The sequence below is a fragment of the Aquarana catesbeiana genome, linkage group LG11, assembly GCF_042186555.1.
Source record: "Aquarana catesbeiana isolate 2022-GZ linkage group LG11, ASM4218655v1, whole genome shotgun sequence".
NCBI classification, from domain to species: domain Eukaryota; kingdom Metazoa; phylum Chordata; class Amphibia; order Anura; family Ranidae; genus Aquarana; species Aquarana catesbeiana.
The window spans coordinates 89,252,545-89,324,633 of NC_133334.1; the positions used below are offsets into that span (position 1 = coordinate 89,252,545).

Genomic DNA, 72,089 nt, shown 5'->3' on the forward strand with positions numbered 1-72,089 from the left:
CAAAAAACTCAGCTCCCCCAAAACACAGATGAGCAGGGCATAGGGAATTTGAATATTGTATAAAACAAACATATCCACTAGTTCTTGCCAATATCTGAATAGTTTGGAATACCGCCACAACATGTGGATCAGATCACCTGGGTCTTGACGGCATCTAGGATAAAGAGGGGAATCTCTAAATCCTATTTTAAAGCTTGTTTAAAGCTTGTTTGACTGTACTTCTCCTGTGGATCACAGGAGGGCAGTTCAGCAGACAGCGTGCTGAAGCCTACTGTCAGCTGACGTTACAGCGCTGGTCCAGGGTTCAGCCGGTCTGGGCAAGATCGCAACAACGGAGTCAGGATCCGCCCACATTCCTGGAGCGGCACCCAGCTCAGCCTCTCTGCAAGCTGCTGGGAGCCTGAGCCGGAAGCTCCCACCCCCTCCACAGTCAGCAGCTCTCTGCTCATGGAGCTGTGAGAATTGAGCAATCGGCAGTGTTTGATCACTCGTTTCTCAGTGTTAGAGACGCCGGGGGACAGATGCAGCATCAGTCCGATGCTGCATCCACCTAGGTAAGTATGAATCTTTAAAAAAATAAAACCCATACAGCTCTTTTAGGTGTCCTATGTGTTCCATGTAAAATATTTAACCCCTTCCCGCTGACGGTACATAAATATGCGGTCTCACTGAACTGGGCTTTTTTCTGTGGGGCTGCATATATGCATACCTCTCTTTGTGCTGGGAGCGCGTCGCACAGCGTGCTCCCAGCACAGAGACCAGGCTCTCACTAACGAACGGGACCAGGCACTCCCGATGCTGGGTCATTCACTGTGCAGCCTGTCCCTGTGTTTACTTCCCCTTCTGAATGGATTGGAAGATACATTTTATATTTTTTTACTTACAGGAGAAGACGCTGTAAACAAAAAAAAAGAGTGTAAACATTTTTTTTAAATAAAGAAAAAATAGCTAGATCAAAGTTAGATCTAGGTCAGTGCGAGGGTTAGTGTTAGGGTCAAGGCAAGGGTCAAAGGTCAAGATCGCATTTAAAGGCCAGTATATTATTGGTAGGATTTTTAAATTAGTGCCAGTGTGTTTTAGGGAGGATTTAAAAAAAAAAAAAAGCAAACTGCGCACCATTGTTTCTGGGCTGTACAACAGGTACAAACAACAAATAACATACACATATGTGGTATTGCTGTGAGCTTCAGGAGCAGGAGAATTTTTTTTGGGTTATCTTTTGATGGTAAATTATAGTAATAGCAAGAAATATACAGCTATTTTTTTAAATGTTTTTTTTTTTTACTATTTTGGGCCAGTTATCCTTTTGATACAAAAAAAGACAGGAGATATCCATTACCAGTTACCACCAACAGAAAGCCCAAATTTATCCTGAAAAAAACAAGGTATAATTCACTTGGGTACACAAAGTAGTTGTGATGATATGTACAGATTTACTAACACATGTCAACGGAGTGCGCACTTGGAAGTGTTTTTATTTTTACTATTGCAATAAAAATGACTGCCCTATGCCTTTTATTTTATTGTTTATTAATGATGGCCAAACTGCATTTGGAGGATTAAAAGGTGTAAAGGTCAGAAGCTGTAAGGAGGTGACTTGGAAGGCTGCCTGAAGGACAGCGTAAATCTAAGCTACTGTGGACCCACTTTATCATTTAAAGTGGAGCTCCACCCTAAAGGGGAGGTTCCGCTTTAAGTACTCTTCCCCTGCCACATTTGGCATGTCATTTTATTGAGGGGAAGCGAGTACCTAGTTTTGACAGGTACACGCTCCCACTTCGCCTAGGCAATCCGAGCAGAAGTTCTCCTCTCCCCCTCCCTCCCTGCAGCACACGTCACTTGTTCCAGAAGACTGCCGGACCATCCAGGAGGTGCAGCGCAACTTGCACATGCGCAGTGGGCACCTGGCTGTGAAGCCGCAAGCTGCCACAGCCAGATGCCCAAAGTTGAAATGCCAGTGCTGGGGAGAGGAGTTTGTGGGAAGGGGCGACTCGGGTGAGCACATTGCTGGATCCTGGGACGGGTGAGTGTGTGTTTATTAAAAGTCAGCAGCTACACTTTTTGTAGCTGCTGACTTTTAATAAACAAAAAAATGACTGGAGCTCCTCTTTAAGAGGGACATGGAGTCCTGGTGAGTGCACAATTTGAGTGTGAGCACCAAGTAAGCATGGGATTTGTATTTTGGGAAGGAGGTGTTTTGTAGTCCACTATGCACGGTTTGCTGAAGCATACAGTATATTGAGATTGGGATGAGGAAGCAGTGGCCTCCTGGACCGACTCCTATTATAGACAGAACACCGGTACAATGCTAGGACATGTGACGTCTATCCTTGGAGCCATCCAGGAGGTGGGACTGTGTGTGACTGGGAGCGCTGAGCACACAGGAGATGCCGGTGTTCTGTCAAAATAGCAATTCATCGAGATCTCCAATCACGTCACTTCCGGTTACTGTAAACCATCAGTAATTGGAGATTTAGATGAGTTGCTATTTTGACACAACATCGGCAAGCATGTACACTCCGCTACACGATAGATATTATGTTAGTCCGCCCGACACTAAACAACAACATGGCCGCCTCCAAGGCGGTAAAAATTTTTTTCCCTCCTTAGCTGCTGTTCTGTCAAAACAGCAAACTCTTCGTGTACCGGAGTGTACACGCTTCCCGTTGTTGTGTCAAAACAGCAACTCATCTAAATCTTCAATTACTGATGGTTTACAGTAACCAGAAGTGACGTGATTGGACATCTCAATGAATTGGCTATTTTGACAGAACACCGGTGTTCCGTCAGAATCGGCGACCAGTCAGATTAGGTAACAGAAGTGATGTTTTGTCACCTGCGCATGCGTACCTCCTCTAGCAGGTTGTCTAATCTGACAGAACACTGTAGTGAAAGAAGGCGCGTACATCTTACTATACCCAGCTACGTGTTTAATTTAACAGTCATTTTAGCAATAAAGTCAGTGTAGATACATACTGTAGGAATCTAAATAGCGTTCCCACTTTCCATTCCCATAGGGCATGAACAATGAAGTCAGAGATGCTCAGCTTGTGGGATACTTGGATATATATGGCAAACTCACCAAGAGACCAAAGATCAGAATGTATATATACCTCATCATCCGAGGAGACGGGAAGCACATCCATCCACGGGATACCGGCAGCAGTACCCGGTCGAAAACATAGGCCCCTTTCACAGGGACTTCCGATCGGGTCTGTCTGTCAGTTTTTCAGGCGGCCCCGATTTGAACCTCCATTCTTCTCTATGGAACGGAGGATGTCAACACCCGCCGGCATCCGATCCGGTCGGCTAAAAACAGACGGATGGGGATCCCATCCATCTATCGAATCGGATGACAGTCGGATGGAAACAGACAGGCGGTCCGTTTTTATCTGACCGCCCCATAGAGAACAGCGGACTGTGTCCGCTCTGCTTCAGTGGAGCAGACACGGACCTATCACCCGCCTGCTCAGCGAGGATCAGCGGAGAGATGCTGAGTGGGCGATTCCACTGCCTGTGCCCGCCCCGTGTGAAAAGGGGCCTAAGGGGAAAGAACACTTCAATAAAAATAGAAAAAAATGGTCATTTCACTTTTTTGCGAGGTTTTGTAGCCTGGTATACAACCAATGTACACTATTTGTTGTCTGTGTGCCTGTTCTTGTACCTTTGTTGAAAATGTAAATAAAAATTACTGGAAAAGTAAAACTGGAACTTTATGCATTTTATTTTTTCACTAGAGTTCGGTGTTTGTTATGGTGGTAATGACCACTGGGGGGCGATCAAAGGTTAGCAATGACTGTTGTGTTTATCTTCTCGCCCTTTCCTAGTCATGTGACAGGCGGGTCAGCTGACACATCACGTGTGGTGAAGAGACGTCTTGTGACCTGTGTGGAGTTTGTCAGGAAGAAGCTCGGTACTCGGTCTGCTGTGTGAGAAGATATTCAGATCGGGCTACTATGGAGGCTCTGCTGACATGGACTCTACTGCTGGGCGCACTGCTACATCCGGGCACAGCGCTGGTCAGGTGAGAGAGAGAGAGAAATAGGTGTATGGGGGGCTCAATGGATAGCTGAGGGTGGGGCTATGGTGTACTGTATGTATGGAGGAGGGGTACTCTGTGTGTAGGTGGTGGGGGGGACTGTGTGTAGGTGGGGGGAAACTCTATGTGTAGGTGGTGGTGGTTGGGGGGGGGGGACTCTATGTGTTGGTGGGGGGGACGGGACTCTATGTGTAGGTGGTGGTGGGGGGGGGGGGGGACTCTATGTGTAGGTGGTGGTGGGGGGGGGGGGGGACTCTATGTGTAGGTGGTGGTGGGGGGGGGGGGGGGACTCTATGTGTAGGTGGTGGTGGGGGGGGGGGGACTCTATGTGTAGGTGGGGGGGGGGGGACTCTATGTGTAGGTGGTGGGGGGGGGGACTCTATGTGTAGGTGGTGGTGGGGGGAGGGACTCTATGTGTAGGTGGTGGTGGGGGGGGGACTCTATGTGGTGGTGGGGGGGGGGACTCTATGTGTAGGTGGTGGTGGGGGGGGGACTCTATGTGGTGGTGGGGGGGGGGACTCTATGTGGTGGTGGGGGGGGGGACTCTATGTGGTGGTGGGGGGGGGGACTCTATGTGGTGGTGGGGGGGGGACTCTATGTGTAGGTGGTGGTGGGGGGGGGACTCTATGTGTATGTGGTGGTGGGGGGGGGGGACTCTATGTGTATGTGGTGGTGGGGGGGGGGGGACTCTATGTGTATGTGGTGGTGGGGGGGGGGGACTCTATGTGTAGGTGGTGGGGGGGGGGGGGACTCTATGTGTAGGTGGTGGTGGGGGGGGGGACTCTATGTGTAGGTGGTGGTGGGGGGGGGGGACTCTATGTGTAGGTGGTGGTGGGGGGGGGGGACTCTATGTGTAGGTGGTGGTGGGGGGGGGGGACTCTATGTGTAGGTGGTGGTGGTGGGGGGGGACTCTATGTGTAGGTGGTGGTGGTGGGGGGGGACTCTATGTGTAGGTGGGGGGGGGGACTCTATGTGTAGGTGGGGGGGGGGACTCTATGTGTAGGTGGGGGGGGGACTCTATGTGTAGGTGGGGGGGGGGGACTCTATGTGTAGGTGGGGGGACGGGGACTCTATGTGTAGGTGGGGGGGGGGGACTCTATGTGTAGGTGGGGGGGGGGGACTCTATGTGTAGGTGGGGGGGGGGGGGACTCTATGTGTAGGTGGGGGGGGGGGACTCTATGTGTAGGTGGGGGGGGGGACTCTATGTGTAGGTGGGGGGGGGGGACTCTATGTGTAGGTGGTGGTGGGGGGGGGGGACTCTATGTGTAGGTGGTGGTGGGGGGGGGGGACTCTATGTGTAGGTGGTGGTGGGGGGGGGACTCTGTGTAGGTGGTGGGGGGGGGGGACTCTATGTGTAGGTGGTGGGGGGGGGGGGACTCTATGTGTAGGTGGTGGGGGGGGGGGACTCTATGTGTAGGTGGTGGGGGGGGGGGGACTCTATGTGGTGGTGGGGGGGGGGGACTCTATGTGTAGGTGGTGGTGGTGGGGGGGACTCTATGTGTAGGTGGTGGTGGGGGGGGGACTCTATGTGTAGGTGGGGGGGGACTCTGTGTAGGTGGTGGTGGGGGGGGGGACTCTATGTGGTGGTGGGGGGGGGGACTCTATGTGTAGGTGGTGGTGGTGGTGGGGGGGGGACTCTATGTGTAGGTGGTGGGGGGGGGGGACTCACGATTTATATAGCGCCAACAGTTTACGCAGCGCTTTACAATGTAGAGGGGGGACAGCACAATTACAGTACGGTAGATCAGCAGTTTTTGAAATGCTCAGACCAGTCCGTCTGGCACCAACAACCATGCCACGTTCAAAGTCACTTAGATCCCCTTTCTTCCCCATTCTGATGCTCGGTTTGAAGTTGCCTAACCACATTGAGCTGCATTAGGTGGGAAGGTGATACAATACCTCCTCACCGTCTGTCAAATGCTCTCTGAAGGACAATCCGAACACAGATCACTCTTTAAAGAGCACCACAAGAGTAAATGAACTCAAAAACATTAAGCCCTGTTTACATAAAGTGATCTGCATCTTCTTGCACTGGATGAACGCAGGTTACCCCCAGGACACAGTTGTTTTCACACTGCAATGCACTCTGGAGGTGCGGTGAAGTGAGATAAAATAAAATGCAGACATGCTGTATCTTATCACATCGTACAGGAAGGGATCGCATGTCTCTGTACTAACACACATATTGAGAAATATGTTTATATGAAGCTGATTTTTTTTTTTTTTTTTTTTTTTTAAGACCTGGTCCCCCTTTTGCACAAATGTACTGAATGCACGCATATTAATAAAATAAACACACAGACTCCTGCAGACTCCTCCCCCAAAAAAAAAACCAACTAAGATCCTGTTCCTTTAAGGCATGCTGTATAGCACAGTGCTCCTACTATGTCATTTTTTTCCATTCCTATCCTGTAAAAAAAAAACCAGATTGTTCCTGGGTCCTATTGTCTGTGCTGATGAAAACGGTAATCAGGGCTGCAGATCCATGATTACCATGGTCAGATCGAGGAGCACAACCATGTCTTGTGTTACACCCTAAATATTGATGGGATGTAACATTAACACAGCCTTAAAGGTGGAGTTTGCTTTCAGTTTTTTTTATATATTTATTATACCTTGCCTCTAATTGCACAATAGTATAGTAGGGAGGCTGTATATTTCACCATCTGCTAAAGGAAGAAGCAGGGAATTGCAGCAATCCTGTTCAGTTCCTACTTCAGATTCTTTCTTCACTTCTGAAATGAAGTTACATGCACACTACAGCTGCTGATGTAATATAGGAAATGTAGATTGGCCTTCTACAAGTATCACTATGAAACCAGTGGGTGCAGGTCAGCAAATGCACGATCATGGAGTATATATGATGTAAGGGTTGCATACGGCACATGTATGAAAAGCTTTGGTGCATGTTGGAGGAAGCTTCTATTGTTTTTTCTCTGTCAGTGTCTGTTTAAGCCTTAGGCCTCATTCATACCCACATACCAATGCAATTATCTGTGGTAAGGGCTGTCTTTGCCCGCACAGGTGTTCCGTGACATAACATCACTGTCCATCCCTCCAACTTGTCCAATCGGAGAACGCTGTGCAGTCATTCATTGATTGGCACTTGTAAATTGTATGGCCAGCTTTAGATTGGACCAAGCTGGATTCCAATGCCTGGAATTAGTCTTTAAAACCACAATGCATGGTATGGTAGTGCTGTGTACAAGTGTAAGGTACCAAGTAAAGCAGAAGACCCTTTTTTTTTTTTTTTTTTTCTTTTTTTTTTCTTCTTCGGTGTTGCTGAGTTGTATAGATCAGAGACAGGGAGCGTGTCAAATATTTAGTGACTGTACAGGTAACCTGCACAGCTTTTGTTCAGTTGCTCAACCATAAGTCTTACCACATCCTGAGATGTTCGACCACTTTTTTTTTTTTTTTAATTTACGTGGCACTGAGTGACTACAGGCAACAGTATTGGCTGCTATGGGTTACAGAGCATTGCATGCAATTCATTTTAAACTGCATTATCAAGTAAAGCAAGCCATACATTGACTGAAATTTGGCCCGTTCAGCAGGAACCAGACAAATTTCAATCAGCGTGTAACTGGCACTGTTTGACTGAAGTTGATCGTTTGATCGACTTCTGTCGAAGGGACATGTTGGAAAATCATCTTCTTCAATCAGCCTCTGATGCGTGTATTCCTATTCTGACAGCTGAGGTGCTGCTATGAGAATATAATATCCGTGTGTGTGTATATTCCTACATCCACCTCGTTTGTGTGGATAGGGGAATATGTTAGTATTTCTTCATTCATCCAGTGTATATCCAGGTTATCCATGTTGTAGCAAAGCTGGTATTATTTGCTCAGTCGTTGAGCATGTCTGGACAGATTCGTTTTTGATCTTAAACTTTTTACTACAGATGACAGGGCCGCTCCTATTCTCACATGTATTGGCTGCATTTCTTGGTGTGTTTTTATTAGAAGTGAGAGTCGCATAACACCTTTTTTGATGCTGGGAACATTTTATACCCTTGTGAGCTAGTTTAAAGTGTTATCTAATGACAGTACTGACTTTAATTTTGTCACCACCTACCTGCAAAAAGAGCCAATAAGAAGAATGCCTTTTAATGATGACAACTCAAACTGCTTCCATCACCTTTTCTGTGCTAGAAATACCTACCACCAGACCTCAGATCAGGGGTTGTCTTCGACTCAATGCCGTGATTGTGTGTCTTCTCCATAGGCCGTAAGGACTCATGCACACTGCAGCTCAAAGAAGCAGCTCCTACAGGCTTTTGAGCTCTCATTTTTTTCTGCTTGGAAACTCCCAATCATGTTGGCCAATGGGGGTTATTTACTAAAGGCAAATCCACTTTGCACTACAGGTGCACTGAGAAGTGCTGTCACTGTAGATCTGAGGGGGACATGCAAGGAAAATAAAAAACAGCATTTTAGCTTGCACATGATTGGATGATAAATATCAGCAGAACTTCCCCTCATTTCTGATCTACCCCTCAGATCTACAGCGACTGCACTTCCAAGTTCAGTTTCCGTGCACTTGTAGTGCAAAGTAGATTTGCCTTTCGTAAATAACCCCCAATGTGTCCATGCACACTATGGCTTTTTCAGGAGTTAACAGGCATATGCTCTTACAGGCAGGGTGGATATAAATCAATGATGTAAAAAAAAAAAAATCTGATTATTTTTTTATCAAATTTATTTTAATAAAATGCTTTTGGAGTAAAAATCTATTTAAGATACATTAATAATTTAGTTTTTCAGCATGAATTGTAGCATGAGGCTGTATATTCTGCAATACATTTTAGGTAAATTCATTCCATGAATCCAAGCTCTGCAAGATTCTGAGGGCACCAGTTTTATTAAATCTCCTCCTATATTCCTTAGAGCGTAGTTTGCCTGACAACTATAGTGCCCTATACTAAGCCTCTATAGCAGGGGTATTGAATTTAAAATTCACGGAGGTCCGATTAGTACATATATTATTTATTTCCAGCAGGTTCTGAATCGCATGCTTGTGCAATGTCGCAAATCCTTTCTATCACAGCACCATCATTTTATATCACAATCCTGTTCTTACATTGGTGTCCTCAGTCTCCTGCACATCAGTCCCTCACTATACATCAGTTTCCCCTTCATATTAGTATCTGTTGCTCCCTACACAGCACTGCTCCCCTTTCACATCACCCACACACACACCACTGTCACCTTCAAGTCACTTGGACCCTGCCCCCTGGACCCTCACAGCCATTTCCTCTTGCCCATGCTTTCCTACCCTACACTGAGTGTGGGAGTAGAAGCTGCCGGGGGTTAACTTTTCATATTAACAAGCTAGTAATTGGGTGGTCCTTGCAACCATTCACCTGTTAAAGTGGTTGTGTACCCTGTTACACCACTTGTACCTACAGGTAAGCCTTTAATGAGGCTTACCTGTAGGTACTGTAAATATCTCCTAAACCTGCACGGTTTAGGAGATATTCACCATATATGCTTGTGCCGATGTCAGTGGCGCATGCCCACTGAAGAAACACCTCACTCGTGCTGTTTCTTCAGCAGCGTGCTGCGACCAGCGGTTCCTGCATGCATGCGCAGGAGTCACGTAATCGTGGCTCCGGCTAACCCGGAAATAACTCTGGTAGACATCTTGCCGGTCACAGCAGTGTATGGGGCTGCTGCAACAGCTTCAATCTAAGGCAAGTATTTCATAATGAGCTAGTATGCAATGCATACTAGCTCATTATGCCTTTTGTCTTGCAGGGTTTGTTTGTTTTTTTGTTTGTTTGTTTTTTGGGGGGGCTTACAACCACTTTAATCTGGAAAGGTAACTCGTGCACTTCCCACTCCCACCCTCCATCCAGTGCGGCTGTGCCTCTCGCTCTCCTTTCATTGCTATCCCCTGCCTCCTACTCTCTTCACTGCCTTGAGAATGACAGAGGCCAGGGGGAAGGTAGACTCCTAAATGGTGCCGGTCCGGATATGGACCACAGTCTGGCATTTAGTGATGCATACTCTATAACATGCCTGTATGCCCTGCAGTAGACTGGAATATAGCCTGCATTTCCTATCTGTCCTACAGGTGGAAAGACAAGAATGCCGTCCCTTTTTTTTTTTTTTTTTTGCAAGTCAGAAAGAAGGGTAAGGTCACAGAGGTTTTTATGACTGAGCAAAAGAACACCTAATTTAACACCTCATAAAAACTGTCACTTTAATGATTCATATCAAGGTGATCAGCACAAAAGTGAATGAAATGTTTGAAAATCTGGAGGAGTGAGGAGTGTGAACATTTCCAGTGCATGGCACCTTCACCTAAATGATCTCAAGGTTGAAAGAGCTGAATCAAATGCTTATTTTGTGTTTTTTTTTTTTGTTTTTTGTTTTTTTTTAAATCGCAAAACATTAAAGAGATGATACCCCTTTAAAGAAGGTGGCACAAGACTTTGGGATGTCTGTTTGAAAATTGAAAGTCCTGTAGCTAAGGGTGCAAACATTCTGATCTCCCTGTTGACAACATGACAGGATTAAAGAATTCGCTGTTTGTGCTTCTACATGTAATGACATGAGATACTGTGCGTTTTCTGCCTTTATAAACTGACCAAAAATGCTGTTCACTGAGCAGACTGGAGGGGAAGATGAATTGCTGAACAGGAACAACAAATTGCTTAAACAGGATCTACATGTAGCTACACAGGTTGGGAAATATTTGTATATCACAAGGGCATCTGTAAATTGTTTGCCAAACAGTAAATAAAAGACCTAATATGTTTGGATACTTGAAAAGGGATAAGCCAAGGTTTGCCATTTAAAATTATATTGCAGTTCCCCCAGCCTAAAGAAAGGTCCAACACTTCAACTGAATGTATAGTGGTTTTGTACTTAATTCTTTTTATTATGATCAATTAACCCAGAGTGCTCTGGAAACACTTTTTGTTATGTATTTTAATGAATATTTGTAAAGCTAGCTAGATGGCAAGAAAGCTCACAGAATACTGACATTAAAGTGATGTGTATGTGTATATATGTATATATATATAATTAGATCTGGTGCTATGCAGGTCTCCTGCAGATCTGTCCATGTATCTGTGTGCCCGTACAGGCAAGCAGATGCACTGACAGGAATAATCAATGAACTGCTGTGGTATTTCATTAAGAACTACAAGCCGACAGCCACAAGGCATGTCTGGGCTTGTAGTTCATTCAATATACAAAAACATACTTGGGGGGCACACCCTAAAATGCTTTACATTCAAGATGGTGCTGCTATAAGACCAAAAACAGTACAAAACAGATTAGAGCGCACACATACAATAATGACATTTATTCTGCAAGGCTAGTTAAAAACACCTGAACATATTCAAAAAAATATGGGGGTTTGGTCACACTATATGGTCATATGGTGCTAAGCCCACTTACTGCGACAAAGTACCCCGAATTGGTGGGTCCTACCCTAGTAATAGAATGAAAGATCCTTTGTCTCAACCATGGGAGATAAACTCTGTATGTAGTTCATTCACACGCAGAGCTGTGTGAATGAATGATGTGGCCCTGTGTGCGGAGCCCCACACAGCTGCGCTGATTTAAAGTGACCACTGATACGGGAAACTTCTCCCTCTACTGTTGTTGGGGGTGTACTCGACTGTGCTCGCCCCCGAGCCGCCTCTGTGTGTGTCTATGGGACAACACATGGAGCGTGGCTCAGTCCCGCTCCCCCACTTCCTCCTCCCTGGCTGTGGTTGACAGCAAAAAAAACCATAAACCATGCGCTTACTCAAAATAAAAATAAAAATAAGCAGCTAACACAACAAATAGAAATTTTGCTATAAATCTTATACAACCAAGTGTACTATTAAGTGATGCAAAAATATAAAGAATGAATGATGCAATGACACATGCAATAGAAAAAAAAAGTCAAAAATTAGTGTTACATGTTAATGAATGTCCATATTAAATACATAAAAAGTCCATCATAGTATGAACCATTAAGGTCACCATGTGTATCCACAAATAAATAGTGACAAGACTGTCCCAAAATTGAATAAAGGCGTACTAAAAGTACTGAACCCACGGTAAGTGGTTAGTAATGCAATAAACAAAATTGTTGCGATAATGGTGAACACCAAAATATATGATCGTGGAAACCTTCAAATAACATCCAATATATGTTGATATACACTTGTGCGAAACCACCACCCGAATGACTGGAGGCTTACCAGAAAGTTGGGACCCACAGAGCGTATGCTGTATGGGTCAAACAGGCTTAAGTTGCTCACTGGCAATGGAGGTAGGACACCAAGGGCGGACAAAAGGTGGAATCCTAGCGGTTCTTTCCCAGGGGCATCTTCTCCATATAGAAGCTTAGGCGTCCTCGGACATAACCCTCACGTCAGTTCCGGACAAGCGTGGTGCTCCTCGGAACTGCCTGTTGTTTATACAGGAGGTGTGCGGTGTTGTGCGCGTGCGTCACGACGTGGTGACGTTGCCGCGCGCATGTGCGATTGTGGAGCGCAAGGCGATCTGCATTGTGCGGTGTGTTCCGGACGCTGTGACGTGAGGTCACAGCTTTATGATTCTATATACAACGATATCATACCACGAGGCCTAGGGGGTTGGACCATGCGAAAGAGAGGCTTGGAACGCACTCGGGTCCGCCATTTTGGAGGACCCCGGAAGTGCTAATTTGCAAGGAGTCAGGGAGCTGGATTCTCATTACAGGGGTCCTTGTCCCTATATAAAGGAGTCTGGCTGCAGTGGGTAAGTACCCCAGACGAAGTCCTGTGTGACGAAACGCGTCGGAAGGACTCCAGTGCCGCCATTTTAAACACAAGCGCTTTTTTACTTTGAGTAAGTGTTTCTCTTTAAATAAAACTTTGTATGGTTTACGGAATTACACTATTGGCCCCCTCTTCATTTCATGTGGGTTATGTCCGAGGACGCCTAAGCTTCTATATGGAGAAGATGCCCCTGGGAAAGAACCGCTAGGATTCCACCTTCTGTCCGCCCTTGGTGTCCTACCTCCATTGCCAGTGAGCAACTTAAGCCTGTTTGACCCATACAGCATACGCTCTGTGGGTCCCAACTTTCTGGTAAGCCTCCAGTCATTCGGGTGGTGGTTTCGCACAAGTGTATATCAACATATATTGGATGTTATTTGAAGGTTTCCACGATCATATATTTTGGTGTTCACCATTATCGCAACAATTTTGTTTATTGCATTACTAACCACTTACCGTGGGTTCAGTACTTTTAGTACGCCTTTATTCAATTTTGGGACAGTCTTGTCACTATTTATTTGTGGATACCTATGTGGTTGACAGCAGCAGGAGCCAATGACTCCAGCTGCTGTGTTTCAGCCAATGAGGCAGAGGCCCAAGAGAGCAGCGGCTCTCGTGCACATCGCTGAATCACAATTGAGCGCGGGTAATTATTGGAGGGGGGGGAGCTGCATGCAGAAGGTGTGTGGTCGGGTTTTTTTTTGTTTTGTTTTTTTACCTTAATGCATGAAGGGGAGAAAAAAAACTGCCTTTACAACTACTTAAAGTAAAAAAACAAAAAAATAACTATTATTTCTTTCTTTCCTCACCTTTTGTGTGTTTCACTTAGTTCCTTTCCCCAGTTCAATACTCACCTGTCCCCAAATCAGGAAGATATCGCTGACTAAATCACACATCTGCCCTTTAAAATATTTCCTGCTGGGGCCATGTATGCACTATAAGCTTGCATTCATTCTAATGGAGAATTAGCCATGAAGACAGTCTTGTATTTGAAAGTGTGAAGTGATGGCTGAGAGTACAGGGCATCTACCCTTGGCCTTAAATATCTTAAAGGGAGGCTGTGTGATCTAGTCAGCTATAATTTGTGGATTTGGGACATGTGGGTATAAGACTGGGAGGGGGATGGGGTGTAGAGTATAATTATAACTACAGCAAAGATGCAGTTGCACTTTAATATACCTTTAATGCGGGAGTGTCTGACCTTTTTGACCTTTCTGGGCCATATTGGAAGAAGAGGAATTGTCTTGGGCCACACATAAAATAAACTAATGCCGCGTACACACGATCGGGATTTTGGACGGAAAAAGATATGATGGCTTTTTTGACGTGATTCTGCTCAAGCTTGCCTTACATACACACAGTCACACAAAAGTTCTCTAAACGCGGTGACGTACAACACTATGACGAGCTGAGAAAATGAAGTTCGATGCTTCCGAGCATGAGTCGAATTGTTTCTGAGCATGCATGATTTTTTGCACGTCCGAATTGCATACAGATGATCGCTTTTTCAGATAGGAACTTTTTTTTTTTTTTTTTTTTTTTTTTTTTAAATCCCAGTGTCATTAGGGTATAAACTTAAGAAGATCCAGAGTGACCCAAAAAGAAAAAGCTTGCCATAGTGTAAAACCAAACGCACCTTTAATAAATGGTAATGCACTTACACAAGGAGTAGAATAAAAGGCATTTGATACATAGGTCAGACGGCTTTACGTGAACCACCCATCCTTCCGGGATTGTAAGAACGCAATGATGTCAGCACGTCGCTCCTCCCCGAGGATGAGAGCGCTTTTTTTTTTGGGTCACTCTGGCTGTTCTGATGTTTATGCCTACTGACTATGGAGTCCATTCCCGGTTTATATGAGAATACTGCGTCCTCTGCATGGTCTATTTCGGTTGGATGGGGTCTGTCTGTAAGCTGACATCTGATTCACTCTCTAGATAAAGTCCCTGGCTGGGTATTAGCCTTAAGCTTGCCATCTGGTAAGCGTACAACCTATGTGGTGGAGGTGCACGTTCTTGCCGCAGTGTATAGGATTTAAAACCTAATGTCACTAGGATTTAAAATCTACCCACATTCACCATTTGTCTGATGGACTGATCACATGGACTTATAATTCATATTGTGTTCCTTATTTATTTTCAATATATTTTCCATTTTTAATTTCTTTAGTATTAGAGCAGCTCCATTTTTTTGTTCTGAATGTAGCCTATGTGTGTGTTGCGGGGGGGGGGGGAGCACATATACATAGGCTACATTCCAACTGGAGATTAGGGCAAGTGCAAATTGTAGCTGCAGTTCCTCCTGCGGCTCTCAGTGGGTAGGTGGGGCTGCTGGCCTCCTATTCACTATAATGAAAGGTTGCTGGCTGCCAGACATATTCATTGCTCTCTGCACAGCCATTGATTGCCTGTGGTGATCGCTGCTGGATGTACTTTGTCTGCGCCCGACAGCAATCTCTGCAGGTAACTGCAAATTGGTGCAGCCACCCGCGATCTGTTATTATAGTGATTGGGGCACATACATTGGCTACATTCACATTGGAGATTAGGGCCAGTGCAAATTGTACTAACTCCCTTAGATCCAGCCATACCTCATTTACTCACCCGGTGCCCCTGCATTCCCTGCTGCTGGTGCTATTGCAGACCTGGCATCCCTCCAGATGTGCATTTGCTTGGCTTGTCAATGCAGGCTGCTGCAGATGCTATGTTTGCACGGCATCCCTACAGACATTCCTGGGCCGCATACCAAATTCTATGGGGCCACGGGTTGGACCCCCGTGCTGTAATGGGTTTGGGTTACTGTTATTTTATTTAAAGTTTTTAAATTGTTGTGTGTGGTTTTTTTTTTTTTTTTTTTTTTTTCTTATGCAATTTCGGTTTTAAACATAAACTCAAAATACACGACAAGGGTTTCCAGGGCACTGTGGGATAACAGACCATGATAATGAAATTAGTTACAAAGTCACTGTAAATTTCTTTTGAAGTGTTGCACTTTCTTTTTTTTTTTTTTTTTCTTTCTTTAGTTGACCTTTTCAAAAAGTGCTGCAGATTATCTGCTCCTATACCTGACCTTTTTATTATTGATTAAAGGAATCTCCTGTAAATAGGAGATTACAGAATGTTGTTTTAATGTACTAATGTTTCAGCCATTCTCTGCCTTCACCTGTTGTCTCTTTTCAGAATTCCTCTGAAGAAAATGGCTACAATTCGGCACACCATGGCTAATGCCACAAAAGATCTAAAGGATTGCATAGGATCAAACCAGAAATATTACCCTGGATTTCCTACGAGCACGGAGCCCACTCCAGAGACTCTGCTCAACTATCTGGATGTAAGTATGCCTCCACTATCTGAGAACGTCCCAGACACCATCTAATACAGGGGTGGGCAACCTATGGCCCGCTGACTGCACCTGGCCCGCCGCCGCTAAATTTCTGGCCCATCAGTGCACGTGATGAATTCACATGCACCCGGCCCACGAACATTTTTTGTAGAGCCGGGGGTTGGCTTTCTTGGAATGACAACCGATGCGGCACAAGAAGCCGCTCGCCTGTTATCCCCAAGGAGCGGGAGGGAAACATGTAATTTAAAGGTACAGTGTAAAAAAACCTCGAAGTGCCCCATCCTTTCGTGCTGGCGCAGAAACGAATGCATACGCAAGTCGCAACAGCAAATGTAAACAGCGTTTAAGCCACACGTGAGTTATCACCGCGATTGTTAGAGTGAGAGCAATAACTCTAGCACAAGACCTTCTCTGTAACTCTAAACTGGGTAACCTGTAGACCTTTTTAAAGAGTTGCCTATGGAGATTTTTAAGTATCGTAGTTTGACGGCACTTTTAAAGCATGACATGTTGTTAGGTATCTTATCTTCATTTATTAGCAGGTAAATGCGCAATCGCATACTTTGAATCTGGCCCTTAAGTGGAAAAAGGTTGTGGACCCCTGGTCTTAGGTCTCTTGGGAATTTGTTCTTATAGGTGGATTGCATTCATGCCCTGTGCAGGACCATGTTTACCCGCACAGGGGTGCACAGATGTCCTCCTTATGAACCAATGTCATTGGTTGTCAGCAAGCCTGTGGCTTTTTGTAAATTAAAAGGCAGGCTTGTATACAGTTTGTGGCCAATTTGTAAGGAATTTGCCAGGGCCCCCGCAGCAGAAACCCAAAGGCACCCAAATGTTGGTCTAGCATTTATTTAACTCAACCAAAGGTTGTGGAAAGCTGTCTGTTCTGGGCAAGTTACTGATCTAAGCTGTGCTACAGTATACACATCTCTGTATCCTTCTTATCGCCCCCTAGTGGTATTGTGTCTCCACATCTGCAATATAGTTGTAGTTTAAACATTATTGGACAAGTAATGAATGCTAATAAACACTTGGGCCCTTTTCACATGGGGCAGATTCTGTTGCAATCAGCAGGGGATCTCTGAGTGGATGACACAGCTTTGTCTGCTCAGTATCTGCAGAGCCCGCTCTGCTTTATAGGTGGCTAAAAGTAAACAGAATCCACTGTCTGTTTTCACTGGGCTACATGGAAACGAATGAACCTTCTGATCAGGACCACCTGAAAAACTGATAGGTGGACCTGATAAGAACACCCATCTGAAAGGGGCCTTGCTGTATATTGATTGATCTGTAGTTTTCTCAGGTATACACCCATCCTTCTAATATACTGTTCTGTAATCTGTTTATCTAGTATGTATCTTACTTTTAGAGTGTTGTGTAATCTGTATATTGTTTTATTACACAGCTGACTGTCACATGATCAATGAAATGATTTACCTGTTAAAATTTCACCTTGCAATTCAGGAATCTACAGGACATGTGACAGTAATAATAGGTCAGGTCTAAAATAAGTCTCATGTATAGCAAGCTGTTAGATCAGCTGCATTTTTCAGTCCAGAAAATAATTCTTTATCCCTTAACCACATAACTAAGCCCACATCCAAACCTGAGCAGAACGTATTCCTGGTGAGTTTGAAAAGGGTTTGTTTTGGACAGGGCTTTTTTTCTGGGAGAATAGGTGCAGGAACTCCCCTTGTCTCTGTCCCCTACCCACCTCTGACCACCGTCCTTTGATTCCACCCCCTACCCACCTACCAGTACTGCCCCTTTTAGAGAATACAGAATCAAGTATCGTTTTGTGGTGCTAAATCATTTGTATGGAACATGTTGATGATAAAAAGAAAAGAAGTAAAATGGATCCCCTGCAGTCAGCAACAATAGAATCCCAGCAGCAACAGTTAACTACCCACAACAAAATATCACACCCAGTAACAAAATATACAGCTAAGTAACATTAGGCCCCCCCCCCCCCAGCAGCAACAACAGATCTCCCAGCAGCCAGCATCAATAGATCCTCCAGCAGCCAGTAAAAATAGACCTCTCCCTCAACAGTAGATCCCTTCCAGTAACATAAGACCCCCCAGCAACAATAGATTCCCCATCAGCAACAATAGACCCTCACACAAAATCAGATCCCCCACCAGTGACAATAGACCCATCCAGCACACCCCACACTATTACATACATTCAGTGCTGGAGGTGCCGGAACTGCGCTCCCCCGCATTCCCGCTGAAAAAAAGCCCTGGTTTTGGAAGTGTTTTTTATGCAGGCCTATTGCATGTTTTATAGGCATTCATATTGAAAACTGTGGGATCAAAAACACCTGAATGCTTTTTGTTTTTATTTTATTTTTCTTTATTCAGGCAAACGGGGATCATTGGAAGGAATGGGATTCTGTGTAGTCAGGTGTAGGGAAACAAACAGTAAAACGCTCAGGTGTAAATGGGGGGCTAATTCAGTTTTTTTTTTCTTAATCAAACACAGAACAGTCTCATGATTGTTTTTCATTTATAACTTGTGTGTTTTTAGGTTCCTTAGAATCAAATGAATCCTATTTTCTCTTATCCACTAGTAAAAAGTTGTCTAATATTGGATGAACTTTCTGCTCTAATAGGCCCAGTATTATGGTGAAATTGGTATTGGCAGCCCTCCACAGACCTTCCTGGTGGTATTTGACACCGGCTCCTCTAATCTCTGGGTGCCTTCCATCCACTGTTCCTTTTTTGATGTCGCCTGTTGTAAGTAACTTCACAGTGACTTTGTCTAATATACTTGTTTGTTAATATTATAATATATGATGTATACACCGATCAGCCATAACTTTTATGGCCACACACCTTAGTTTGAATTGGTCCGTCTTTTGCCACCAAATCAGTCCTGTCCCATCAAGACATGGACACCACTAGACCTCTAAAGCTATGCTGTGGTATCAAGCCATCAGTTGCAGATCTTTTATGTCCTGTAAGCTGCAAGTGGATCTCCATGGATCCGATTTGGGTTTTTTTCTTTTCTTTTTGTTTGTTTTTTTTCCAGCACATCCCACAGATTCTCTGTTGGATTCAAATCTGGAGGCCAAGTCAACACCTCAAACTCATGTTCCTCAAACCATTCTTGAGCCATTTTTGCAGTGTGTGAGGGCACATCATCCTGCTGACATAGGCTGCTGCCATCAGGGAGTGCTATTTAAATTAAGGGGTGTACTTAGACAGCAACAATATTTAGGTAGATGATGCATGTCAAAGTAACATCCATATGAATGACAGGGCCAAGGTTTCCCAGCAGAACATTCCCCAGAGCATAACACTGCCTCCTCCGGCTTGCCTTCTTTTCATAGTGCATCCTGGTGTCATCTCTTCCCTAGGTAAGCGATTCACATGCACCTGGCCATCCACATGATGTAAAAGAAAACCTGATTCATCAGGCCAGGCCATCTTCTTACATTGCTCTGTGGTCCAGTTCTGCCTATTGTAGGTGATTTTGACGGTGAACACAGGTCTGCAGCTATGAAGCTCCATACATAACAAACTGCAATGCCCATTTTTTTTTTTTTTTTCTGCTTTCCGCATATCGTCCTCAAGCACAACTTGTTTACTTGCTGTCTAATATATCCCACCCACTTTCACATGCCATTGCAATCACTGTTACTCACTTAACCTGTCAGTGGTCATAAAGCTGTGGCTGATTGGTGTATAGTGCCAACAATTTTTGTAGCGTTTTAAAAATTAAGACAGACCGTTCATTTACAATACAATTCAATACAAGAGGATTAGGAAGGCCCTGTACATGGGCGCTTACAATTTGTAAGGGAGGGGCACATGATATAAAACTTATTAGCCGGAAGATATGAGTTAATTGACAATGTAAAAGTACAGTTTTTAGTTGGAAGTGGGACGTGGGCTTAACCAATTAAATACAAGGCATTTTCACTCCCTTCCTGCCCAGGCCAATTTTCAGCGCTGTCGCACTTCGAATGACAATTGCGCGGTCATGCAACACTGTACCCAAATGAAATTTTTATCATCCCCATCCCCCCCCCCCCACACACACAAATAGCGCTTTCTTTTGGTGGTATTTAATCACCTCTGCGTTTTTTTCTTACTTGCGCTATAAACAGAAGAAGAGTGACAAGTTTGAGAAAAACACAATATTTTTTACTTTTTGCTTTAATAAATATCCCATTAAAATAAATAAATAATTTTCCTCAGTTTAGGCCCATATGTATTCTAAAACATATTTTTGGTAAAAAAAATTTGCAATAAGCGTATATTGATCGGTTTGCGCAAAAGTTTTAGCGTCTACAGAATGGGGGATAGATTTATGGCATATTTATTTATTTATTTTTTTACTAGTAATGGCGGATATATAGATATAGATATAGATATATATATATATATATATATATATATATATATATATATATATATATATATATATATATATATATATATATATATATATATATATATATATATATATATATATATATATATATATATATATATATAATATATCGTGACTTTGACATTGCAGCGGACATATTGGACACTTTTGGGACCATTCACATTTATACAGCGATCAGTGCTATAAAAATGCACTGATTACTGTATAAATGTCACTGGCAGGGAAAGGGTTAACACTAGGGGGTGATCAAGGGTTTATGTGTTACCTAGGGAGTGATTCTAACTGTAGGGGGGGGGACGCGCAAGGGGAGGAGACCGATCAGTGTTCCTCTGTCCTGGAATATATAATCGGTCGCCTCTCCCCTGACAGGACGTAGATCTGTGTGTTTACACACACAGATCCACATCCCTGCTCTGTATTACCTGCAATCACGGGCGCTGGCTCCCGAGTGATGCGAGGGGCACGAGCATCTGCTCCTGAGTGACGGGGCGGACGCGTGCCCCCTAGATGGCCGGGAAGCTGAGGACGTCGTATGACGCCCACCCAGGATGGGAGATCCCTCCTACGGACGTCATTTGACTATGGGCGGGGAAGGATGAGTTTTCAGGGATTGCCTAAAGTCAGGCCAGAGTAGGAGAAAGATTGGGCTAGGAAGTTCCAGTGGAAGAGAGAGCGTTCCTGACAGCCAGGTCATTGAGCAAGGATGATGCCGGATATCATTTAATCTGAACTTTAACCAGTGGCCATAGGCTGAATTAAAAATTGCAAGGAGCAGTAAGGAGTAATTTAAAGGAGGTGGTGCAGAAAAGCTGCTGCTTGACACAGGACCCAGAACACAGAAAACATTACTGTAGTAGTTGTGGCTTCTGAGGTGATTCTCCATTTTCAAGGGATTGTCCAGGTATGGACTATGCATACTTGCATATATCCAAACTGGACCAATGTAATTATGCATTTAAAAAAAAAAAAAACCCCTACCTGGAATTCAGCTTTAGCCTAGGTTCACATTGGAGTGATTTGACATGTCAAATCAGCAGCAATGGCACCGTCCAAAGCGGTGCAACACCACACCAATTCCCAAAAGTAGTTTTTGTACTACTTTTGGCGACTTTGGGAGCGATTTCCATAGACATCTGTGCTGCAACCGACGCAGATGTCTCTGAAATGGCCCCCGAAGTCGGGACTGACATGCGAGAATGAAATTGTGCAAGTTCAGCTGAACTCGCACGATTTCATTCCCACTGTCAGTGTGAAACTGGGCTGAAGGACTGACAAAACCTCTCTGCCTCTCTTGGCTAAAGCTGAACATACACAAACAGATTCCTCCATCCACACAAACAAGGTGGATGGAGGATTTCTCTGCCTGTATTTGGACGGAGGCTGCAGCCACTGGTAAGGTAGAGAATTTACCAAAATTTCACTTTGACAAAATTACTACTTCAGCTCTTTGGATATGGGTGGGTGGCTGTATAGTTTAACAACCTCCATTTTCATAGTCTTACCTCAGCTTTCCGATTTAATAAAGGGGCGCTCTCAGTCATATCAGTCTTTGTTTTTCTAACATCCTACCTGGAATGCACAGTAGCTGTCTTCTGAAGCAGAGCTCAAATAGGGCCTGTCTCAATGGGCTTTTGTTCTGCTTCAAATGAGATTTGCATAGACATATTGAAAAGCAATATGCATTTGAAGGGGTCAAATGCACCTGTCCTTAAATTCTGAATGTTCTCATAAGCATCTCAAACTGATTCCACTGACACAAGTTCAAAGCCCTTTAACACAGGCCTTTAGTAACATGAAAGGAAGCATGGAAGCACTGCCCCAGCAACTGGATACTTGCTTTTAAGTTCATCTTAAAACTAACCCTCTAAATCTACTCGCAGCCACATTCTAAGACTAACCTATCTATCCCTGTGAAGAAGACATCACTATACATACCTTTTGTGTGTAGGAGTGTGCGGAAAAAGCAGCTGACAATGTAGGCCCCATAGTAAGTCTATGGGTAATTTCACTTCCCAAGCATTTCCCAGCCGCTGTTGGCTGTCTCTTCCATACAGCATCTGCTGCTGGAGACCGGACCGGCTTCAGAATAGGTATGTTAAGCTTTACAGGGTTAGATAGGTTAGTCAAAGAATGTGGCTGTGAGTAGATTTGGAGTTTTCGTCTGAACTTCCACTTTAGATTTCTTTGTAAAATATAAAAGGTGGGGGTTGCTTCGCCCGTGAAATGTTAAAAAAAACAAAAACAAACTATGGTCACCAAAATTGTCCATAGGCAACACTTTTACAATCCCATAGGATTACTTTTACTGGCTATCTGGGAGGCAGCTGAACCAAATGGTAACTAGACTTATATCTGCTTCTGAAGCCGTGAGCTTGATTTAACCCCTTGGGTTGCAGAGCATTTTTAAACTGCCTCAGGGATGGTAAACTGTACATTAAGCACATCAGCCGTATTTTTTCTGATTTCTGCTGTTTCACACAGTTAACATAAAATTGTAGTGTAAACTACCAAAGCATTGTCGTGACTTGGATGGGGTTTTACTTCCTATAAAACATTTACCAGCCATATTTCTCCTTACCAGGGTTACACCACAAGTATGACTCCTCCAAATCCTCCACGTATGTGAAGAATGGTACAGACTTTTCCATCCAGTACGGCAGTGGGAGTTTGTCGGGATATCTCAGCGAGGACACAGTGACGGTCAGCTTGTTTGGAGAACTTCTTATGTGTTTTGTCTTATTCAGTGTACAACATGGCTTTGTAGGTCTAAGTAGTCTATCATATCACTAGGAAATAATGCTTTGGTGAATTCCTTGGTCTGTTTATACTGACCATACTGTTTTGAACGTGCATTATATGTATACAGTTCTGGTCTGACATGCTACATATTTTTTTTTTTTTTTCTGCTCCAGATTGGAAACCTGGCCGTGAAGGGTCAACTTTTTGCAGAGGCTATAAAACAACCTGGCATCACTTTCGTAGCAGCAAAGTTTGATGGTATTTTGGGAATGGCATACCCACGAATATCTGTGGATGGGGCTCCTACTGTCTTTGATGACATCATGAATCAAAAGCTTGTAGATACGAATGTGTTTTCTTTTTATCTGAACAGGTAAGGGTTATCTGTGGACCAGGCTAACTGTTTATTTTTATTTCTGTAGCTGGACAAAGTGGCTTTGTTGCTAGCAATTAAAGTGATTGTAAGGGTTTGTTTTTTTTTGTTTTTTTTTTCAAATAACAAACATGTCATACTTGCCTCCACTGTGCAGCTCGTTTTGCACAGAGTGGCCCTGAACCTGGTCTTCTGGGGTCCCCCAGTGGCTCTAAACCCCTAGGAAAAGCGCTCTGCCGAGGGGGTTACCTTGTGGGCACGCTCCCGAGTCCAGTATTCAGCGTCCATAGAAGCCGAATGTATGACTCAGCCCTGCCCCCGGTGCCCGCATCATTGGATTTGATTGACAGCAGTGGGAGCCAATGGCTGCGCTGCTATCAATCTATCCAATCAAGAGCCGAGAACCCCCTGGGTCAAGTTCCAGGGCCCAGGTACGTTAAACAGGGAGGCAGGGGGGCCGGTCACTGCCAGGTGTTTTTTCACCCTAATGCATAAGATGCATTAAGGTGAAAAAACACGAGTGTTCACAACCCCTTTAATGCCGAACTCCAGGCAGAGCAATTATTCTATTATTACATTGGCAATGCCTTGCCTTACTAGAGTTTCTACTTGCTTTTATCAGAAATGCAGTAGAGAAGTCATAAATCCTTTTCGAAGGTATCTGAAATATAGCAGCACAGCAATGAATTCCATTTTCAACAGTCGCTGCTAACTTCTCTCCATCAGTAGGCGTCTGGTTGCAGGCTTGCATCATCCTCCGATGCTTGTGGGAGGTGGAGTTGGCCTCTTCTTCTGACTGTTCATTTCCCTGATTGGTCGCTGCTTTCTGTGCCTTAAATCTGTGCTGGACAAGCTGTTCTAATTGGCCCGTGTAGTGCACAGAGCTATGGCAAAAAATGACATGCAGCACTGAACAGGACCCTTCCGCTTCTCCCAGCAATAAGGCTGGATTCACACCTATGCAGTTTTAGTGCTTTTTGCATTTTGCAGATTTGCACTACAGTCCATTTAACATGGTTTCCTATGGAACACATTCTGTAGTGCAAATCTGCAAAAAGCACTAAAAATGCATAGGTGGGAATCCAGGCTAAAATGGAGTTTGGGTGATCTTAGTGGCTTCACAAGTAACTTTAAAACCACGTTTTTACATCAAATTAGCTGTTTAAACAAAAAAGCAGTAAATGATGTGGAGCTTGGAGAGAGGGCATCAAGAACATTGTCTGTGATTTACCCACTCCCTGGGCCCTCTTAACCCTCTTGTATTTTATTGTAACTGTACTGTCTTCATTTCATACTTTAAAGCACTGCGTAAGCTGTTGGCACTATATGAATCCTGTATAATCTAATGAAATAACAATTTTCAAGATCAGTTTCTGTTTAGATTAGTAGTGAATCTTGACATTTTCTAGCAGGTTAGAACATTTCTTGATGGCCATTCATATATAGGTCCACGATAATAGAATTATTCTTCCATTGTATGTTTTGTATTGTTTTGGTGTTGCCTATGTGCATCCAAAATGTAATAGTTTTAGATGGATTATGTTTCCTTCTTTGACAGTAGTGTGTGTTTGTTTTTTTTTTTTTTTTTTTTTTCCCCTGTGACCTGATTGGGGAGATATTCCTTGACTTCCTTTCTATGTGACATCCATACAAGAAATACAGGATTCAGATCTGTCAGCAGCAGGAAGGCACTGATGGCAATAAAACCATTATCAAAAGATATACACATTCCTCACTTACAATTACAAAAAAAAGTGCTTTGTTTGTTTCCCCTGTGGACAGACTTCAGACTTCCCATCACTTTCTACACTGTTATTACGCATGGGAACATCTCTGGAAGAGGATGTAATCGGCAGTAATAACTTGACAGTGTAAGTTGAGTCTGCAAACCTGACAGTTTGAGTATGTTGGCTCAACAGTGTAAGTTGTGATCTCCCAACATACTCAAACTGTCACAAGTTTGCAGCATCAACATACACTGCACAGTTGCTCTTGCCATATACCAGCAAACTACAGGTCTATCTGATCATCCAATTTTACTGAGACTATCTAAATGTTATTTAAAGTTTACTGAGCCCTGATGAAGGGGGTGTGTTTTGGGCCCCTGAAATGCATTTACTGTCTTTTGTGATGTGTGTTTTTTTTTTTTTTTTTTTTTTTTGTTTTAATATCCTTTATTGAAAAGGAAAGAGGATTACAACTACATGTAGAGTATAAAAAGAAACTCAAGCAGCAGTGTAATATACATAAACAAATAAACATGGTAATGGGGCTCATGTTCACCCAAAGACAAGTAAGACTATATGATATGAACCAGGGCCAGCTGGAGTTTGGGACATTAAAATATGGGGAATATAGTATCCGGCTGTAAGTAGACCTAGGTCTAGGTGTGTCACTGAGCCAACAAAAGTATTACAATTATGCAGTTATTTAGAATTTTCATGGAAAGAAAGTGATAGTCTAAAAACAGGGGAAAGGAAGAAAAAAAAGGGGGGGGGGATAGAGAGGGGGGAAAGAAAGGTAAAGATGAGGGGGGGGGGGGGGGATGTGAGTGCTGGCATGCATAGTTATATTCAAGTGGAAAATATCGACATAAATGAACAGAAATAAACACTTATATCTAAGAAATCTGCAGAGAAAAGAAACCACCTGACTGTTTAAGTGGTGTGCGAGCTTTTACGTTTGAGAAGTTTAAGTTGAAAGGTTGTCCTGAGGAATCGTAGAGGTGACGTCCCTATAGCAAGAGGTGGTGATGAAAGAGGACCAGGGGGCCTAAGTTGAGTTATGACGTTCAGTGGTTCCCCTCGCAATGTAGGTAAGTCCCTCCATGAGACAAACCTCAGAGACCTTCTGTAGCCATTTCCGCATGGAGGGGATTGTAGGTTGGCCCCATAAAGAGAGAATAAGAGCCTTAGCTGTATTCAGCAGGTGGGCAATGAATGATCGTTTATACCTGCCGACAGGCCTTGGAGTGGCATGAAAAAGTATAATCCAGGGGTCTTGAGGGAGGTCAGTGTCCATGATCTGATGAATTATGGTTAGAACATTGGACCAAAAGGGGCGGATGAGAGGACAGGACAACCAAATGTAGGCGTGAGTGGCAATGGTCCCACAGTTTCTCCAGCAGAGTGGGGAATTAGAGGGGAACATACGATGCAGTTTGTTAGGGGTGTGGTGCCATCGGGTGAGTAACTTGTAATTAGCTTCCGCCATACTTGAGGCAAGTGAAGAAACGTGAGCTAGCTGGAGAATTTTATCCTTTTTCTTGCTTGTGAGAGTGGAGCCCAGGTCAGATTCCCACTTGGCCAGGTAGGCAGGGTATTTAGGGCTTTGTAGATCGATGAGAGCCTTGTAGAACTGTGAGACGCAGTGTAGTGGGGGATCCTTGTGGTTGAAAATGGCTTCAATTCTGATAAGATTTTGTATATTCCGTAAAGATTGAGGGAGGGTTTTTAGGAAACTATGAATTTGGTTGTATCTCCATTTATCCATAAAAGTGACAGGTTTAGAGCCCAGGATTTCTGTGAGAGGCTTAAGGTTATTTGAGCGAAGAATATGATGCAGTAAGAGGGGTCCTTCCGGGGCCCAGGATTGGAAACCCGAATCCATGGAGCCTGGTAAAAAGTAGTTGTGATGTAGTAGTGGCATTATAAGGGAGTCATAGGACCAGGAGAGTTTTTTTTTTTTTTTTTTTGTGTAGTCCGTCCCAGATGTCCAGAGAAGATGTGGTGAGGGGTGAAGTATTTTGAGAGAGGTTCCTCGTGAAGCGAGGTATCCAAGGGATCATTGATAGGTCTGAACCGCATAGGGTGTATTCTAACTGTACCCATAGTTTAGAAGCAATAGCATGCTTCCAGTCAGCAATACGTGACAATACTACACCTTAGTAATAAGCCTTGATCTTAGGGAGTGCTAACCCCCCAGAGTACTTGGAGCGATAAAGTACAGCTCTGGGGACTCTGGGTGGCCATCCCTCCAAATGAAGCAGGCGATCATGGTCTGGAGTACGGTAAAGAACCCTATAGGGACATTCAAGGGGATCATTTGTAAGATGAACAGAATCCAGGGTAGAATATTCATCTTAATAATATTTACCCTGCCTAGCCAAGAATGGGATAGAGTGGACCATTTTCGGAGATTTGTTCTAATATTTTTCCTTGTCAAAAGAAGTTTATTGAGTATACAATGTTATAAAGATACATAAAGTAAGTTTACAAGGATCTATAAAGTAAGCTCATTGTTTTACAGTAGGGTTTATATAGGTAAATATCATGAAATTTCAAATATTAAACTTTGGGTTCACATAAACCTAAATTAAATATATATATCATTTCCTTAGTTACTTTTGTAGATATTTAAATGATTTATACCTACTATACATATTGTTTACAAGTAGAGTGTATATAGGTCAAATAAATTCTGATACTGAGCTTTAATCGTAAGGTGGAGAAAAGGAAAGAGAAAGAAGAAAAAGGGTTGAAAGGTAGAGGTATGGTCCACAAGGTTGTCCCGCTCGTCAGTTTATTATTCTTTAGTTCTCTTTGAAGCCTTAGAATGGGTGTCTCTGTAAGTCATTTAATCTGTTACCATGGCAACAGGACAGAGTCATTGAAGTTTGACAGGAACTGTTGTTTTATCCAAGGATGCCAAAGTTTTTCAAATTTTGGAATTTGATTTTGATCGATGGCTACCATCTTAGCATGGGACATTGTATTATTCATTCTGTGAATTGTTTCTGCTAGTACCAATGTAGGAGATTTCCATGCCTTGGCCACTGTTTGTTTTGCAGCCGTTATTAGTTGGATCATAAGTTTGAATTGAGAGAGTGTTAACCATTCCGGTTTTAGATTAAGTAAAATAAATTAAATATGGATCTGGTTGTATTATTTTTTTAAATATTTTAGATGCAATCACGAAGACTTCCTTCCAGAAGGTTTGGATTACTGGGCACGTCCACCATATGTGTAAATATGTGCCTATTTCTGGGCATCCTTGAAAACAAAGAGCTGAGGTATTAGGTGAATATTTTGCCACTCTAGCGGGTACAAGGTACCAGCGAGTTAGGACTTTATAATTTGTCTCCAGTGCTAAGATGTTGGGTGAAGATGACTTAGATGTGAGCCATATATTAGACCAGTCCGTGTCTTCTAAAGTTCGTCCCAGGTCCTCCTCCCACCTCTGAACGTAAGAGGGTCTATTAAGATTTGCTACTCCATATAATTGATTATAAAGTGATGAAATTGTACCTTTAGCAAATGGATCTTTTGTACAGATTGATTCAAAAATGGATAATTGGGATAATGGTGTATCCCCCTTTAGGAATGGTGTATAGAAATTTTTGATTTGGAGATATCTAAATATCTCAGAGTTTGGTAGATCATATTTTTCTCTAAGCAATGGGAATGAAAGGAATGATTTAGATGCTATGAAGTCATTTAGTGTCTGAATGCCTGATGTTGTCCAAGCTTTAAAAGAATTTGGGTAGATCCATGCCGGATAAAAGGCCGGATTTCTGATAAAAGAAAGGAGAGGATAATGTGGAGATTGTAACTGATATTTGGTTTTTAGTTTATCCCAGAGAGATAAGAAGTGTTTAGTTATGGGATTATGAATTTTAAAGCGGTCTTTAGGATCAAGCCATAATAAATTTGATATTAATAGAGGGTCATTTTCTGAAGCCTCTATAAATACCCATAATGGGATTTCCTGTTTTGCATGGTATTTGGACAGACTGGCCAAATGTGCTGCTCTGTAGTAGTTAGTAAAATTAGGGTATCCCAGGCCTCCTTTATTTTTGGGAAGATGTAGTGTGTGTGTATAGGTATACGTGGTTTAGAAGAGCCCCATATAAACGAAGTTGCTCTTTTTTGTACTATTCTCAAAAAATAGGAAGGAATTGGAATAGGGAGGACTCTGAATAGATAAAGCAATTTGGGTAGAATAGTCATTTTGATTGCATTAATCTTCCCTATCCAGGATAAAGGAAGTTGCGACCATTGTTTTATTAGATTTGTGATCTGTCCTAATACAGGAGGATAATTGGTTGAGAATAAGTCAGAATGAGATGCTGTTAAATGAATTCCAAGATATGGGATTGATTTTTCTGCCCATGTGAATGGGAGTGCAGCCCTAGCCGGGATCAATTCCATGTTTGTGAGTGAAATATTAAGCACTAGGCATTTCTTAGGATTAATCATAAGGCCGGATAGGGCTGCAAATCCATCAAGAGCTGGTATTAAGTTAGGACCAGAGACCTGTGGTCATGATAGAAAAAGTAATATATCGTCTGCAAATATACATAATTTGTGTGTAATACCTCCTACTTCAATGCCAGTTATAGTTTGGTTTGTTCTGATGTATTGGGCCATGGGTTCGAGTATAAGGGCAAATAATAAGGGAGATAATGGGCAACCCTGTCGGGTACCTCTTTCGATATTAAAGGCTTCAGATTTGTATCCAGCATATTTTATATAGGCTTTGGGTTTATTATATAATGCTTTGATCCATGTTAAAAAGTGGGGTCCAAAACCCCATTTTTGTAATGAATATTGCATATATTGCCAGGATACTGTGTCAAATGCCCTCTTAATATCGAGAGATAGAAAACATAAAGGGATTTTCCGTTTTTTAGCAATATGTGCCAATAACACTGCCCTGCGTATATTATCGCCTGCCTGTCTATTTGGCATGAAGCCTACTTGATCTCTATGTATTAATTTTCCTATAATGCTATTGAGGCGTTTTGCTATTATTTTTGCTAATAATTTAATATCGAGGTTTAACCGAGAGATAGGCCGATAATTCACACAGGAAGTATCATCAGAAAGGGGTTTTGGGATCATACAAACAATTGCCATTAGTGTTTCTTGCCAAAAAGAATGTCCATCTAGAAGTTTGTTAAAATTTTCAGTGAGAATGGGAGAGAGTATTTCTGAGAATGTTTTATAGTATAAAGCCGAGTAGCCGTCTGGGCCTGGTCTTTTATTAAGTTTTAGGTCTTTTATGGCGTTAGCAACTTCATCTATAGTTATAGGCTCATCCAAACTGCTTTTTTGATTCTGAGATAACTCAGGTAAGGTTATTTTTGAGAAGAAGGATTCAGCCTCTGTAGGATTAAATTCATTGTTTGTCTTGTATAAAGTTGCGAGATGTGAGTGAAATTTATGGACTATTTTAACTGGATTACAAGTGTAAACATTTTTGATAATTTCAAACGTATTGGTTTGAAAGATTTGTTAGTTGAATTTAATGCCCGAGCCAAATATGTACCTGGTTTGTTTGTATTCATGTAGAAATTGTGTTTGGAGCGTTTGAGGGATTTATCAACTGACTCAGTGAGAAATAGATCGTATTCCAATCTAGATTTTTCCAGATGAGATTTTGTACTCTGAGATGGATTATCTTGAAATGATATGTAGGCTGCATTAAAATTGAGTTCTAGTTTTTTTGCTAGATTTTTGCGTTCCCGTTTTTAAATAGTGCCATTTGTCTTTGTATTGTACCACGCAAGACAGGCTTATGAGCTTCCCACAGTGTTATTGGGGAGATGTCTGTTGTATTATTAATTGATATGTATTCCTTTAAAGCTTGTTCAATGGCCATCTGATGTAGTGGGTGTTTGAGCATTATGTCCGGTAAGTACCACGTTGGGTCATGCGCTTTTGGTATGGCTGAGGCTATAGTAGTGTATACTGCATTATGGTCAGACCACGGAATCGGAATTATATCTGATGCAATAATTTCTGGTATCATTCCTATTGTTAGAAAAATATGATCTATTCTGGTGAAGGTTTGATGAGGGTGCGAGAAATAAGTGAATTTCTTTTTCATTGGGTTACTTTCTCTCCATGAATCTACCAGATTGTATTTGGAAAGAAGTTGAGAAAAAGGTAATCTAGAGGTTATTTTGGATGGTGTAAAAGGTGATTTATCTAGAAATGGGAGGAGGACCTGGTTCGAATCCCCACACATTATCACTGATCCTATTTTGTGTGTATTAATCACTTGTAATATATGTGAGAGGAATGGTGTAGGTTGTTTGTTAGGAGCGTAGTAGGAAATCACCGTGATTGCTGTATCCATTATATAACCCATGAGTATCAGGTATCTACCTTCTGGGTCTTTAATTTCTGATGATAAGGTGAATGGTGTGGATCGGTGAAATGCAATTAGAGTTCCCCTTTGCTTGGTACAGGCAGAAGCCGTGTAAATTTGTTGATAAAAAGGAGAAATATATTTTGGAGTAGAATCTTTGGTGAAGTGTGTTTCTTGGAGGCATACTATGTGAGCCTTCTTGTTATGGAAAGTACGGAAGGCTTTGGTCCTTTTTTGAGGGACATTTATTCCCTGAACATTCAGGGAAAGTATATTCAGTGGTGCCATGGCAATAGATCAAATAGTTTTGACTTACTTTTTGTTATGCAGAGCTGACTGCGCAGATCAACCTGTGTGGACTGAAGAGATGAAAAGATAGAAAAGAAACCAGTGAATTCTGGAGTAAAGAGTAAACAAAAAACATATGAGATTAGATGATACATTGTATAAATTATTTTTTGCAAGTAATCACAATTTACCCGTGAAAGAGAATAAATATCTCTCTCAGGGGAATAAGTGCCTTCGTCACACTCCCACATAATATGGTTGGGAGAATGAGGAGGGCTAATGGGGGTACACGGATCTTCCGCTTACAGGAGAGAAGTGCTATGTCAAAAGACATCAAAATGATGTTTCATTAATTGGAGTGCAGAATATAGTTTTTGTTGAAATTATTTATTCCAGGGTGGTTGTATATGGTTAGTCTTGCCCTAGGCTAAATAATTCAGTTAGAAAGGTACTGTTAATAACTTTGGTATTGATGAAGATAGTTTGAATTATTTTGGGATTTTAACCCTTTTAGAGTAAACAATTACATATTTTATTCATATGTAACTGTTTAGATATGTTAACTCATAAAATTGAGGTTGTATTGCTTCAGATTAGAATAAACAAAAACATAATTCTAGGAACTAGTTAGGTAATAATATATTTGTTTTAAGAAAAGAAAGAAAAAGCTTCCATTACTTCTGGATTATTGAACATATTTGTCCTAAAAAGTAATAAATCTATTGTTATTACCTGATAATATATAACTGAACATGAATTTCCTTATTTCACTTATATATTCTAAGGCTATATGAATCAGAAGTAATAAGAAATATAACTGGAATGTAACATGATCCCATACAGTGTGTGACTATCAGAATGCAGTTACATTCAGTTATAAATATAGGTTTTTTATAGAGAACCATCTCTTTTTTTATAGAGAACCATCTCTAAATGAAGAGATATTAGGAATTAGGATGTCAGTCCATTGAATCTTCTTGGTCCATGGATGATGTGGCATAACGGCCTCTTTTGTGAGAATGATGATTCCCATTTTGTTTTGAAATTTTCTGGGTGCTGCCTGAAGGTGAAGATGATGCCATTCTTCTGCGTGTGGGAGAGTTGCTGCTTGTGGGTTCTGTCAGATTTAATTTTAAAAGGGTTTGTTGTAGTTCATCTGCTGATCTGCTTCTGTAAATTGTACCTTGGTAGTTAAATCTGACTGAAAAGGGGAAGCCCCATTGATACATAATGTTGTGGCGTTGCAGTTCCATTAGTTGGGGTTTCATGGATCGTCTTTTAGTAATAGTAAGTTGGGATAGGTCAGCAAAAATTTGATAATTGTGTCCTTGAAAATTAAGTTCCTTTTTTTTCTCTTGCAGCAATTAGTATTTGTTCTTTCGTTCTGTAATAATGAAATTTTGTGATTATATCACGTGGGGGTCCATCTTTCTTTTTGGCTGTGAGGGCTCTGTGTACTCTGTCCAGTTCTAAACGTTCAATAGGGATATCTGGCTTTAGTTCTTGTAATAGAGCAGTAATAGTAGATTGCAGGTCTGTCACAGTTTCAGGTATTCCCCTTATGCGCAAGTTTGAACGTCTGGCTCTATTTTCGTAATCTTCGAGCTTAGTTTGAAGTATTAAATTCTCTTCTTTTAATTGTTCCAATTCTGTTATATTTTCTTGGGTTGTAATTTCAATTTCATCCATTTTTATTTCTAAGGCTGCGGTGCGGTTTCCCAGCTCTCTTATTTCTTTGGTTAGGCTTTTTGTTATTTGGTCTGAGGTTTGTTTTAAAGCCTTATGAAGCATCTTTTCAAATTGTAATAATATTACTGGGGATGCTGAGGAGGCTTGTGGAGAAGTTTGTGAGAGGATTTGTTCTGTATCTGACTCAAATGGAGAGTCTTGCTGTGACATTTTCTGTCTGTGAGAGCGCCCTGATGCTGTATCTTGTGAGGTGACTGGAGCTGCTTCAGCTGCAGTGAGTGCCTGTGAGCTCTTTGTGAGGTGATTTTTATTTCTGCCACGGTTTCCTCCCAGTACCATATTTCCTGCCCAAACTTTCACAGTTTGTTCCCTGGGGCAAAAAGGTTCAAATGGATACCTTTTGAGCCTGCAGGCTCCGCTTTGTCCTTCTCTTCTCTCCTCAGCGGTGTGGAGCTCTAACAATGCATGTCTGCTCCGCTAGGCTCCGCCTCCTGCCCCCCCTGTTCTAATATTTTTCAAGAGCGGGATATAGTTGTGTTTTGAAGAGGGAGTGTAGACTAGGTGTGAGGTGAATGCCAAGATATTTCATACTTTTGCGTTCCCAGCGAAAGGGAAAGAGGGGCTTCAGTTGATGGACTACTGGTTGGGGGACAATAATGTTTAATATTTCAGATTTAGCTAGATTAATTTTGAAATTAGAAATCGTTTGGAAATTCGAGAAAGCTAACATTAAATTTGGAAGTGAGATACTGGGTTGCTGGATGTAGAATAAAATGTCATCAGCATAAGCTGCATATTTATGGGATCTACTCCCCACTTGGATACCATGAATGTTGCCTATTGTGTCTAATTGTGGCCAGGAAGGGTTCTAGGGAAATGGCAAAAAGAAGGGGGGAAAGGGGGCAACCCTGTCTGGTGCCATTGTTTAAGGTGAAAGGGTCGCTAAGAGACCCATTAGTACGGATTTGTGCCGAGGGGTTGGAGTAGAGGGATGAGATACGATGGTACATTTTAGGGCCCAGACCAAAGTGACGGAGGGTCTTCTTGAGATAGTCCCAGTCCACCCTATCAAATGCTTATTCAGGATCTGTACATGGGAGGAGGGTGGGCTGGGAGCATCTGCAGACATAATGGTCTTTTGTGATGTTACTAAACCCAGTAATAGGAAAATAGTTCATCTGCGCCTGATCTGTATACCACGATTACATGATAAACTGCAGAGTTTCTCCGGAGCTAAGAGTTCAGATGGGTGGAGATTTCCCCTGCAGCCTGTATACAAGCCCACATGTGTGATGCCAATATCATGTGACCTGGCTATTTCTGAGAACAAGTAACTGCTCTCCAGCATAAAAGACACAACTGAGCATGTGCAGGTTGGTTAATTCCTGTGTGTTAGCTGGCCTTCCCAAGCTAGAAATTGCAGGAGGGAAGGATCTGTGCATACAGGATAAAACGGCCTTTTTACACAATGCAGAGGATTAACACCTTAAGTTCCACAGTGAGTATAACAAGCTTGCTATGCTGCATATACAGACAGATTTTACTGTTGTGGGTTTAGTAACACTTTAAAGTGGAACTGCACTTTCTCAATCAACACTATTTTTATTCCCCATGCTGCTAGCATTAGTAAATAGATAGGAAAGTGTATCATATTTACTTGTGTTGAACTTTTCTTTTACATTTCTAATGTTACATCCTGGTTGTTTTCAAGCCTAGACAATGATCTCATACATCCCAGGAGTTTTCAGGAGGGGTTTTCTCAGCTAAGCACAACCTCCTGCGTGCATGCATAAGCTAAGGGCAGATGGATTCCAGGCATGAAATGCTACATGAATCGATTGCCCTTACACAGGATGGCCACAGCTGTCTACTATTATTATTATTATTATTATTATTATTATTATTATTATTATTATTACTACAGGGCTCAAAATTTCAAGTCCTGAGTTACTAGCCAGGCCTTAAGGGTTACTCGCCACCAGTTGCCCCACCCCTGATTCAGCCCCTAAACATGCCCTCATAAATGATCTCATAAAATTACATTTAAATGTTTTATGCTGAATTAAGTTATAAAATAAATATTAACAGCTTTATCAGTGCAGCCTCACCTGTGCAGGGGAAGAGAGGAGAGAAAGGATTGCCAGCCGGATCATCAGAGAGCAGGGAACATCGCTGTAACAGCTTTCATTTGAATTGCAGAGTTCTCCCCGCGCTCGCTGTCACATACGTACAGCCCCGCCTCCTGGCCCAGGTACTTTGATATGCATCACACATCCTGGCATTGGACGGGTGTTCTGTCTATCAAAGTACCCGGGCCAGGAGATAGGGCTTTATTTGAGAGTGAGCGTGGGTAACACTCGGCAAAATGAAAGCTGCTACAGCGATGTTCCCACTCTGTGATGATCCAGCTGCTCTCCTCTCTCTTCCTCTCGCTGGGAGTACGACTCCCTTTCAACCCCACCTGCCGGCAGTGCTCGCGCCCCCCCTCCCCCCTTGCTTCGAGGCAGTCCACGCTCGCCAGCCATTTTCCACTTGTAAAATGAGTAGGTGAGTGAAAAAAATTGAGGGATTATTATTATTATAAAACAGATACATTTTCTGCAATGCTTTACATATATATTGTACATTCGCATCAGTCCCTGCCCTCAAGGAGCTTACAATCTAAAGTCCCTAACTCACATTCATACACATACTAGGGCCAATTTAGACAGGACCCAATTAACCTACCAGCATGTCTTTGGAGTGTGGGAGGAAACCCATGCAGGCTCAGGGGGAACATGCAAATTCCATGCAGGTAGTACCATAGCTGAGATTCCAAGCGGCGACTCTAGTGCTGCTAGGTGGAAGTGCTGACCACTTAGCCGATGTGCTGCCCTACAATGTGTGTGTGTGTGTGTTTTTTGTTTGTTTTTTTTTTTTTTTTTTTTTACTTCTCAGCAAAATGAATGCATGGAGCCCTGAATGAATGGATGTGTTTGCTTTGAATATTAAAAATGAATTAAATGCACTGCAGTGTAGTACCACTTTAAGAACCATTAAAGCATTTTCAGTTCTGTTGTTTTGGCTTGGCACTCCTTTTTATTTTAATGACAGCTTGCCTTGGCTGAGTATCAGCTTGCTATGGGTGGAATTGTCACAGAATTGTCAGCACCTCATCTCATTGAGGTGACAATTAATAAGCATGAGGTAGTTAGAGGCATGACACTCACCCCTTTTCTCATTTCTGCATGGGGTCCCAAGACCATTATCACAAATGAAGCTTCAGACATTTCTGTAGGTGTCAGTAAATGGAGGGATGTGAACATCTGCAAATCCTATAAGATTTGTTGATTTTATTTTGTACTGCTAAGTCGGATGCACTTAGTTTGCAAATATACAACCTTTTAGTAGGTGTAACAAGATATTTTATACAAATGACGATGATTTCTAATATTTCTCCAATGATCCTTTTCTTTAGAAATCCAGATTCTCCGCCAGGTGGAGAACTACTACTTGGAGGCACTGACCCTAAATATTACACTGGAGATTTCAGTTACATGAATGTGACCCGCAAAGCATACTGGCAGATTCGTATGAACAAGTAAGTAAAAGCAATAATTCATTTGAGCTGTCTTCCTATTGGTGGGCTGTCTGCTAGTTGATGTGAAGATACCTGATAATGAGAGAATGGATGTGGTCAAGCCTAGAATTATTGGTAATAAAGGCATGGTAACCTAAGGAACTTTTATTCTCAAGTGTGGTATTATGAGGGATGCACACTTGTATTAACCAACACAAGGCAAAGCAAGCCTAACATCCTTCAAGGTGTGTTTGTGTGTGTGTTTTTTTTGTGCGTTTTTTTTTTTTTTTCTTCAAAAGATCACCAGTGTAACAACTGGCACATGAACAAGTATCCAGTATAGTATGTGGAGGATCCAGATTAAATTTTATATTGACGTATAAAAGTCTGCTTTATTACCAAGGCAAGCAACGCATCTTAACCACTTCTGTTATACCGGGGTGATGCCTGCAGCTACAGGCATCACCCCGGTATCTTTTTGATGTCATATTCCCCCTCCCCTGCACCTCTCTGGGCTCTCCTGTTTGATCGGGAAGCCCAGTATCTGATCCAGCGGTGCTGCCGGGCTACCATAGGGCTGCCTGTGGACCGGATGGCTATCTCTATGGTCCTGGGAGCCCGAAAGCGACATCACTTCTGGCTCTGGTAGATGTAAACTCTTTTTTTGAAAGAAGAGATCAATGTATTTTATTTTTATTGATTTTGTTTTCCAGGGTAGAGGAGAGATCTGGGGTCTTATTGAGGACCGGTCATGCCTTATTTCTGTCACAAAGGATGTTTACATTTTTTGTGATGGAAATATAGATATATATTATATATTATTTTTGAAAGGGACCATGTAAACATAAAGTAAATGAAACAAAAAGCGTCCCCATGCTCGAGCGCAGAAGCAAACGCACATATGTAAACCGTGTTTGCAACACACATTTGAGTTATCACTTTGAATGTTATAGTGAGTGCAGTAATTCTATGCTAGACCTCCTCTGTAAGGCTAAACTGGTAACCTGTAAAAATGTTTAGTGTCGCCTATAGAGAATTTTAAATACCGTAGTTTGGCACAATTTTAACCACTTCAATACAGAGCACTTATACCCCCTTCCTGCCCAGGCCAATTTTCAGCTTTCAGCGCTGTCGCATTTTAATAGACAATTGAAATGTCATGCAACACTGTACCAAAATTAAATGTTTATAATTTTTTTCCCCACAAATGGCTTTCTTTTGGTGGTATTTGATCACCACTGGGTTTTTTTATTTTTTGTTAAATAAAATAAAAAAAAAAAACATATTTTGGGGAAAGATTTTATTTCTTTTTGTTTTTCTCCATCACTGACGGGCACTGATGAGGTTGCACTGACGAGCACTGATGATGAGGCCCTAATATACAGCACTGATAGGCAATTATAGGTGGCACTGATGGACACTAATTGGCATGTCTAATGGGCACAGGTAGACATCCGTGATGTGTCTGCACTGATAATCAATGCACTGATGATCAGCGCAGACCCCCCCCCCTTGATTTTTTTCACATTTTACCAAAATATTGTGTTTTTATATATTGTGGTGTGGTTTTTTTTTGTTTTTTGTTTTTTTGCACTAAAATTCATGAAAGTGCCAAAAAAAAAAAATTGCGTTTGAAAAAAATCACAAACAAATTTGCAACACTCACCACTTTATTTTGTAGGGGCTCTGTGTTTATGTATGTGTGTGTAATATTAAAATATATATATATATAAGAAATGGTTGATTAACCGCTTCCGGACCTCCCCACATACATTTACTGCAGCAGGGCGGCCCAAGTGTACAAAACGTACCTGTACTTGATTTCGTGCACGCGGTTTAGGGGGCATGCGCGCACCGCTCCTGCTGTGATTGGACACAGCAGGAGTCCATGAGTGGGTCCTGAGGTTGCAAATGCTGCCGCGACGCGCTGATCACAGGAGAGACGGTGCAGCGGTGTGCCGATGTAAACGAGGCACACCGCTGCTCTTTCAGGGAGGAAAAGAGATCGTGTTTCAGCTAAGCTGAATCACGATCTCCCTTTTCCTCCAGTGAATCCACTGCCCCCACAGTTAGAAAACGCCTCCCTGGGAACACATTTAACCCCTTGATAGCCCCTGTAGTTAACAGCTTCTCTGCCAGTGTCATTTTATACAGGGATTGGTGCATTTATTTATTTATTTTTATCACTGATCACTTGGGGTCAGATTTGGCTGCCGCAATGTCGCAGTCCCCCTAAAAATCGCAGATTGCTGCCATTACCAGTAAAAACAATAAAAACCAAAAGTCCCTAAAACTTTTTTTTGTTTGTTTATATATAGCGCAAAAAATAAAATTTCATTGGGGTACAACGTCACACGACCACGCAATTGTCAGTTAAAGCGGCGCAGTGCCATATGGTAAAAAATGGGCCTGGTCAGGAAGTGGGGAAAAATCTTCCGGTGCTGAAGTGGTTTAAATCCGTGTTCCCATGTTTACTGTGCGACAAATCGTTTTAATGCTTTGCTCACATATATGTGAATTGGGTGCATTTTGAACCGCATCTGATTCGCATGACGTGAACTAAACCGGCTTTCTATTGAGCCGGTTCACATATATGCGGTAAAGTGGCAGTGCGAATTTAAAGAGTCCTGTGCATTTTCTGAGCACTGTGGTATGATTCAGATGCGAATTCCAGGCTCATTGCCTATGGGAATGCATCTGAATCACACATCTCTTCCGGTTTTTGAACATGAATTCAATCAGAAAACAAAACTGTACGCTGTGTGTGCTGAATTTATTTATTTAAATTTTTTCCCTTTTCTTCTAAAGGGCACCTGTCATAAAAAGCGTATGTCAAATGCCATTTCTAAGCTCATTCTGATAGTGTTAGTTGCCTGGCTGCAGCTTTAATTTTGAGTTGCTGACCTGTAACACAAATGCAGCAAGAAAAGTAAGATTTCCTGATGGGAGGAGTCTAAGGTTTATTTACCTAAGCTGGAGAGTGCAAAATCAGGCTCGCTTCTGCATAGAAACCAATCAGCTTCCAAGTTTTATTGCCACAGCTTAATTGGACAAGATGTGGTTAGAAGCTGATTGGCTACCATATACAGCTGCACCAGCTTTAGTAAATCTACCCACATGGCTTCATCTATCAGTTCTATAACATTTCCATCGTGATGGGTTTCCTATGAACGCTGGTCCACTGCCTTAGAATTTGAAGTGTAGGGTCCATAGAGAATGTCACTCTTGTAACTGGAAAGAACTACAATGAGACTCCTCCCTGGTATGGAGCCAGCAGGTCATTGTCTGTCCAGTGCTTGCATGTTTGCTTTGAACTTGTCTTTCCATATGCCAGAATATTGACAGGTCCAGTTCAGCTGTAATGCTAGAGCCTGCCTGAGTAATGTTTCTCTCTCCCCTGTAGTGTAGAGGTTGGAGGTCAGCTCAGTCTGTGTAAAGGTGGTTGTGAAGCAATTGTGGATACTGGGACCTCCCTGATCATTGGCCCAACAGAAGAAATCAATGCACTGCAAAAAGCTATTGGAGCTCTGCCCCTGATTCATGGAGAGGTGAGTGCTTGTCTGTCAATGGGTGTGCAAGTTATAAAGTGTCACATTGTTGGTGGACTGTAGAGCATTATGCACCAATTTTCACTGGAGATTGTATCTTCCAGAACCATAGAAACACTAATAAATGTGTTCTTTTTAAAGCGGTATTAAACCCAAAACCAAAAATGTAACATGTTGCAGTTTACCAGTGCTAAGATATGGTGGCTGCATTACTTTTTTTTTTTTTTTTTTTTTTGCCTTTTTCCCCTCTGTTTTCACCTGGTGATCTGGCCAGTAACACACCACATATATATATAGTGGAAGTAAACCCTCCTATCGTTTTCAGCCAGGGAAGCTGCCATATTGGTCTCTGTTTGATCTTCAACTGCCATGGTGCCGCACATGTGATCAGTTCTGACACCAGCCATTTGATGGATTGACAGTTTGGTTTAAAGCACAACCAATATGGCAGATAGCCTTCCTGGCATGCCGGGATGTAACTGTTTTTTAAAACTGGTAAATCGATGGGTTTACTTCCACTTTAAGCTATTGCAGCAAACAGTTTTGGTCCTTTTGAGATGAGCGTTTTACATGAATAAATAAAAGCTGATCATTGTAAGCAACCCTATCGGTGTTAAATGGTTTGACTCAACCCTCTACCTTTTACATCTGTAGGACAGCTTATTCTGCTGAAAAACAGACTTTCTGACTAGATCACTAGGTGAGAACCTTAAAGAAAAGAAATGCAGCCACCACATCTAAGCTGCAATTTAATGTTAAACTATAACTGAAGGCAAAAATTTTTATTTTTAGATAAAGTGGAGAGGGATTAGGACAGATGTGTCTTTTTTTTTTTTTTTTTTTTTCTTTCTTTGTGTCCCCACTCTGATGTTAAAGGTGAACACAAAGTGTCAGCAAACATACCTTGGAAATACAAATCTTATGTTCTCAGACCATGTGCACAGTCTGAGTGTGATCCTGGACACTGACCTATCAATTTAGCAACAGATATCAGCGGCCATTAAGTCTTTCTTCCACCATCCAACAGGAAATTTAAAATTATCAAAAATCTGATTCCAGCAGAGTATATGTCAAAGTGAATCGATGCTATTGAAACTTCAATGTTAGATTAATACAGTGCCTTCAACTGTGGTCTCCCTGAGAAAGCACTACATCACTTGGAGCCTGGTACAAAACGCAGCTGCTAGGCTACTCACTGATCAACCTCAATTCTTGCATCCCTACACTGGCATCTAGTCAAATGGAGGTTATCATATAAAATCAGCCTACTTCTAAAACCCCAAAATAACTTGTGCTCTGCCTATCTGACTGAACTTCTGGCTACCCATACTCCCACATGCTTGCTACGCTCCTCAGAGATTGGGAATTACACATGCCCTGAGTCATCTTAAAATCTTTTGTATCTCTTGCATTCTGTCTTGCAGCACCCACAATATGGATCTCTGCCATCCATTAATAAGCTCTTTAAAGGATAAGTTCACCTTTGGAAACGTGTTACATGTTCCATTTCCTTTTTTTTTTTTTTTTTTGGAGTGAAATGTTTAACATGCTCCCAAAGCCTTTCCCCGATCCCTCTTCTAATTGTAACAGAGGGCCGGGGGTCTACTCCCCACATCCACTGTCAGTTTGAAAAGAATGCGGGCGTGTGGAGCTTGGCCCACGCAGCTGCACCATTCATTCAGAGTTCTGTGAATGAACTACAAGTACTGGCAGCCTTTGCGGCTGATGGCTTGTAGTTCTTAATGAACTACCAGGGTGCTGGTGAGCACTCTAGTAGTTCATTGATACTTCCTGTCATTTAGTAAGGGCCTGCCCATAGGAGGTATGGGTAGACGGCTACACTGACAATCTGCAGGAGCCTGAGATTGCACCTGTGATTCGCTGATCGCGTGTGCAATGCTTTAGGATGGGTTCACACCTCCAATGGATGCGGCTCGCAGCAGGGCTTCGGTGCGTCCGTTCTCCATTTCAGGGATGACTCGGGGCCGAATTTTTGCCTGAATTCGGCCCTGAAACTGAGCCATAGACTCGCAGCATTCATGTGCAAGCCGCTCTGCAGCCGCAATGAAGATATGTGAACCGGCTCCATAGACGGTCACAATCTCCTGTCATGCAAATATGATGCGTAGAAACCCGCATCCAATTTGCGTAGGTGTGAACCCAGCCACACAGGCTCCTAATAAAAAAAAAAAATAATGCACTTTTTTCTTTATCATACATCATGGGACACAGAGCCTTAAGTAATTACTTAATGGGTTATAGGCCACCTTCAGGTGTTGACACTGGTAAGCCCAATCAAAGGAAGTTTACTCCCCTATATAATCCCTCCTCCTTCCAGGAGCACATCAGTTTTTTCGCCAGTGTCTAAGGTGTTGGTCACGAGTGAAGAAGTGCTCTGAGAAGCTCCAGGAGGGATCCATGCTGGATTTAAATTCCTCCATAAAAAGAAGCCAGATGCATCCACAAGTGCCACTGAGGCCTAAAGTGGATGGTACCTGGGACCTCGTATCCGAAGCACAAGGTTTTGCCTGTAATGCCTCTTTGTAGGGCTGGAACCCAGGGTTTTGGTCTTATTACATTATCTCAAGCTTCCTGATGGGGTGCTTATACAAGGCCCAAGGCAGTTGGACCCTGTTTTTACAGACCCAGTCCTTGAAGGTTTGCTAAACGTAACACGCCGTGATGGGTGAAAGTTGGATTTTCTGTTAATTCAGCAAAATCCTGCGGTGAGGATAAGGTAAGGGAAGAAAACTTAGATATTAAAAACATCTATGCATTTTCTTTCATTTAAGGAAAAAATGTTGTCATGCCTTAAAATCTCCACTAGATGGAGTCTATGCATATACCTTATTCTGTTGTCTCACTGTTTGCTCAGTTCCGTGTCTGGCTGCTCAGCGTGTGGAAGGAGATTTCTCCAAATTTTTTTTTTTTTTTTCCTTCCCCTGATGGGACCAGAGGGTTAGGGAGACAGCAGCGCTGCACCCCCTTACATTACCCCCCCCCTGCCATGGGGGATGCGGAAGGCCCCGCTATTTTACCGCTAAAGTCTGTTACTGTGGCTGTATTTTCATACATGTCTTTCCACCGTCTTGCTTCCTGAGGTCAAGCGTTCCCAAGGATCTAGAGAAAAAACTGTCTCTGTTTCAGGCACTAGACCGATTAATATCTCAAGGGGTGATCATACAGAACCCACAAAAGAGCAAGTTCTGGGATTTTATTCAAACCTTTTTATGGTACCAAAACCAAATGGAGATGTCAGACCAATTCTAGATCTAAGAAAGCTAAATCATTTCCTGAAGATCCGCTCCTTTCGCATGGAGACAATCAGGTCGGTAGTTTCTATCCTTCTAGGAAGAGAACTTCTGCCGTCAATCTACATCAGGGATGCATATCTGCATGTCCCTATATTTCCTGCTCATCAAAAGTTTCTGCGGTTCGAGTTAGAACAGCAGCATTTTCAATTTGTAGCCCTGCCCTTTGGGCTAGCTACAGCACCTCAGGCATTCACCAAAGTGCTGGCCCCACCTCTAGCCAGGTTAAGGGCACAGAGCATAACAATTGTAGCGTACCTAGACTATTACTTATAGATCTATCAGTGACTCGTTTGGAGCAAAGCGTACACACTACAACCAACTATCTGAAAAGTTTGGGTTGGATTCTCAACCTAGAGAAATCTTCCTTAATACCGCTAAGAAGGCTGGAGTACTTGGGTCTGATCATAGACACAGCCCAGGAAAGGGTGTTCTTGCCTCAAGCAAAAATAAACTCCACAGGAGAGCTGGTGCGGAGGGTCAGGTCAAATGGCAATCCCTCCATTCGCCTCTGCATGAGGTTGCTAGGAACCATGGTAGCTTCATTCGAAGCAGTTCCCTATACCCAGTTCCATTCAAGACTTGCAAAACAGTACCCTGTCTGCTTTGAACAAAACAATTCAAGCTTTAGACTTGCCAATGCGGCTGTCCCCAAGAGTGGCCCAAAGCCTCACTTGGTGGTCATTAACCCATAATCTGCTGAAAGCAAAATCCTTCAGACCAGTCATCTAGAAAGTGGTAACGACGGATGCCAGCCTCTTAGACTGGGGAGCAATACTAGAAAAGACAACTGTCCAGGGACAGTGGTCAAGAACCGAAAGAATCTTGCCCATCAGTATCCTAGAGATTCGGGCAGTACGTCTGGCTTATCCTGTCAGGATTCAATCCAACAATGCCACAGCTGTGGCCTATATCAATCACCAAGAGGGCACCAAAAGTCTCTCAGTGCAGAGAGGTGAACCATATTCTAACTTTGGGCAGAAAGGAATGTTCCATGCCTTTCTGCAATCTTCATTCCAGACGTGGATCTTCTAGCATCCAGGTTTAACACGAAGTTGGTCAACTTTGTGGCCAGAACAAGGGATCCATTCGCATACAGTACGGATGCGTTAGTGACCCCATGGGATCAGTTCTCACTGATCTATGCATTTCCCCCTATTCAGTTGCTGCCTCGACTTCTTTTGCAGGATCAAGCTGTAAAGAAAGCCGATAATTCTGGTGGCACCAGCATGGCCCAGAAGGTCATGGTATGCAGAAATTGTAAAGATGGCAGTGGAGGGCCCATGGTCCCTCCCACTACGGCCAGATCTGATCTCTCAGGGACCGATATTCCAACCTTCCTTTAACGGCTTGGCTATTGAAATCCACATTCTAAAGATGCGTGGGCTTTCCGGGTCAGTTATCTCTACCCTGATTAATGCTTGGAAGCCAGCTTCCAGAACTATATATTATAGAGTCTGGAAGGCTTATGTTTCCTGGTGTGAATCCAAGGGTTGGCACCCTCAGGAGATATATCATAGGCAGAATTCTTGTCTTTCTACAATTAGGGGTAGAAATGAAATTGGCCTTAAGTACTATTAAAGGGCAAGTCTCAGCTTTATCGGTCTCATTTCAAAGACCACTTCCTACTCATTCTTTAGTCCGGGGTTTTATACAAAGGGTGACGCGGCTTAATCTGCCCGTCAAACCTCCCTTGAACCCTTGGGACTTAAACTTAATTTTGTCTTTTACAAATACAGCCATTTGAACCAATACAACAGATTCCCCTAGTCCTTCTGACAAGGAAGTTGTTTTTTTGGTTGCTATATCCTCAGCAAGGAGGGTTTCAGAATTGGCTGCTCTTTCTTGTATAAAGCCATATTTGATTTTTCATGAGGACAGAGTGGTGTTATGCCCTCGTCCAGGCTTTTTGCCAAAAGTACTGTATTTATCACGCGCGCCGGCGTATAACACGCACCCCAAGTTTAGGAGGGAATTTTAAGGAAAAAAACTTGCATTTAAATGCCTATCAATGCAGCCTTGTCCCTTATTGCAGCCCTTGTCCCCCATTGCAGCATTGTCAGTGTCCATCTGTAATCTTGTCCCCCATTGCAGCCTTGTCAGTGTCCATCTGTAGCCTTGCCCTTCGTTTGCAGAAATTCGTTTGAAAATGGCGCCGTTCTCGGCGGCTCTCGGGCCGTTCTCGGCGGCTTTCGGCCATTCTCTGCGGCTTTCGGACGCACTCGGCTTTCACCGGCTCACGTGGGACTGCAAGAGCCGCCGAGAATGGCCGAAAGCCACCGAGAAAAGCCGAAAGCTGCCAAAAGCCGCCGAGAGCCTCCAAAAGGCTCACAATCGGCAAGGGATCGGCGTATAACACGCACACACGATTTTCCCCTGATTTTAAGGGGAAAAAAGTGCATGTTATACGCAGATAAATACGGTAATTTCAGGATTTCACCTGAACCAAGATATTGTCCTGCCATGGTTTTTTCCAAAACCATGTTCCAGGGAGGAAAAGTCACTACATTATCTTGATGTGGTGAGAGCAATGAAAATCTATTTAAAGAAAACTGCTCAGATTCGTAAGACTAATGTCTTCTTTATTCTGCCGGAGGGTCCTAAGAAAGAACAGGCAGCGTGGAAATTCCCTGTCGCTAAGTGGATTCGGCAAGTGATAATTCAAACTTATGATTTAAGGGTAAGATTCCCCCGTTTCAAGTTAAGGCGCATTCTACCAGGTCGGTTAGTGCTTCTTGGGCAGTGCATCATCAGGCATCCATGGCTCAGATCTGTAAGGCCGCAACTTGGTCTTCAGTGCATACATTCACAAAATTTTATCAGGTGGATGTAAGGAGGTATGAGGATATCGCCTTCGGGCGTAGTGTGCTGCTAGCAGCAGTATAGATCCTCAAGTCTGGGTGTACACTGCGGGTTGTTTTCTCCCACCCTTCATGTGGCATTGCTATGGGACATCCCATTAAGTAATTACTTAAGGCTGTGTCCCGTGATGTACGATAAAGAAAATAGGATTTTTATTACAGCTTACCTGTAAAATCCTTTTCTTGGAGTACATCACGGGACACAGAGGTCCCTCCCCTCTTTTTTGGGATACAGATATATTGCTTTGCTACAAAAACTGATGTGCTCCTGGAAGGAGGAGGGATTATATAGGGGAGTAAACTTCCTTTGATTGGGTTTACCAGTGTCAACACCTGAAGGTGGCCTATAACCCATTAAGTAATTACTTAAAGGGTCCCATGATGTAATCCAAGAAAAGGGCTTTACAGCTTTTAAAGCTTTTATAAAAATCCTATTTTTTTTTTTTTCCTGCAAGTGTGTGTGTGTGTGTATACCATAACAGGGAATAGAGGGGATATCTTGCTATGAGGACACTAGTCTTGATCCAGGGATGCATCACTTTGTAGGATATTTCCTCTCACTTCCTGTTGTGCCTATAGATCTGGAAATCTCCTCAGTTGGACACAGGAAGGGAAGGAAAATCTCCCAATGGGACACAGATGGCAAAAAACAAACACCCTGAACGGTTATAACCCTCCCTTATTTGAATCAAAATGGAAAAATGCTTTGCCTTCAGTTCTGAAAGAAAATTTGAAATCCTGCATATTCTGTGTGGGTTTTTTGTTTTTTTTTCTAGCTAGCAGCTGAAAAAAAGCATCAAAGCATTGACCTATATTTTATCAGATGGCTCAGTCCAAGGTTTAAATCAAACGCCTCAGTGCTAAAACAGAAACCGTGTAGGTTGCCACTAACTGACCCTTAAAGCGTTTGTTACCCCCAACAATTCATATTCCTGATATGTTCTCTTTGTATTGCTTCATTTATGTGAAATCCTTGCTGTTCCTGCCAGTCTCTCTGCTTTCCTATTAAAACTGACCACACTAAGCAGGAGAACACTTCATGGTCAGTTCTCTAGCTGTGCTGGGAACTCGGTGTGCTCTCCTCCAATGATCATGCTTGTCCTGACAGGCCCCCCGCTGCAGCCTTTCACTGGGAAGCTCAGTGTACTGCTCCCCTCAGCTCTTTCGCAGCTGACAACGGAGGGAATGTGTAATCTATACAAAAATGTTTTGCTTTTTCATATCATTTCTATTTTAAACTGAATAGGTTGTTTTACAAGGTGATTGATTACAGTCACTTTGTGAAGGTCTTTCCTTTAGGAAAATTGCAAATTGCTAATTTTATATATTTATATATCTATATCTATCTCATTTTAATATAACTAAAACTGTGAATGTTCCTGTTTTTTGTCAAAATAAATAAATAGGAAGTTTCTTTCCTTTATTTCCTTTATGGGAATTAAACAATGTATATCTTAATAAAACTAAAGTATTAATATAACTGTTAATGTGCTTCTCTGCAGTATATGGTGATCTGTGACAAAATACCCTCACTGCCTGTTATCACATTCAATTTTGGAGGAAAGGACTACAGCCTGACTGGAGAACAATATGTTCTGAAGGTGAGTATTTGGCAGTGTTGAATAGCTATGAAGACAATGTTTAGTGTTTTATACCGCCCTTGCATGTATTGCAAATAAAACACATTCTATGAGCTGTATTCTGCCTATGACCCCCTGATGGTAATCCTATGTTCTCTCTCAGGTGACTCAGTTTGGCCGTACTATGTGCATCAGTGGATTCATGGGCCTTGACATTCCTCCTCCTGCTGGACCACTCTGGATTATTGGAGATGTTTTCATTGGCCAGTATTACACTGTATTTGACAGAGAAAATGACCGTGTTGGATTTGCTAAATCTAAATAATTTAGCCAATACATAAATGGAGTGTTCCATTACCTACACTTACAGACAGTACAAAGCATGTTACTGTGTTATCAACTCCACACCTACCCATGTAAAAACTGGATTAGTCTTCTTCCCCTTCAGCACTGTGTGTGAATAGCACACAGGAGGTTCCGTCAGTGGCCGCAAATTCTCTAAAACCATCTTCCGTTACATCCTAAAGTGGCAGCTCCTTTTAAAGGATAAGTTTATCTTTTAACAAAAAATAACTGCACATTTTTTTTTTTTTTTTTTTGCAGGTAAAAAAAATCTGCATTTATTATTTGTTTCTGGAGCCTCTAAAGCATGGCACCAGCAATCACCAGATCGCTGGTGCCATGCAGATATCCCACAGACCTGTCAGTGTATCTGTGTTCCTGTACATCGTATGGGCAAGTAGAAATAATCTGACAGGAAGACTCGAACTACCACAGTGTCTTGGTAGTTCATTGAAAACTGCAAGCTGACAGCTGCAAAGGGTTTCCATTCACAGAGGACTGTGAATCAGTGGCACGGCCGAAGCCCCGATTGGCTGTGTCTTTTTTAAACTGTGACCGCTAGCGGAGGGGAGAAGATCCCCACTAGCTCTCAGAGCAGGGGCCGGTCCGTTTGTAACATGTTACACCCTGAATATGAACGTATCCTTTAATTTGGCTGTTGCTGATACGGGTTTCCATTAAAGTAATCCTGCTGTAAGAAAACTGTTGTGGCTGGTGTTGCTCACCTCCTGAAAATGAAATTTGTCTTACTCTTATACTGACCCACTGGCTTCAGTGCTTTGAATGGCTGACCCAGAGCAAGTATACCAATAGAAAAGTAATACCAATATAAATATATAATAATATATATATATATAATACCAATATAATATATACCAATATAAAAGCAATGAGTACTTGTGTAAATGTTTTGGGTCAGTGATTTGAAGTAAGAGGATCACCAGGAGAGCCAGGCAAATAGAATTTTCAAAATATGTCAGCAGAAGCAGCTTTCATATGTCTTATGACAGGTTCCTTTTAATTGTCATCTCATGTAATTATTGCTTTCTTTTTTTTGTGTGTGAAATTTTGGGGTTAGCTGCGCTATTTTCAAAAGGATAGTCCACCCAATAGTAATATCTCAGCCTTTGGTTGTTGCTATTGTTAAATTATTCAGTGGCTTCTTACTCTTTGGAACAAGAGCAGTGAGATCTCTGCTACCAAATTCTCTGTTCCACACACCTTATGTGGCTATTATGGTGAAAACTTGCTATTCCTTTTGAGTCTTCATTTATTTTGCATTAAAAGAGGAAGTAAACCCTGATGGGTCCTCTTTGTTCCCCTGCAAAGTAAAAGCATAATGGGCTAGTATGCAATGCATACTAGCCCATTATGTGGCACTTACTTGCAAACAAAGCCCGTGCTGTCTCCCCCCCCCCCCCCCCTTTCTTCGGGGAGGCCGTGGACTCCGGCTCTGTGACTGGCCGGAGCCACGTGACGTCATTCTCGCGCATGTGCATGGGAGCCATCAGTCATGGCACTTGCGAGTGAAGAAACGGCACGGAGGGCAGTCTCTTCACATCGCATGCTCCGCTGACCTCATCGGCGCAGTGTAGAGCAAATATGTCCTAAACAGCGCACGTTTAGGAGATATTTCCACTACCTATAGGTAAGCCTTATTCTAGGCTTGCTTATAGGTAAAAGTCACAATGAGAGGTTTACAACCACATTAAAAGAACAGTGCAGGAATAACATGACCCTTGACTGGCGCATAGTGGTAGCAGCTAATGGGCAGCACTGGGAGCTGCTTGATAGTAGGCTGCTTTCTATAGTTTTGAATCCAAAAATGTTTCACCATGGTCCTGGAAAACCTTTTCAGCTTTATTTAACGATCACACTTCATACCCTTCCTGCCTAGCAATACAATTTGTGGTGTGTGATTTTGTTTTCTGATTGCAGAGTTAGTTTCAAAAAGCTGTCTGTGGAAAATTATTTTTGTGTTGGATTTAAAAAAAAAAAGAACAAATCTCCCTACTGTTTTTTGGGTTATACACTGGCTTTAAATTTATTTTGATGAACATGAAATAACTTTTACGAGAAGTTTAAATATCAGTCAAGTAAATTGTCGGTACCTGATTCACACTGTAATTTTGTGTAATTCTAAAACTTGAAGATTAAAGTTTCTTTAGAAAATGTTTTATTTGTTAATGACTGTATATTTGTCATGTTAAATAGTGTGTGAACCATCTGGATTTCTGTGCAAATGGCTGTACAAAAAAAAAAAAAATTCCGTACATCTGTAGTACATGCACATTTTCTCATGTTATTTATCCCTTTTAAAAACCCTGCAAATACAGAACAATAACTGTGGATTTTCCAGAAAAATCCAGTGGGCTTCTAAGGCAGTGTATACAGGTGATACTCGAAAAATTAGAATATCGTGCAAAAGTTCATTTATTTCACTAATGCAACTTAAAAGGTAAAACTAATATATGAGATAATATATGAGATAGACTCATTACATGCAAAGCAAGATAGTTCAAGTTGTGATTTGTCATAATTGTGATGGATTATTATGGCTTACAGCTCATGAAAACCCCAAATCCACAATCTCAGAAAATTACAATATTACATGCAATCAATAAAATAAGGATTGTACATGGAACAGTATCGGACCTCTGAAAAGTATAAGCATGCATATGTACTTAGTACTTGGTTTGGGCCCCTTTTGTAGCAATTACTGCCTCATTGCGGCGTGGCATGGAAGCTTTCACCCTGTGGCACTGCTGAGGTGTTATGGAAGACCAGGATGCTTCAATATTGGGCTTCAGCTCTTCTGCATTGTTCGGTCTCATGTCTCATCTTTCTCTTGGCAATGCCCCATAGATCCTCTATGGGGTTCAGGTCAGGCGAGTTTGCCGACCAATCAAACACAGTAATCCCACGGTCATTGAATGAACCAGGTTTTGGTGCTTTTGGCAGTATGGGCAGGTGCCAAGTCCTGCTGGAAAATGAAGTCAGCATCCCCATAGAGCTCGTCTGCGGAAGGAAGCATGAAGTGCTCCAAAATCTCCTGGTAGACGGCTGCGTTGACCCTGGACTTAATGAAGCACAGCGGACCAACACCAGCAGATGACATGGCTTCCCAAATCGACACAGACTGTGGAAACTTTACACTGGACTTCAAGCATCTTGCAGTGTGTGCCTTTCCATTCTTCCTCCATCCTCTGGGTCCTTGGTTTCCAAAAAAAATTGCTCTCATCAGAAAATAGGACTTTGGACCCCTGAGCAACAGACCAGGTCTGTTTTTATTTAGCCCAGGTAAGACGCTTCTGACGTTTGTTCAGGAGTGGCTTGACAAGAGGAATACGACATTTGAAGCCCATGTCCAGGATCCGTCTGTGTGTGGTGGCTCTTGATGCACTGACTCCAGCCTCAGGCCACTCCTTGTGAAAGTCCCCAGTACTTTTGAATGGCCTTTTCCTGACAATCCTCTCCAGGCTGAGGTCCACACTTTTCCCTTCCACACAACTTTCTATTAATGTGCTTTGTTACAGCACTTTGGGAACATCCAACTTCCTTTGCAATTACCTTTTGAGGCTTTTCCTCCTTATGGAGGGTGCCAATGATGTTTTCTGCACAACTGTCAGGTCAGCAGTCTTTCCCATGATTGTGTTTCCTACTGAACCAGACTGAGAGACCATTTAAAGGCTCAGCAACCCTTTGCAGGTGTTATGGCCTAATTAGCTGATTAGAGTGGGACACTTTGAGCCTAGAATATTGCACCTTTTCACAATATTCAAATTTTCTGAGATTGTGGATTTGGGGTTTTCATGAGCTGTAAGCCATAATCATCACAATTGAACTATCTTACTTTGCATGTAATGAGTCTATCTGATATATTAGTTTCACCTTTTAAGTTGCATTAGTGAAATAAATGAACTTTTGCACGATTCTAATTTTTCGATTATCACCTGTAGATGATTCCATTTTTTTTTTCCATTCAACCAGCATGAAACCGGAATGCACCGGACCCCAGGCTGGAAACCGCAGCCGCACATATGTGAACCCGGCCTCTAGGTTTTATTGCCAAAGTTTGATTGAACAAGTCAAAGTTAGAAGCTGATTAGTTACTGTGCACAGCTGAACCAGATTCTATGTGCACCGGTTTTAGTAAATCTCCCTGTGTTTGCATTGGGGAAGTGTAAGACACTGCATATAACAGAGGGGTGGGGAACTCCCATGTAGCACTGTATGTGACTGACATTGTGGGTAATATGAAGGTTTGAGATGTTTGCAGTGGAGAGTTACAGCCTAAAGCTGACCATAGTTTGATTGAAATTCAGCTGGTTCAACAGGGATCGGCCGAATTTCAATTAATCTTTGGCTGTTCATGAGAAGTTGATATAACCACTTGCCGACCTCTGCACGCCGATATACGTCGACACAATGGCAGTGGTGGGCGTACCTGTACGTCCCCTTTAATTGGCAGGGCTAGTGGGCGCGATCGCCGTGTACAGCTTGACCGTGCCGGTGGGTCCCACAGACTCTATATCCGCGGCAGGCCCGCTATCATGTCACGGAGCGGAAGAACGGGGAGATGCCTATGTAAACAAGGCATTTCCCTGTTCTGCCTAGTGACATGACAGGGATCTACTGCTCCCTGTCATCGGGAGCAGTGATCACTGTCATGTCAGTGGTAGCCCACCCCCCCCCCCACAGTTAAAATCACTCCCTAGGACACACTTAACCCCTTCATCACCCCCTAGTGTTTAACCCCTTCCCTGCCAGTGTCATTTACACAGTGATCAGTGCATTTTTATAGCACTGATCGCTGTATAAATGACAATGGTCCCAAAATAGTGTCAAGTGTCTGTGTCCGCCATAATGTCGCAGTCACGATAAAAATTGCAGATCGCCGCCATTACTAATAAAAAAAATTGATAATAAAAATGCCATAAATCTTTCCCCTATTTTGTAGATGCTATAACTTTTGCGCAAACCAATCAATATACGCTACTTCTTATGAATGGGTTTGTTGGAAAATTTTTGTTCCTTTAGTGCCACAGCCGATCAGCTGCAGCACTGACTATTGTAATTTTGACAGCAGAATCGTTAGAGTACTATACCATGGAGGGGAGGATTCCTCCATCCACCTTTGCTTGTATGGATGGGGGAATCCAATCAGTTTTTTCAATCAGGCCGCTGGCTGGTCAAAAGAAAAACTGATCCATGTATGGTAAGCTTAACTCCAGTTTGTTTGGACCAAGCTGGTCCAAATAAACCATTTCCTTTACTAATGCATGTACCCTATGGGAATGCTTTATAAACTGCTACAGCTACATATGATATACAGTGCTGTGCTACAGCAGCGATATGGGGACTTTCTGTCCCTTTCCAGGAAAAATTTTGAGTTAATGGCTGAGTGTTGCTCAGCCATTAACAGGAAGCTTTGTATTTTATGAATGAATAAAATACCTCTGATTGGCTGAGGTGGAGATTGTGGCATCCTCTGCCTGCCTCTTTACCTCAGCCAATCAGATATACTGTTGCTGAGAGGTATGAGGTACTCTAACATAAATGTACCGTATGAAGCAAGATGCACTTCATGTTACAAACTGGCATAAGGCGCTTTAACAGAGTGACATGATTTGTTCAGCAGAGAGGCATTACACACAGTTGGAGAAATTCATAAAGCATGTTTAAAAAAAAAAAAAAGGTATACTTCCCTTAAAATTTTGTTGGGGTGCAGCATCAAAAGTTTTTTTTGGTGTGTGCTCCTGATTCATGTTCCTATTAAATTTAGGTCCATGAATCTGTAAATGTCTGCACCAAAGAAGGAGTGTCCACACTGAACACTCCTTTCTTGTTTCATTCACTCCCTTCCTGCCCGTCACACTCAGTTGCATGGCTGAAGAGTTTTATAATGGGGTGGGTGGAGCCTAATGGGGAACCAAGAGACTAGTTCACAAACAAGTTCACTTTACTTTTGACAGCGCATGAAAGTGGCTGTATCCATAGCTGCTATTTAGTCCAGTAGCAGCTTTTGAATCTGCCCACGGCCATGCACTGTCAGTCAGAAATAAAGCAGACCTGATCTTGGTTCTCCATTAGGCTCCACACACAGAGTGACAAGTCAGTTCCCAAATATGAGCATTTCCATATTTAGGTATTGACAATATCCTCCATCCCCGTTTTTTTACATCTAGCTATCACCGCGGAATCTCCCGGCCGCCTGCTAACTGGCGCTGGGAATACAGTAGTGTGCGGGATGCAGTCACATGCATGATTTCGTCTTAATCACTGACATTTTTCAAATTTTGGTAATTGGCGATAATTTAAGAATTTTGTCACTGTCATACTGACAGGTTCTTAAAGCAGTGTTAGTGTGAACTCCCTGAGTTTGCTGCATGTGTCAGTAATGTACCAACTGGCATAAATATTTGCCTTAATTAGGCACTGGTAAATCTTGAGGGAACTACTTCCAGAAATCTGTCTGTAGGGCTATTTTCAATTCCCCTGACAGTGTCACAAAGAGCTAAGTGATATAACGAGACATTTGAAGCAGTGTGTGTAACAAAGAACAAGGATATCAATGTATTGTGTAAGGCACGGCTTACAGTAGATTCATTATGTCTGTGGACCATAACACACATTCTAGGACCTTTAAGACAATGCAGACACGTAGCTACAGTGACGCCATGTAGCATAAATGATGGATGATGCCAACACATTATGAGAAGCACACTTCAGCATCACAGGGTCTAAACTAGAGTTGGGCATTATCTCTATACACTATATTGCCAAAAGTACTGGGACGCCTGCCTTTACATGCACATGAACTTTAATGGCGTCTTAGTCCATAGGGTTCAATAATGAGTTGGCCTACCCTTTGCAGCTATAACGGCTTCAACTCTTCTGGGAAGGCTGTCCACAAGGTTTAGAAGTGTGTCTATGGGAATGTTTTGACCATTCTTCCAGAAGCGCAATTGAGGTCAGGCGCTGATGTTGGAGATGTGGCCTGGCTCACTGTCTCCGCTCTAATTCATCCCAGGTCAGGTTGAGGTCAGGACTCTGCAGGCAAGTCAAGTGCCTCCACCCCAAGCTTGCTCATCCATGTCTTTATGTACCTTGCTGCACTTGTGCGCAGTCATGTTGGAACAGAAAGGGGCCATCCCCAAACTGTTCCCACAAAGTTGGGAGTATGAAATTGTCCAAAATGTCTTGGTATGCTGAAGCCTTAAGAGTTCCCTTCACTGGAACTAAGAGGCCAAGCCCAACCCCTGAAAAACAACCCCACACCATAATCCTCCCTCCACCAAATAATTTGGACCAGTGCACAAAGCAAGGTCCATAAAGACATGGATGAGCGAGTTTGAGGTGGAGGAACTTGACTGGCCTGCACAGAGACCTGACCTCAACTGGATAGCACACCCTTGGGATGAATTAGACCGGAGACTGCGAGCCAGGCCTTCTCATCCAACACCAGTGCGTGACCTCATAAATGTGCTTCTGGAAGAATGGTCAAACATTCCCATACACACTCCTAAACCTTGTGGACAGTCTTCCCAGAAGAGTTGAAGCTGTTATAGCGGCAAAGGGAGGGCCAACTCCATATTTAACCCTATGGATTAAGAATGGGATGCTATTAAAGGTCATGTGTGTGTGTAAAGGCAGGTGTCCCAATACTTTTGGCAATATAATGTATGTGTTGTGCTGGCATTTAATGGCTTTAGTAGAGGCAGCATCAGGCACTGTATGAAGTAGTAAGATGAGATAAACTGTATGTAACAAAGGAGTGAAGCACTACATAATAATAAAGGAGTGCAGCTCTGCATAGAACAAGAGGTGTGCAAGGTATTGCATGTAGCAGAGGAAGGCAGCTGAGATGGCTAATTGTACACATTTGTAATACTTCCAAGTATATTGGATTGGTTCTTGAAAATCGACCACAAATCCTATTTCCCGAGTGGGGTTTTATTTGAATATTAGAAGGGCTGCAACTAACGATTATTTTCATAATCAATTTAATTGGCAGATTGTTTCAATTAGTTAGATAAACACCTACAAAAAAAAAAAATAAAAAAAAAATAAAGTGTAGTATAATTTAGTCAATATGTAAAGTTTAAAAAAAATGTATTCTTGAATATCTATATGCAGTGGTAAATAACCTGCGTTTTTGGTTAGGGAACAAAATATCGAATCAGCTCTGAGAATAACAGACAGAAAAGGTGTGTATACTATTAGAGATTGAATCTGGTACATATCAGACTCTAAGATCAACGTTTTTTAATTTTAAAAAAAAAATGAAAGACCTAAAACAGTGTTTTGCTGATTTTCAGACTGGATTTTAATATAATATTATGCATGATAGACTCCCTTGTCATAGACAGGTACCTTGATACAAACTACCTGCAGCAGCTTGTCATTAAGACATTTAGTAGCAGAAGCATGCTTTTTGTATCACAGATCTAATAACAGACCGTCAGAAACATTTGATTTTATATTTTAAAATGGCAACTTACAAGCACGCTTGTAACACCAGACTGCCTGATGAAAGGGTGCGCATGCTCTGAAATGCGTCGCAGCCACCCCATCGACGCTGCGTATCACGTGTGCGGTCCAGCACCATCTTAGAAGGAATAGGCTGGCGATCCTACACACATCCCGGACCACATAACTTTGAGCCTTAACTTACACTTGTAAGTTGCCATTTGGCATTTTATTTTATTATAATAAATGTTTCTGAAGGTCTGCATTTACAAGTGCTTCTTCTTTCCGCCATAGAGAGCTTGCATCTGCACTTCAGATAAGCTGACCTGCTGATATATACACCCCCCAGAAGTCGGATATACAGGGTATTTTAACTGGGAGTCAGGCATGAAGCTATATGAAGAGTGGAGGGGGGACATAAACCTTTTATATTAACCACTTAAGGACCAGCCTCGTTTTGGATTTCAGGTGTTTACATGTTAAAAACTGTTTTTTTTGCTAGAAAATTACTTAGAACCCCCAAACATTATATATGTTTTTTTTCTAACACCCTAAAGAATAAAATGGCGGTTGTTGCAATACTTTTTTTTGCACCGTATTTGAGCAGCGGTCTTATAAGCGCTCTTTTTTTGGAAAAAATTCTCTTTTTTGAATAAAAAAATAAGACAACAGCAAAGTTAGCCCAATTTTTTTTTATATTGTGAAATATAATGTTACGCCAAGTAAATTGATACCGAACATGTCACGCTTCAAAATTGCGCCCGCTCGTGGAATGGCGTCAAACTTTTACCCTCAAAAATCTCCATAGGTGATGTTTAAAAAATTCTACAGGTTTCATGTTTTGCGTTCCAGAGGAGGTCTAGAGCTAGAATTATTGCTCTCACTCTACTGGTCGTGGCGATACCTCACATGTGTATTTTGACCACCGTTTTCATATGCGTGCGCTACTCGCGTATGCGTGCGCAAGCTCGTCGGGACGGGGGGTTTTTTAAAAAAGAAAAATTTTTATGTTTATTATTTTTTACATTATTTTATTTATTTTTACAAAAAAAAAAAAATTGTGTCACTTTTATTCCTATTACAAGGAATGTAAACATCCCTTGTAATAGAAAAAAGCATGACAGGACCTCTTAAATATGAGATCTGGGGTCAAAAAGACCTCAGATCTCATATTTACACTAAAATGCAATAAAAAAAAAAGTGATTGAAAAAAATGACATTGAAAGAAATATGCCTTTAAGAGGTGTGGGCGGAAGTGACGTTTTGACGTCGCTTCCGCCCAACAGTCATGGAGACGAGTGGGCACCATCTTAGCCTCACTCGTCTCCAGGCACAGCACGAAGTAGGATGCGATCACCTCCGCCGCTACCGACAGCTCCGGTAAGCGGCGGAGGGCACCGCATCGCAGCGGGAGGGGGGGCCCTCTCCCGCCACCGATAAAAGTGATCTCGCGGTGAATCCGCCGCAGGGACCACTTTATCAGAAAGCCGGCCGCCGTACGAAAACGGGGATACCGGGGTTATGGCAGCTAGCTGCTGCCATAACAACGATATCCACCGGCAAAGTTTGGATGTACATTGGCGTGCGGCAGTCCGGAAGTGGTTAAAGAAGTACTAAATATTTTTTATACATAATGCACAATACTGGTAAGTGATTACTTTAAATGTAATTGTAATGCCTTTTATTATCTCCAGTCTGTCTATCAGCCTCCAGCTAAGCTGGAGTCAGATGCTGATCTTCCCTGCACAGTGCTCTTAAAGTGGGGAAAAACTCCCATGTTTGATTTTTGCCTATAGTTAGGCTTACCTAATAGGTACAGTAAATAGCTGCTAAATGTACACCACAGGAGCATGGACTCTGAAGGAGCAGAATACCCGTGCCATTCCTTCAGAGCCCTGTGCTGTGAACATGCGTGGGGGAGTGACATCATCGTGGCTTGTCCAATCAAAGGATCGGAGCCCACCAACCCGGAAGGAAGACCGGGTGAAGATAGAAGCCCTGTCAGTGATGAGGGCTTTGTTTTAAGGTAAATTTCACATAATGAAATGCATACTAGCACATTATGACTGACTTGCAGGTTTTTTTCTTTTTTTAAATGATTAAAAACATATATATATTTTTTATTAATAACATGTCATATCTGCTCTGTGTAATAGTTTTGCACAGAGCAGCGTCCATCCTCCTCTTCTGGGGTCTCCCGCTGGTGCTTCTGGCTCCTCCTGCCTTGAGAGTATAGCAAGCTACAAAGTATAGTACACAGTGTCCCTATAGCAAGGCAAAAAAAAAACTTCTGCCTTTAGAATCACTTTAACCACTTGCTGACCATATAGCTTAAATACACGGCGGCGAAGTGGCACTGCTCTGCCGGATCATGTACCTAGTACATTACCCGATGCTTCTGGGTTGGGGGCGCGCATGTGATTATACACAGAGGGAGCTGATCAGCGGATACCGTGGACTCTGTCTGCCGTCACCCCTGATCATCCAGCACAGAGGCAGAACTGTGGTCTGCCTATGTAAACAAGGCAGATCACCGTTCTGTCAGTGGGAAGGCATGGATCCTGTGTTCCTGCAAAGCAGCGACGTGGATCCATGAAAAAGCACCTCCCACACTATAAAGAAACACAGGCTAGGCACACCATTTAACCCTTTGATTGGCCCTGATGTTAACCCCTTTCCAGCCAGTGTCATTAGAGTGACTGCATATTTTTAGCACTGATCACTGTATTGGTGTTACTGGTCCCCAAAAAGTGTCAGTGTCCGATTTTTCCACCGCAATAGCGCAGTCCCACTATTAGTCACTGATCACGACCATTACTAGAAAAAACAAAGATATAAATAAAAATATCCCATAGTTGTAGACGCTATAACTTTTGCACAAACCAATTAATATATGCTTATTGTGATTTCTTTTTACCAAAAATATGTATCAGAATACATATTGGCTTAAATTGATGGAGAAGTTTGATTTTTTTCTTTTCCTTTTGTTTTATAACAAAAAGTAAATAATATATTTTTTCTTTTTTTCAAAAGCGTCTGTCTTTTTTTTATTTTATTGTGCAAAACGTAAAATCCGTAGAGGTACAGCATCGCATTACCGCGCAAGTTAAAGTAATGCAGTGCCGTATCGCAAAAATGGCCTGGTCAGGAAAGGGGGGGGGGGGGTTAAAACTTCCGGAGGTCATTTCCTTTTCCTGCTGGGGTCTACATGTCCCACACATTCACTTCTCAGGCACTTACTGACGTGTGGATGGTGTACTGAGCCATATGTGTGTTGCACTGTGTGTATGTATACAGCGGGTAAAGTAAGTACTGAACACGTCACCATTTTCTAGGTAAATACATTTCTAAAGGTTCTATTGACACTAAATTTTTACCACACGTCAGTAACAACCCTATCTATCTATCTATCTATCTATCTATCTATCTATCTATCTATCTATCTATCTATCTATCTATCTATCTATCTATCTATCTACATACACACACAAAGAAAACAAATACGTTCAGAAATTAAGTTCTGTGTAATAAAACGGAATGACACAGGAAAAAGTACTGAACACATGAAGAAAGGGAGGTGCAAAAAGCCATGGAAAGCTAAGACACCAGCTGAAATCCAAAAGTAATTAGAAAGCAATCCTGCCCCTTGTCAGTGCAAATTATTATCAACTGGTTTAGTCTCAATTGATGGCCTATAAAAAGGTGTCTCATTACCAAGGTGTTACAGAAGAAACATCTCATGATGGGTAAAAGCAAAGAGCTCTCTCAAGACCTTGGTAACCTTACTGTTGGGGCCATAATCGCGAAGTGGAAAGAACATAATTTCACCATAAACCAGCCACGACCAGGTGCTCCTCACAAGATTTCTGACAAAGGAGTGAAAAGAATTATCAGAAGAGTTGTCCAAGAGCCAAGGAACACTTGTGGAGAGCTTCAGAAAGATTGGGAATTAGCAGGTACAATTGTTTCAAAGAAAACAATAAGTAATGCACTCAACCGCCATGGCCTGTATGTGTGTTTTCCACGCAAGACTCCATTGCTGAAAAAAAAGAATGTTGATGTTTGTTTAAAGTTTGCTGCACAACCTTTAGACAACCCTGTGAAATACTGGGAGAATATAGTCCGGTCAAATGAGACCAAAATTAAAACTATTTGGATGCTATAATACACACCATGTTTGGAGGTCAAATGGCACATTACCTCAAAAAGCACCCCTATACTAAAGCCTCTTACACCCGATCGGATTTTCTGATGGTAATTGTGTGATGACAGGTTGTTGGAGGAAAATCCGACCGTTTGTACGCTCCATCAGACAGATGTTGGCCAACTTTCCGTAGACAAGTGTTGGATGGCAGGCTTCTAAATTTTCCGTGGACAAGGGTCTGTTGTCGGATTTTCCGAGTATGTGTACACAAGTCCGTCGGACAAAATTCCAAAGTACAAACATGCATGCTCGGAAGCAAGGACGAGCCAGAAGCGGTCGGTCTTGTAAACTAGCGTTTGTAATGGAGAATTAAAATTTGTGACGCAGCAAGTTATGAAATCTCGAAATGCAGCGCACATTCTCTTCTTTAATGGGATAACAATGAAGCTGCTTTGCTGGTGATACTGATGGAGTTCTGCCTAACGTATTTTAACCACTTCAATACAGGGCACTTTCACCCCCTTCCTACCCAGGCCAATTTTCAGTTTTCAGCGTTGTCGCACTTTGAATAACAATTGCGCGGTCATGCAACACTGTACCCAAATTAAATTTTTATTATTTTTTTTCCCAACAAATAGAGCTTTCTTTTAGTCGTCTTTGATCACCTCTGTAGTTTTTATTTCTTGCGTTATAAACAAAAGAAGAGGGACAAGTTTGAAAAAAAAACACAATATTTTTTACTTTTTGCTATAATAAGTATCCACATTTTTTTTTTTAAACAAATTTTTTCCTCAGTTTAGGCTGATACGTATTCTTCTACATATTTTTGGTAAAAAAAAAATCGCAATAAGCATATATTGATTGGTTTGCGCAAAAGTTATGGCGCCTATAAAATAGGGGATAGATTTATAGCATTTTTATTATTTTTTTTTTTTACTAGTAATGGCGGTGATTTGCGATTTTTATCGTGACTGCGATATTGCAGGGGGCCATATCGGACATTTTTAACACATTTTTGGGACCATTCACATTTATACAGCGATCCGTGCTATAAAAATGCATTGATTACTGTATAAATGTGACTGGCAAGGGGTTAACCAGGAGGGGGCACTGTAATTATGTTCCTAGGGAGTGATTCTAACTGTAGGGGGAGGGGACTCACAAGGGGAGGAGACCGATCGGTGTTCCTCTGAACAAGGAACACACCATCGGTCTCCTCTCCTCTGACAGGACGTGGATCTGTGTGTTTACATACACAGATCCACAGTCCTGCTCGTTTACCGGGCATCCTCGGGTGCCTGGCGGACATCGCAGCCGCCGGGCACGCGCACTGGGTCCCCTGTGACGCGGCAGGCGTGCGCCCCCTAGGGGGCCTGGAAGGCGATCACGTCATATGACGTCCGCCCAGAACAACAGCTGTACCGTTCCGCCGTCATATGACGGTGGGCGGCCAGCAAGTGGTTAAAAGGCTTTTTTTTTTCTAGTGATATCAAGAATAATATTATTATGCTTGTTTTTTTTATTTGGGCAAGTTAACACAACACCATTATCCCGTAGTTTTTAAGATCAAAGATACAACTATGTTGGTATCCCTTATTAATTTTACATTGTATTTTTTTAAATGTAACTGCCAACTCCCAAACTGTCATTTGAAGTAAAACACATAGCCAAGTATTATTCTCCACATTTTTTTTATTGTGCATTAAAAAAAGAAAACAAATAAAATTAGACCTGCTATCTGCCAATAGAACTTAACCAAAAAGTGCATTCTATGCATCCAAAAATTTAGAAAATATACCAAATCAAATCATTATTCAACCAAAAAATAAAATAAAAGCCTCATGCATGTGTCCTGCTTCTTAATATAGGGGATCAACAATGCCAAGAGTTGGTAAAAGCAGGGGTCCGTCATCCAGAGGTAATTCCAAAATCATTCTCCTGGAACTCCCGCAGCAAAGGCATAAGACATAATTGGTCACATTTAATAAAGCAACCAATTTTTGGTCCAAGAAATCCTCCTCCTCCTGTTCCTAGACTGGACTTGGGTCAAAGCAATAACTCCAAGGCCAATAATAAATAACACGTTATCTCCTCCAATTCCAGAACATGTTTGGTTGACGAATGGCCGTTCAGAAACTAAATGAAAAGCGCAAAATGAAAAGCGCGAATCAACACTCACCAAACTTCTACTAACACGAAATTAGCAGGAGCCCAAAGGGTGGCACCTGACAATTGAACTTCCTCATTATCGGCTCGTAGTACGTCACTACGTTCGTGTTTGTTGGCAGACAATCGTGTGCCGTTTGTATGCAAGACAAGTTTTTGGTCAACGCCCTTCGGACAAAAGTCCAAGGCTTTGTCTGCGGAAAATCCGATCATGTGTACGAGGCTTAACAGTGAAGTTTGGAGGTGGGAACATCATGGTGTGGGCAGGGCTGTTTTTCAGCATACAATACTGGCAAACTAAATTTAATTGAAGGAAGAATGAATAGAAAAACATATCAAGACATTCTTGATAAAAATCTGCTGCCTTCTACCAAGATGATAAAGATGAAACGAGGGTGGACATTTCAGCAAGACGATCCCAAACACAAAGCCAAGGAAACTCCAAATTGGTTTCAAAGAGAAAATAAAGCTACTAGAATGGCCCAGCTAATCACCTGACTTGACTCCAATAGAAAATATATGGAAAGAACTAAAGATCATTGTTTATCGAAAGGGCTTCAAGATTTGAAGACTGTGGAAGAATGGGCCAAAATCACACCTGAGCAATGCATGCGACTAGTTTCTCCATACAGGAGGCGTCATGAAGATGTCATTACCAACAAAGGTTTTTGTACCCAGTATTAACCACTTCAGCCCCGGAAGGTTTTACCCCCTTCCTGACCAGAGCACTTTTTACAATTCGGCACTGCGTCGCTTTAACTGCTAATTGCGCGGTCATGCAATGCTGTACCCAAACGAAATTTGCGTCCTTTTCTTCCCACAAATAGAGCTTTCTTTTGATGGTATTTGATCACCTCTGCCATTTTTATTTTTTGCGCTATAAACGGAAAAAGACCGAAAATTTTGAAAAAAAATGATATTTTCTACTTTTTGTTATAAAAAAAATCCAATAAACTCAATTTTAGTCATACATTTAGGCCAAAATGTATTCGGCCACATGTCTTTGGTAAAAAAAAATGTCAATAAGCGTATATTTATTGGTTTGCGCAAAAGTTATAGCGTCTACAAACTAGGGTACATTTTCTGGAATTTACACAGCTTTTATTTTATGACTGCCTATGTCATTTCATGAGGTGCTAAAATGGCAGGGCAGTACAAAACCCCCCCAAATGACCCCATTTTGGAAAGTAGACACCCCAAGGAAATTGCTGAGAGGCATGTTGAACCCATTGAATATTTATTTTTTTTGTCCCAAGTGATTGAATAATGACAAAAAAAAAAAAAAAAATTACAAAAAGTTGTCACTAAATGATATATTGCTCACACAGGCCATGCGCATATGTGGAATTGCACCCCAAAATACTTTTAGCTGCTTCTCCTGAGTACGGGGATACCACATGTGTGGGACTTTTTGGGAGCCTAGCCGCATACGGGGCCCCGAAAACCAAGCACCGCCTTCAGGATTTCAAAGGGCATAAATTTTTGATTTCACTCCTCACTACCTATCACAGTTTTGAAGGCCATAAAATGCCAAGATGGCACAAAACCCCCCCAAATGACCCCATTTTGGAAAGTAGACACCCCAAGCTATTTGCTGAGAGGCATGTTGAGTCCATGGAATATTTTATTTTTTGACACAAGTTGCGGGAATGTGACAATTTTTTTTTTTTTTGCACAAAGTTGTCACTAAATGATATATTGCTCACACAGGCCATGGGCATATGTGGAATTGCACCCCAAAATACATTCTGCTGATTCTCCTGAGTACGGGGATACCACATGTGTGGGACTTTTTGGGAGCCTAGCCGCGTACGGGGCCCTGAAAACCCAGCACCGCCTTCAGGATTTCTAAGGGCGTAAAGTTGTGATTTCACTCCTCACTACCTATCACATTTTTGAAGGCCATAAAATGCCCAGATGGCACAAAACCCCCCCAAATGACCCCATTTTGGAAAGTAGACACCCCAAGCTATTTGCTGAGAGGCATGTTGAGTCCATGGAATATTTTATATTTTGACACAAGTTGTGGGAAAGTGACAATTTTTTTTTTTTTTTGCACAAAGTTGTCACAAAATGATATATTGCTCAAACATGCCATGGGCATATGTGGAATTACACCCCAAAATACATTCTGCTGCTTCTCCTGAGTACGGGGATACCACATGTGTGGGACTTTTTGGGAGCCTAGCCGCGTACGGAGCCCCGAAAACCAAGCACCGCCTTCAGGATTTCTAAGGGCATAAATTTTTGATTTCACTCCTCACTACCTATCACAGTTTTGAAGGCCATAAAATGCCAAGATGGCACAAAACCCCCCCAAATGACCCCATTTTGGAAAGTAGACACCCCAAGCTATTTGCTGAGAGGCATGTTGAGTCCATGGAATATTTTATTTTTTGACACAAGTTGCAGGAAAGTGACAATTTTTTTTTTTTTGCACAAAGTTGTCACTAAATGATATATTGCTCACACAGGCCATGGGCATATGTGGAATTGCACCCCAAAATACATTCTGCTGATTCTCCTGAGTACGGGGATACCACATGTGTGGGACTTTTTGGTAGCCTAGCCGCGTACGGGGCTCCGAAAACCCAGCACCGCCTTCAGAATTTCTAAGGGCGTAAAGTTGTGATTTCACTCCTCACTACCTATCACATTTTTGAAGGCCATAAAATGCCCAGATGGCACAACCCCCCCCCCCCAAATGACCCCATTTTGGAAAGTAGGCACCCCAAGCTATTTGCTGAGAGGCATGTTGAGTCCATGGAATATTGTATTTTTTGACACAAGTTGCGGGAAAGTGACAATTTTTTTTTTTTTTTTTTGCACAAAGTTGTCACTAAATGATATATTGCTCAAACATGCCATGGGCATATGTGGAATTACACCCCAAAATACATTCTGCTGCTTCTCCTGAGTACGGGGATACCACATGAGTGGCACTTTTTGGGTGCCTAGCTTCATACAGGGCCCCAAAATCCAATCACCGCCTTCAGGATTTCTAAGAGCGTTAATTTTTGATTTCACTCCTCACTACCCATCACAGTTTTGAAGGCCATAAAATGCCAAGATAGCACAAAACCCCCCAAAATGACCCCATTTTGGAAAGTAGACACCCCAAGCTATTTGCTGAGAGGCATGGTGAGTATTTTGCAGCTCTCATTTGTTTTTGAAAATTAAGAAAGACAAGAAAAACATATTTTTTTTTTCTTTTTTCAAATTTCAAAAGTTTGTGACAAAAAGTGAGGTCTGCAAAATACTCACTATACCTCTCAGCAAATAGCTTTGGGTGTCTATTTTCCAAAATGGGGTCATTTGGGGGGGGTTTGTGCCATCTGGGCATTCCATGGCCTCCGAAACTGTGATAGGCAGTGAAGAGTGAAATCAAAAATTTACGCCCTTAGAAAGCCTGAAGGCGGTGCTTGGTTTTCGGGGTCCCGTACGCGGCTAGGCTCCCAAAAAGTCTCACACATGTGGTATCCCCGTACTCAGGAGAAGCAACAGAATGCATTTTGGGGTGTAATTTCACATATTCCCATGGCATGTTTGAGCAATATATCATTTAGTGACAACTTTGTGCAAAAAAAAAAAAAAAATTGTCTTTTTCCCGCAACTTGTGTCACAATATAAAATATTCCATGGACTCGACATGCCTCTCAGCAAACAGCTTGGGGTGTCTACTTTCCAAAATGGGGTCATTTGGGGGGGTTTTGAACTGTCCTGGCATTTTATGCACAACATTTAGAAGCTTATGTCACACATCACCCACTCTTCTAACCACTTGAAGACAAAGGCCTTTCTGACACTTTTTGTTTACATGAAAAAATTATTTTTTTTTTGCAAGAAAATTACTTTGAACCCCCAAACATTATATATTTTTTTAAAGCAAATGCCCTACAGATTAAAATGGTGGGTGTTTCATTTTTTTTTTTCACACAGTATTTGCGCAGCGATTTTTCAAACGCATTTTTTGGGGAAAAAACACACTTTTTAAAATTTTAATGCACTAAAACACACTATATTGCCCAAATGTTTGATGAAATAAAAAAGATGATCGTAGGCCGAGTACATGGATACCAAACATGACATGCTTTAAAATTGCGCACAAACGTGCAGTGGCGACAAACTAAATACATTTTTAAAAGCCTTTAAAAGCCTTCACAGGTTACCACTTTAGATTTACAGAGGAGGTCTACTGCTAAAATTACTGCCCTCGATCTGACCTTCGCGGTGATACCTCACATGCATGGGGCAATTGCTGTTTACATTTGACGCCAGACCGACGCTTGCGTTCGCCTTTGCGCGAGAGCAGGGGGGGACAGGGGTGCTTTTTTTTTTTTTTTTTCTTATTTTTAAACTGTTCCTTTCATTTTTATTTTTTTTTTATCATTTTTATTGTTACCTCAGGGAATGTAAATATCCCCTATGATAGCAATAGGTAGTGACAGGTACTCTTTTTTGAAAAAATTGGGGTCTATTAGACCCTAGATCTCTCCTCTGCCCTCAAAGCATCTGACCACACCAAGATCGGTGTGATAAAATGCTTTCCCAATTTCCCAATGGCGCTGTTTACATCCGGCGAAATCTAAGTCATGAAATGCTCGTAGCTTCCGGTTTCTTAGGCCATAGAGATGATTGGAACCATTCTGGTCTCTGATCAGCTCTATGGTCAGCTGGCCGAATCACCGGCTGCATTCTCAGGTTCCCTGTTGGGCCAGGAGAGCCAGAGAAAAACATGGAAGACGGTGGGGGGGTGGGGGATCCCTCCCACTGTTTTTAAAAGCAGTCTAGAGGCTAATTAGCCGCTAGGATTGCTTTTACATGAAAGCCGACCGCTGGCTGAAAAGAATGATACCAAGATGATACCTAAACCTGCAGGCATCATTCTGGTATAACCACTCAAAGTCCAGCAACATACCAGTACGTTGCTGGTCCTTGTATTGTAAACTTTTTTTTCATGCAGCCTGTGGGCTGAACGAAAAAAAGATATTGATCGGTGGGTATGCCCACCATTAGAATACCTCCCTTCATCCGCCCACTTCTAATGATGGGCATACATGCACCATTTATATATGCCGACGCATGGGGGCATCCTCCCGCAAAAGGCAGGAGCAAATTGCTCCTCCACCCACTGCTGCCCCCACGCTTCGGCATATATGCTGAAGTATGTAACTGTGGTGGTGAAATCACCTCCGACAGCGCTGGAGTCACGGCTTTATATATCGTGGGAGCAAAAGCTGTTGCTGTCAAGATAAATAAATCCGCGCTGCAACTGAATGGCGTACCTGCTAAGCAAATGATGGTTAACAAAAAAACAAAGTAACATTACAGTATAACAGTAATACTTACCATACCTGCAAAGCAAATACAAAAAAAAACATAGTAAAAAATAAAACATTTAACGCAACCTGTGCCTACCTAAAATATATATATGCCGAAGCATGGGGGCATCCTCCCGCAAAAGGCAGGAGCAAATTGCTCCTCCACCCACTGCTGCCCCCACGCTTCGGCATATATGATGAAGTATGTAACTGTGGTGGTGAAATCACCTCCGACAGCGCTGGAGTCACGGCTTTATATATCGTGGGAGCAAACGCTGTTGCTGTCAAGATAAATAAATCCGCACTGCAACTGAATGGCGTACCTGCTAAGCAAATGATGGTTAACAAAAAAAAAAAGTAACATTACAGTATAACAGTAATACTTACCATACCTGCAAAGCAAATACAAAAAAAAACATAGTAAAAAATAAAACATTTAACGCAACCTGTGCCTACCTAAAATATATATATGCCGAAGCATGGGGGCATCCTCCCGCAAAAGGCAGGAGCAAATTGCTCCTCCACCCACTGCTGCCCCCACGCTTCGGCATATATGATGAAGTATGTAACTGTGGTGGTGAAATCACCTCCGACAGCGCTGGAGTCACGGCTTTATATATCGTGGGAGCAAACGCTGTTGCTGTCAAGATAAATAAATCCGCACTGCAACTGAATGGCGTACCTGCTAAGCAAATGATGGTTAACAAAAAAACAAAGTAACATTACAGTATAACAGTAATACTTACCATACCTGCAAAGCAAATACAAAAAAAAACATAGTAAAAAATAAAACATTTAACGCAACCTGTGCCTACCTAAAATATATATATGCCGAAGCATGGGGGCATCCTCCCGCAAAAGGCAGGAGCAAATTGCTCCTCCACCCACTGCTGCCCCCACGCTTCGGCATATATGCTGAAGTATGTAACTGTGGTGGTGAAATCACCTCCGACAGCGCTGGAGTCACGGCTTTATATATCGTGGGAGCAAACGCTGTTGCTGTCAAGATAAATAAATCCGCTCTGCAGCTAAATGGCGTACCTGAAAACAAAGTGGTTAACAATAAAAAAACAAAGTATAAAAAAATTGCATACCTATAAAGCAAACATGATAAAAACATAACAATAAAACATTGCAGTATAGAATGCAGAACAATAGAGAGAGAATAGAGAGAAAGAATAATAAAACGACAACTATTTTTGGTTTTTTTATTTTATATTTTTTTTGTATTTTTATTTTTTTATTTTTTTTTTATTTTTTTTTTTTTTTAACACTTTTTTTAGTAACTTTAACTTTTAACTGTAACAGGTTTGGGTCTCTCAAAATGCGATGGCATCTTGGGAGACCCTGTGTTAGTGTGCCTAGTCTGTGCCGTGCTGAACCCTACGCTAATACTCCACTAGTGTATGGTAGCGTTCAAAACATTCACCAATGCATAGACCAGGATTGTCAGGACAGGAGGGACAACAATACCGGGTGTCACGCCTAAATCCGCGCTTGCTGCAGACACGACATCTTTTTTGGGGGGCTCGTTGGGTAGGGGTACTCTGGAGGACATAAGAAAAATGCCTCCCATGCAGCCGGCTTACTGCATTTGGATTGGGAAGGTGAGGTGGAGCACCATCTGGAAACAGAAGGGCTCTGACGATCTCTTCCTGGAATTTAAGGAAGGATCCAGTCCGTCCTGAAGCTCTGTATAGCACATGAGCATTCAGCAAAGCCAATTGAAATAAATAAACAGACTTTTTGTACCAGCGTCTGGCCTTACGGGCAACTAGGTACGGCGCCAACAACTGGTCGTTGAGGTCCACCCCTCCCATATTAAGGTTGTATTCGTGGACACAGAGGGGTTTCTCCACAACACCAGTCGCCGTAGTAATTTGGGTCATCGTGTCTGCATGAAGGGAGGTAAGAACGAAAACATTCTTATTGTCCCTCCACTTCATAGCGAGCAAATTATTATACTGCAAGCAGGCTCTCTCCCCCAGCCTAAGACGGGACTCTACAAGCCGCTGGGGAAAGCCCCGGCGATTAGGTCGCACGGTGCCACATGCTCCAATCTGATGATCATACAAGTGACTAAAAAGTGGCACGCTCGTATAATAATTGTCCACGTACAAGTGGTACCCCTTTCCGAATAAGGGTGACACCAAGTCCCACACTATCTTGCCAGCGCTTCCTATGTAGTCAGGGCAGTTTATCGGCTCTACGTGACTATCTTTGCCCTCGTAAACCATAAATCTACATGTATAGCCTGTGGCCCTGTCACAGAGCTTATACATCTTGACCCCGTATCTGGCACGCTTGCTGGGAAGGTACTGTTTGAAGGACAAGCGGCCAGAAAACTTAATCAGGGACTCATCAACGCAGACAACTTGATGGGGGGTAAACAAGTCTGCAAAACGTTGGTTGAAGTGGTTTACGAGGGGCCGAATTTTGTAGAGCCGATCGTATGCAGGGTCTCCACGAGGACGACAGAGTTCATTGTCGTTGAAGTGCATGAACCGCAAAATCTGCTCGTATCGTGCCCTGGTCATGGAGGCAGAGAACACGGGCATATGGTGAATTGGGTCAGTGGACTAATATGACCGCAACTCACTCTTTTTGGTTATGCCCATGAGGAGGGAAAGGCCCAGAAAGATCTTAAATTCGGAGACCGTAATTGGTCTCCAATCTCTGGCAAGGGTGGACTGGGGAATAGTGGCGATGTGTTGACCAGCGTACACATTGCTTTGGTCCACAATAGATCTATAGAGATCTTCGGTGAAAAACAGCGAATAAAAATCCAGTGGCGTAAAGTCAACTGTTTCCACCTGAATTCCGGGTTGGCCAGTGAAAGGGGGAAGTACGGGTGCTGCAGAAGTGGTGGGTTCCCAATTCGGATTGGCGAATGCAGCAGGAAGGGCACTATGGGCACGACGGGACTGTGTTCGTCTTCTTCTCGGTGGCAGCGGGACACTACTTGTGCTTGCCACCTCGCCAGCTTGAACTGCACTTATGGGACTCGCCACGTCACCACGTGATACTGCAGTGTTGGATGTATGAC

The 72,089-nt window shown here is 42.4% G+C and overlaps 1 protein-coding gene across 1 annotated transcript; it reads left to right on the top strand.

The window, feature by feature from the left end:
- Window positions 1-3,832: 3,832 nt before the first annotated feature.
- On the top strand, window positions 3,833-51,114 carry LOC141112182 (cathepsin D-like). Its single transcript, XM_073604723.1, has 9 exons — window positions 3,833-4,024; window positions 15,990-16,140; window positions 18,770-18,893; window positions 23,138-23,256; window positions 23,469-23,668; window positions 37,197-37,319; window positions 40,702-40,846; window positions 48,521-48,619; window positions 48,762-51,114. The coding sequence occupies exons 1-9, from the start codon at window positions 3,957-3,959 to the stop codon at window positions 48,921-48,923; spliced, it is 1,191 nt and encodes a 396-aa protein (XP_073460824.1). The 5' UTR covers window positions 3,833-3,956; the 3' UTR covers window positions 48,924-51,114.
- Window positions 51,115-72,089: the final 20,975 nt, after the last annotated feature.

Excerpts from the sequence above, each read along its gene's own strand:
- LOC141112182 (XM_073604723.1), top strand. The coding sequence starts at position 3,957 with ATGGAGGCTCTGCTGACATGGACTCTACTGCTGGGCGCACTGCTACAT. Across the intron at positions 4,025-15,989 it reads CCGGGCACAGCGCTGGTCAG|AATTCCTCTGAAGAAAATGG; the intron begins GTGAGAGAGAGA and ends GTCTCTTTTCAG. Across the intron at positions 40,847-48,520 it reads TGCCCCTGATTCATGGAGAG|TATATGGTGATCTGTGACAA; the intron begins GTGAGTGCTTGT and ends GCTTCTCTGCAG.